Source organism: Hordeum vulgare, chromosome 3H, assembly GCF_904849725.1.
Source record: "Hordeum vulgare subsp. vulgare chromosome 3H, MorexV3_pseudomolecules_assembly, whole genome shotgun sequence".
Classification (NCBI taxonomy): domain Eukaryota; kingdom Viridiplantae; phylum Streptophyta; class Magnoliopsida; order Poales; family Poaceae; genus Hordeum; species Hordeum vulgare.
In genome coordinates, this window is record NC_058520.1 from 451044433 (window position 1) to 451116521 (window position 72089).

Sequence of the window (72089 nt, forward strand, 5' to 3'; positions counted from 1 at the left end):
TTGTTTGGCTCCGTGGAGAAACCAGTGGATGACCCGGGATGCTGGAGACGTGCCATGACATCTTGCGGAAAGCTTCACCCAGGCTCAAAGAGACGGACGGATATTTTCAAGACCCAAGGCTTACCTGCACAGCCACAAGTCATTATGGGCTCTGGCTTGGTTGGACAACGCGACGACTCAGGACAGGCGGTGCCAGCAGATGTAGAAGAACGGTAGGATTTGGATGGGCACCGACAGGGATCCAGAGGGACCTGTTGTAAGACAATGTTTTGATCATCCGGTCTTCAAACACCCAGAAGTGCGAGGACATACTCGGAGGCGATCAAATCTTGTGGGGAACGTGTGTGCAAAACTCTGCAGAGTACTCAAACCTAATCGATTAGCCGTGTCCACGGTCATGGACAACTTGAGCCAAAGGAACTGAGGTTATCTGAAATTCTCAACACAAATAATAATATTGATGTGGGTATTATTGACAACATGGGTACGAGAATTGGTTGGTGGAACCATCTCGTTAACAACAAACAATGTAGTAACATTTTGCTTTTAGCCCTCTCTTGATGTAGGAGAAAACTTGCTTTTCGATAAAAACTTATAGCCCCACCTGCCATATATGCATATAGTATAGATGACATTTTACCCCCTCTCATATGTGACTTGCCGACATATTCAATATGCTGACCTACACGGCTGCAACTTCTTATGTTGCAGATATTTTTCTTCGACGAGTAAGAGTACGATTCAGGGTTACGGTCTACACTCAACTTGCTGTTGGTGTTTATTGGGACTCCACTCCCTTGACTGCTTCCGCTGAGATATTTAAGGTATATATCAGTTTTACGCTATTTCCATGTGATTGCACTTTGATATATACATTGATGTACTGTTGTGCCAGCATACTGATCCAGGGATGGCACAGATACACAGAGGCTTGACTCGTCTTGAGTCGGGTCGCTACAAGTTTCTTCTGATCTCTCTTATGCATGATTTCATATCCTTGTAATTCTCTTCGAGTTGTGGGTTTTGTCTAGCCAACTAGATCTATGATTTTTGCAATGGGAGAAGTGCTTGGTTTTGGGTTCATACCGTGCGGTGACCTCACCCAGTGACAGAAGGGGTAGCAAGGCACGCATCGTGTTGTTGCCATCAAGGGTAAAAATATGGGGTTTTCATCGTTGGTTTTATATTATCCCTCTACATCATGTCATCTTGCTTAAGGCGTTACTCTGTTCGTCATGAACTCAATACACTAGATGCATGCTGGATAGCGGTCGATGTGTGGAGTAATAGTAGTAGATGCACAAAGTATCGGTCTACTTGTCTCGGACGTGATGCATATATGTATGATCATTGCCTTAGATATCATCATGACTTTCGCAGTTTTATCAATTGCTCGACAGTAATTTGTTCACCCACCATAATATTTGCTATTTTGAGAGAAGCCTCTAGTGAACACTATGGCCCCCGGGTCTACTCCACACCATATTTTCGGCCTTACACTTTTTACTTCGTTGCACTTTCCGCCTTCATATCTCACTTTGCAAACAATCTTGAAGGGATTGACAACCCCTTTGAAGCGTTGGGTGCAACCTTGTTTGTGTTTGCGCAGGTGCTCTGGATTTGACGAGACCCTCCTTCTGGATCGATACCTTGGTTCTCAAACTGAGGGAAATACTTACTGCTCCTGTGCTGCATCACCCTTTCCTCTTCAAGGGAAAAATCAACGCAAGTCGAGTCTCCGTCAACGTGTCAATTTATGGCGCTGTTGTTTGAGAAGTAGCATAGATCACCATGAATCTTTCAAGGATAAAAAGTAAAGGTACAAGATATGCCCTTCGCAGAGCTAAGCAGCGATTGTCATGCGCTTTTGAGGTTAGGATGTGTGACCCCTTAGTGTGATCACTTTATATTGCCTCCTGTGATAAAGAACTTTATTATGCAGTCTGACGCTTTTATGTCTTCCTCATAATAGGTTCGTACAAAGCTTGTTTTCCACACACTAATATATCATACATAATTAGGGAGCAATTTTTATTGCTTGCACCGATGACAATTTCTTGAAGGATCTTCTTCAAGCCGTAGGTAGGTATGGTGGACTCTCATGGCAAAACTGGGTTGAAGTTTTATGGATGCACAAGTAGTATCTCTACTTAGTGCGGAAGGTTTGGCTGAGAAGAGGTGGAAGCAAGCGTCACATGCTAAGGGATCTCTAGTCATAAAACATTGTTCGGAACCAAGCAAACATAATTCATTATGTTGTCTTCCTTGTCCAACATCTACTTCTAAGCATGTAATAGTTTAGTGAGTGTTCACAATCATCGACGGTGTCAAAGATGATATATTTATATGTGAACCTCTCCTTCTTTATTACTTCCTATTAATTGCAACAATGACCAAGGTCTACGTTTGTCCACCCACAACAAGTTTCAATAAAAATTCTTTTTATATGTGAAGCCATCACTTCCCATAAGATCATTACATGATATTTCATGCTTTTGTTCTTTTATTATTCTTTTCTTTAGATCATGGCATGAAGCAAGGCCCTGAACAAAAACACTCTTTATTATATTACTCATGAACTCGAATACATTGGGGGTGACACAAAGCAAAACTCAAGCCTAGATCATACTAAGAACATTATTCTACTAGAGAAAGATAAAACCAGAAAGGATCAAACTAAGAAAAAGGTAAAGGCAAAAGATGTGATGGTGCTACGATACCGGAGCAACTCCCCCAAGCTTGGGACAAGCCAAGAGGAGTGCCCATACCCATGCTTAGTTGTCTTCCTTCAAAGGTGATGGTGGTGGAGTTGTTGAATCTGGGTTGATCCTCCGTCTTCCAAGGCATAGGTGCTCCATCATGGAAAGATGATCGAGTCTCCGGAATCCTCAAATCTGCAGCCAACAGTATTGATTTAAATCTATACTCATACTCACACTTTTGGTTCTGCGGGTCATAGATCTGGGCTTAGAGGTGATCAATTCCGTCATAGAGCCTAGAGAGGTGCTTCCCGATGTCATTGGCATCGATCTTGTGCTTGTTGGTGAACTCCGTGATCATCATGTGGTTGGCGTTGAGTCCGCGTTCCACCATCCCTTGGCACTTGAAGACTTGCTGCTCCATTGCTTTGAGCCTCGCTTCCATGCTTCCGGTCTTCTTGGGCCCCTCAACATCATGGATGTGCAGCACCCCCTCACGCATTTCGATATATTGAGGATGTTGCAGCACTCCCGCGAGGTAGGGATTGATTACCATCTCGAAGAACTTGTCCTTCGGAACTTTTGGGGACGCCATAGCGATCTAGATCTGTGTGCACAATAGCTCGAAATGAAAACAGAGGATATTTGCGTGATACGAGGGTTAGACCTTTCGGGAGAATATATAATGATTTTTTCCCGACCAGAAGGAGTACTCCGCAAGAAAACGGAGTCTGGGAGGCACACGAGGTGCTCACAAGCCCCCAGGCACGGCGAGGAGGTAGGTCGCACCTGGCAGGCTAGTCGCCTCCTCGTGCGCTCTCCGGACTACTTTAATTTTTCTATTTTTCTAAAAATTCCAAAACGGAGAAAAATTCCTACTAGAAAAGTTTAGGAGTCGGTTTACTTACCGAATCACATACCTCTTCGTTTTTGGAGTCTGAAACAGGCTGATAAATATCCCTTACGTACTCCTCCAGAGTTATGGTATTAAAAATATTGCTTTCAACATTTATGGGAGTACCTGAGATATAACGCTTGATTCTTTGCCCATTTATAACTCTCGGAAAATTCCCTTCCGTGTTGTTGATCTTTATGGCACTCGAACGATATACTTCCTCAACAATATAAGGAGCTTCCCATTTATAGAGAAGCTTGCCTGCAAAAAATATTAAACGAGAATTGTATAGCAAGACATAATCACCTACATTGAACTCACGTTTTTGTATCCTTTTATCATGCCACCTCTTAACCTTTTCTTTAAACAACTTGGCATTTTCATATACCTGAGTTCTCCATTCATCAAGTGAGCTAATATCAAATAACCTCTTCTCACCAGCAAGTTTGAAATCAAAGTTGAGCTCTTTGATTGCCCAATAAGCCTTATGCTCTAGCTCAAGAGGTAAATGACATGCTTTACCATAAACCATTTTGTACGGAGACATGCCCATGGGATTCTTATAAGCAGTTCTATATGCCAGCAGTGCATCATCAAGCTTCTTATACCAATTCTTTCGAGACCTATTAACAGTCTTTTGCAGAATTAGTTTAATTTCTCTATTACGTAGCTCTACTTGACCACTCGACTGAGGATGATAAGGAGATGCAATTCTATGGTTGGCATCGTACTTAGCAAGCGTTTCACGGAAAGCACCATGAATAAAATGTGAACCACCATCAGTCATTAAATATCTAGGGACTCCAAATCTAGGGAAAATAACTTCTTTGAGCTTCCTAATAGAGGTGTTATGATCAACACTACTAGTTGGGATAGCTTCTACCCACTTGGTAACGTAATCAACAGCAACCAGAATATGCGTATACCCGTTAGACTTTGGAAAAGATCCCATATAATCAAAACCCCAAACATCAAATGGTTCAATGACAAGTGAATAACTCATAGGCATTTCCTGACATTTACTGATATTACCTATTCTTTGACATTCATCACAAGACAAGACAAACTTACGGGCATCCTTGAAGAGAGTAGGCCAATAAAATCCGGATTGCAATACCTTGTGTGCAGTTCTATCTCCCGCATGGTGTCCTCCGTAAGCCTCGGAGTGACACTTCTGTAGGATATGTCCCTGTTCATGCTCAGGTACACAACGTCTAATAACACCATCTACTCCTTCCTTATAAAGGTGAGGATCATCCCAAAAGTAATGTCTCAAATCAAAGAAGAATTTCTTCTTTTGTTGGTATGTGAAACTAGGTGGTATATATTTGGCAACAATATAATTTGCATAATCAGCATACCGAGGTGTACTACGTGAAGCATTGATGACATTCAATTGTTCATCAGGAAAGCTATCATCAATAGGTTTTGGGTCATCAAGAACATTCTCCAACCTAGACAAGTTATCTGCTACGGGGGTTCTCAGCACCCTTCCTATCAATAACATGCAAATCAAATTCTTGTAGAAAGAGAACCCATCTGATAAGTCTAGGTTTAGCATCTTTCTTTCCCATGAGGTACTTAATAGCAGCATGATCAGTGTGAATAGTAACCTTGGAATCAACAATATAAGATCTAAACTTTTCACATGCAAACAGGACTGCTAAAAAGTCCTTTTCAGTAGTAGCATAGTTTCTTTGGGCACTGTCTAGAGTTTTACTAGCATAATGAATAACATTCAATTTCTTATCAACTCTTTGTCCTATAACAGCACCAACAGCATAATCACTAGCATCACACATAATTTCAAAAGGTAGGTTCCAATCAGGTGGTTGAACAATAGGTGCAGTTATCAAGGCCTTCTTAAGTATTTCAAATGCTTCCTCACAATCATCGTCAAAAACAAAAGGAATATCCTTTTCCAATAGATTGGTAAGAGCCTAGAAATCTTAGAGAAGTCTTTAATGAACCTTCTATAGAAACCAGCATGACCAAGGAAACTTCTTATACCTTTGATGTCTGTGGGGCATGGCATTTTCTTGATCGCGTCAACTTTAGCCTTATCGACTTCAATACCACTTTCAGAAATTTTATGTCCTAAGATGATGCCTTCATTAACCATAAAGTGGCACTTCTCCCAATTCAAGACAATATTGGTATCTTTACATCTCTGCAAAACTCAATCAAGGTTGCTGAGACAGTCATCAAAAGAAGACCCGTAAACGGAGAAGTCATCCATGAAAACCTCAACAATATTTTCACAAAAGTCAGAGAATATGGCCATCATACATCTTTGAAAGGTAGAAGGTGCATTACATAAGCCAAAAGGCATACGTCAGTAAGCAAAGTTACCGAAAGGGCAGGTAAAAGTGGTTTTCTCCTGACCAGATTGTGCAACTAGTATTTGGGAGAAACTAGAATAACCATCTAGAAAGCAGAAGTGTGTGTGTTTAGACAATCTTTCTAGCATCTGGTGAATAAAAGGCAAAGGGTAATGATCTTTCCTAGTGGCTTTATTCAATTTCCTAAAATCAATTACCATCCTATAGCCAGTAACAATCCTCTATGGGCTCAATTCATCTTTATCATTAGGGACAATGGTAATACCACCCTTCTTAGGGACGTAATGCACCGGACTTACCCAATCGCTATGAGCAACAGGATAGATAATACCTGCTTCCACGAGCTTTAGTATTTCTTTTCTTACTACCTCTTTCATCTTAGGATTTAATCTCCGTTGATGATCGGCAACCGGTTTGGAATCAGGATCGTTTTTAATTTTATGCTGGCATAGAGTGGGACTAATGCCCTTAAGATCATCAAGAGTATATCCAATAGCAGCAGGGTGCTTCCTCAGAGTTTTCAATAATTTCTTTTCTTCAAGCTCCGAAAGGCTAGCACTAATAATAATAGGAGATATCTCTTTTTCATCAAGATAAGCATACTTAAGAGTATCAGGTAACTATTTAAGCTCAAACACCGGATCACCCTTTGGTGGGGGTGGATCTCCAAGTAGTTCAACAGGCAAATTATTCTTAAGGATAGGATGTTGTTCAAAGATAATTCTATGTATCTCATTCCTTTCATCCATATGCATATCATTTTCATGCTCAAACAAGTATTGCTCTAAAGGACCAGTAGGAGGCACAGCAATACAAGCTAGGGCAATAATTTCATCGTTACTAGACAATTCCTTTTCATGAGGTTGTCTACCAAACTTGGAGAAATTGAATTCACGTGACACACCTTCAAAGCCAACAGTGACAGTTTGTTTTTCACAGTCAATGTGAGCATTGACAGTATTGAGAAAGCATATGCCAAATATGATGGGACAAAAGCTATCTTGTGTGGTAGCAAGAACGAGAAAATCAGCAGGATACTTAGTTTTACCACACAAGACTTCAACATCTCTAACAATTCCCAAAGGGCAGACAGTATCTCTATTGACAAGTTGAATAGTAACATCAATAGGTTAGGTGCAATCTCGTCTCTAATTTCATCATATAAAGATTGAGGTATTGCACTAACACTAGCACCCATGTCACATAAACCATGATAACAATGATCTCCTATCTTAACAGAAACAACAGGTGTGCCAACAACAGGCCTATGTTTGTCTCTAGCATGAGGTTTAGCAATTCTAGCAGCATCTTCACAGAAGTGAATATCATGCCCATCAACATTGTCGGACAGGAGATCTTTGATAATAGAAATGCTAGGTTGAACCTTAATTGGCTCAGGGGGTGTAGGTGTTCTAATGTAGCCCCTACGTATCATAGTTGAAGCTTTAGCATGATCCTTTATTCTAACAGGGAAAGGTGGTTTCTCAATGTAAGCACTAGGAACAATAGGATCATTATAAGCAATGACTTTCTCTTCAACTGGATTGGGTTTAACTACATTGACTTCTACGGGAGGATGATATTTATACCACTTCTCTTTAGGGAGATTAATATGAGCAGCAAATGATTCAGATAATGAAGCTACTATCTTTAGAGTCAAGTCCATGTTTAGCGCTAAAATCACAAAAAGTATTTATTTCAACGAAGGATTTAACGCAATCGAACTTGAGATTCATACCTAACTCCTTACCTTCATCAAACTCCCAATCTTCAGAAGTGCGTTTAATTCTTTCCAATAAATTCCATTTGAAGTCAATATCTCTCTTCATAAAAGAACCGGTACAAGAAGTGTCAAGCATGGTGCGATTATCATGAGAAAGCCGAGCATAGAAGTTCTGAATAATAATTTCTCTCTAGAGCTCATTGTTGGGGCATGAATATAACATTGAATTAATCCTCCCCCAAGCTTGAGCGATACTTTCTCTATCACGAGGCCAAAAATTATAGATATAATTCCGATCACGATGTACCAAATGCATAGGATGAAACTTTTTGATGAAATTCCAATTTCAATCTGTTGTAGTTCCATGATCCAGTATCATCACATAGCATATACCATCACAATGCTTTATCCCTCAAAGATAAGGGGAATACCTTCTTATTGACCTCATCCTCGGGCAAACCTGCAAGCTTAAGTAAACCACAAACTTCATCTACATAGATTAGATGCAAGTCGAGATGTGATGTTCCATCACCTGTAAAAGGATTAGCCAACAGTTTCTCTAGCATACCTGAAGGAAGTTCATAATAAATATTTTTCAGTAGGTGCAGTAGGTTGAGGAGAAAATCCTTGTGCGTCCATTCGAGGTGAAGATACCCCGAACAAGCTCCTCAAAGGATTAGTTTCCATAGTGACAAGTGACAATAAATTTCAGCACACTATATAAATGTTTCCTTACCAAATTCCACTTACCAAAGGCGCTTCACTCCCCGGCAACGGCGCCAGAAAAGAGTCTTGATTACCCACAACTGTAGGGGATCTATCGTAGTCCTTTCGATAAGTAAGAGTGTCGAACCCAACAAGGAGCAGAAGGAACTCACAAGTGGTTTCTAGCAAGGTATTCTTTGCAGGCACTGAAATTAACGGTAACAGATAGTTGTGTGGTAAGATAATTCATAGCGAGTAGCAAGTAACAATAGTAACAAAGGTGCAGCAAGATGGCCCAATCCCTTTTGTAGCAAGGGACAAGCCTTGACAAACTCTTATGTGAGGTGAAGCACTCCCGAGGACACATGGGAATTTCTGTCAAGCTAGTTTTCATCATGTTCATATGATTCACGTTCACTACTTTGATATTTTGATATGTGGGTGGACCGGTGCTTGGGTGCTGCCCTTACTTGGACAAACATCCCACTTATGATTAACCCCTCTCGCAAGCATCCGCAACTACGAAAGAATAATTAAGACAAAGTCTAACCATAGCATTAAACTAGTGGATCCAAATCAGCCCCTTACGAAGAAACGCATAAACTAGGGTTTAAGCTTCTATCACTCTAGCAACCCATAATCTACTAATTACTTCCCAATGCCTTCCTCTAGGCCCAAATAATGGTGAAGTTTCATGTAGTCGACGTTCACATAACACCACTAGAAGAAAGACAACATACATCGCATCAAAATATTGAACGAATACCAAATTCACATGACTACTTATAGCAAGACTTATCCCACGTCCTCAGGAACAAAAGTGACTACTCACAAAGCATAATTATGTTCATGACCAGAGAGGTATTGAATAACATTAAGGATCTGAACATATGATCTTCCACGGAGTAATCCAACTAGCATAAAACTACAAAGAGTAATTAACACTACTAGCAACCTTACAAGTACCAATCGGAGTCGTCAGACGGAGATTGGTAACAAGAGATAAACTAGGGTTTGGAGATGAGATGGTGCTAATGAAGATGTTGATGGTGATGAGTCCCCTCCGATGAGGGGAGTGTGGGTGATGACGATGGCGACGATTTCCCCCTCGAGGAGGGAAGTTTCCCCAGCTCGACGGCCCGACCGGAGCTCTAGATTGGTTCTGCTCAATTTCCGCCTCGTGCGATGGCGATTCCTCCCGAAAGACTCCTCTTGATTTTTTTCTGGGACGAAACCCTCCTTATAGCAAAAGATGGGAGCCGGAGGGGCAACAGGGGGCCCACAAGCCACCTAGCCGCGGCCAAGGGGTAGGCCACGCATGGCAGGCTTGTGGCCTCCTGGTGGCTCCCCTCCGGTACTTCTTCGCCCAATATTTTTATAAATTCCAAAATAATTCCTCGTTAATTTTCACGGCTTTTGGAGTTGCGCAGAATAGGTATCTCAAACTTGCTCCTTTTCCTGACCAGAATTCCAACTGCCGGCATTCTCCCTCTTCATGTAAACCTTATAAAATAAGAGAGAAAAGGCATAAGTATTGTACCGTGAAGTGTAATAACAACCCATAAAGCGATAAATATCAACATAAAAGCATGATGCAAAATGGATGTATCAATAACTAATCCTGATGGTAACTGAAGTGAGACTGTGCCGACGGAGATTGCATCAACCTTGGAACCATTTCCCATGCGCATCGTCACTTCATCCTTCGCCAGCCTTCGTTTATTCCGCTGTTCCTGCTTCGAGTTGAAAATATGAGCAACAGAACCGGTATCGAATACCCATGCACTACTACGAGAGTTGGTTAAGTACACATAAATAACATGTATATCAAATATACCTGATTTTTCCTTGGCCACCTTCTTATCAGCCAAATACTTGGGGCAGTTGCGCTTCGAGTGACCCAATCCCTTGCAATAATAACACTCTGTTTTAGGCTTAGACCTAGCCTTGGGTTTCTTCGTCGGATTAGCAACAGGCTTGCCACTCTTCTTGGTGTTACTCTTCTTGCCTTTGCCGTTTCTCTTGAAACCAGTGGTCTTATTGACCATCAGCACTTGATGCTCTTTCCGGAGTTCTGACTCTGCGACTTTCAGCATCGCGAATAACTCGTTAGGTGACTTTTTCATCCCTTGCATGTTACAGTTCAACACAAAGCTCTTATAGCTAGGTGGCAGTGATTGAAGAATTCTGCCAGTGATAGCATCTTGCGGGAGTTCAATCCCCAGCTCAGCTAGACGGTTTGAGTACCCAGACATTTTGAGCACATGTTCACTGATAGACGAATTCTCCTCCATCTTGCAAGCATAGAACTTATCGGAGGTCTCATACCTCTCGATCCGGGCGTTCTTTTGAAAGATAAACTTCAACTCCTGGAACATCTCATATGCTCCATGACGCCCAAAGAGACGTTGAAGTCCCGACTCTAAGCCATACAAGACTGCACATTGAACTACCGAATAGTCCTCCTTACGTGTGAACCAGGCGTTCAAAACATCTTGGCTAGAAGTAGCGGGTGGTTCATCTCCTAGCGACACATTAAGGACATAATCCTTCTTCCTAGCTTGCAGGAGCAGCTTTAGATTACGAGCACAACCTACAAATTTTCTTCCATCATCTTTCAACTTAGCTTTCTCTAGGAACGTATTAAAATTCAGGGTTGCTACTGCGTGACCCATTGATCTACAACACAAATATTGCAAAGTAGACTTAGACTATGTTTAAGATAATTAGAGTTTAACTAATCAAATTAGTGATAAACTCCCACTCAAAAAGTACATCTCTCTAGTCATTTGAGTGGTACATGATCCAAATTCACTAACTCCAGTCTGATCATCACGTGAGTTGATAATAGTTTCAGTGGTAAGCATCTCTATACTAATCATATCAACTATCAGATTCATGCTCGATCTTTCGGTCTCATGTGTTCCGAGGCCATGTCTGCACATGCTAGGCTCGTCAAGTTTAACCCGAGTGTTCCGCGTGTGCAACTGTTTTGCACCCGTTGTATGTGAATGTTGAGTCTATCACACCTGATCATCACGTGGTGTCTTGAAACGACGAACTGTCACAATGGTGCACAGTTGGGGAGAACACTATTTCATCTTGAAATTTTAGTCAGAGATCACCTTATAATTCTACCATCGTTCTAAGGAAAATAAGGTGCATAAAAGGATTAACATCACATGCAATTCATAAGTGACATGATATGGCTATCGTCTTGTGCTTCTTGATCTCCATCACCAAAGCACCGGCATGATCTTCTTATCACCGGCGCCACACCATGATCTCCATCATCATGCCGCCATCGAGATTGTTGTGCTATCTATGCTATTACTACTAAAGCTACGACCTAGCAATATAGGAAACACATCTGCATACACAAACATTAATTTAAAGACAACCCTATGGCTCCTGCCGGTTGCCATAGCGTCGACGTGCAAGTCGATATTAACTATTACAACATGATCATATCATACATCCCATATATCACATCACGTCATTGGCCATATCATATCACAAGCATACCCTGCAAAAACAAGTTAGACGTCAACTAATTTGTTGTTGCATGTTTTACGTGGCTGCTATGGGTATCTAGTATGATCGCATCTTACTTACGCAAAAACCACAACGGAGATGTGCAAATTGCTATTTAACCTCTCCCCAAGGACCGCCTCAGTCAAAACCAATTCAACTAAAGTTGAAGAAACCGACACCCGCCAGTCATCTTTATGCAACGAGTTGCATGTCAGTCAATGAAACCAGTCTCTCGTAAGCGTACAAGTAATGTCGGTCCGGGCCGCTTCAATCCAACAATACCACTGAATCGAGAAAAGACTAAGGAGGGCAGCAAATAGAACATCAGCGTCCACAAAACCTTTTGTGTTATACTCGAGATAACATCAACGCATGAACCTAGCTCATGATGCCACTGTTGGGGAACGTTGCATGGGAAACAAAAAATTTCCTACGCACACAAAGACCTATCATGGTGATGTCCATCTACGAGAGGAGATTAGATCTACGTACCGTTGTAGATCGCTAAGAGGGAAGCATTAAGAAACGCGGTTGATGTAGTGGTACAACTTCGTCATTCATAGAAGAGTCATCCCACGATCCAATCTGATCTAGCGCCGAACGAATGACACCTCCGCGTTCAGGACACGTACAACTCGATGACGATCTCGGCCTTGTTGATCTGGCAAGAGAGACGGAGAAGTAGATGTGTTATCCGGCAGCGTGACGGAGCTCCGGTGGTGGTGATGATCTACTCCTGCAGGGCTCCGCCCGAGCTCCGCAGAAATCCGATCTAGAGGTAAAAATACGTGGTATAGGTTTGAGTTGCACATGGCAAAGTTGTGTCTCAAAAACCCTAAAAACACCAGTATATATAAGAGGAGGGGAGGGGCTAGCCTGTTGGGGAACGTCGCATGGGAAACAAAAAATTTCCTACGCGCACGAAGACCTATCATGGTGATGTCCATCTACGAGAGGGGATGTGTGATCTACGTACCCTTGTAGACCGTATAGAAGAAGCGTTAGTGAACGCGGTTGATGTAGTGGCACATCCTCACGTCCCTAGATCCGCCCCGCGAACCGTCCCGCGATCAGTCCCACGATCTAGTGCCGAACGGACGGCAACTCCGCGTTCAGCACACGTACAGCTCGACGATGATCTCGGCCTTCTTGATCCGGCAAGAGAGACGGAGAGGTAGAAGAGTTCTCAGCAGCGTGACGGCGCTCCGGAGGTTGGTGATGATCTCGTCTCAGCAGGGCTCCGCCCGAGCTCCGCGGAAACGCGATCTAGAGGTAAAACCGTGGAGATATGTGGTCGGGCTGCCATGGCAAAGTTGTTTCAAATCAGCCCTAAAACCTCCGTATATATAGGGGGAAGAGGGGGAGCCTTGCCTTAGGGTCCAAGGACCCCTAAGGACTTCGGCCGAGCCAAGGGGGGGGGAGTTCTCCTGTTCCAAACCGAGTCCAAGTAGGTTTGGAAGGAGGAGTCCTTCCCCCTTTTCCCACCTCCTCTTTTTTTTCTTTTCTCTTTGATTTTTCTTCCTATGGCGCATAGGGCTCTTTTGGGCTGTCACACCAGCCCACTAAGGGCTGGTGCGCCACCCCCGATGCCTATGGGCTTCCTCGGGGTGGGTTGCCCCCCCGGTGAACTCCCGGAACCCATTCGTCATTCCCGGTACATTCCCGGTAACTCCGAAAACCTTTCTGTAATCAAATGAGGTCATCCTATATATCAATCTTCGTTTCCGGACCATTCCGGAAACCCTCGTGACGTCCGTGATCTCATCCGGGACTACGAACAACATTCGGTAACCAACCATATAACTCAAATACGCATAAAACAACGTCGAACCTTAAGTGTGCACACCCTGCGGGTTCGAGAACTATGTAGACATGACCCGAGGCACTCCTCGGTCAATATACAATAGCGGGACCTGGATGCCCATATTGGATCCTACATATTCTCCGAAGATCTTATCGTTTGAACCTCAGTGCCAAGGATTCATATAATCCCGTATGCCATTCCCTTTGTCCTTCGGTATGTTACTTGCCCGAGATTCGATCGTCGGTATCCTCATACCTATTTGAATCTCGTTACCGGCAAGTCTCTTTACTCGTTCTGTAATACAAGATCCCGTGACTTACACTTAGTCACATTGCTTGCAAGGATTGTGTGTGATGTTGTATTACCGAGTGGGCCCCGAGATACCTCTTCGTCACATGGAGTGACAAATCTCAGTCTTGATCGATACTAGCTCGACGGACACCTTCGGAGATACCTGTAGAGCATCTTTATAGTCACCCAGTTACGTTGCGACGTTTGATACACACAAGGTATTCCTCTGGTGCCAGTGATTTATGTGATCTCATGGTCATAGGAATAAATACTTGACACGCAGAAAACAATAGCAACGAAATGACACGATCACATGCTACGCTCATAGTTTGGGTCTAGTCCATCACATGATTCTCCTAATGATGTGGTCCAGTTATTAAGTGACAACACTTGCATATAGTTAGAAAACCTTGACTATCCTTGATCAACTGGCTAGCCAACTTGAAGCTTGCTAGGGTCATTGTTTTGTCTATGTATCCACACATGTATCTATGTTTTCGTTCAATACAATTATAGCATGGATAATAAACGATTATCTTGAAACAGGAAATATTATAATAACTATTTTATCATTGCCTCTAGGGCATATTTCAACAATACCAATATTTTCTCAAGTCCTATCTGCTACCGATATGACTCTATATACACCAAACGTTTGCTTCTATCTCGTAACGAGAAATAAAACTACGTTGTGGGTGTAAAGAGGATTGCTTTGCATGATATTGGAGAACTAAAATAGAAAAATAGTTGTTGTACTAAATAGAGTTAGAATATAGTACAAATATTGAGTGTGTAATAATAATGGTATGGTGTGCGAAATCATCCTAGGAATTGGTAACAAGATCGATAATCATTCTTACAAATTTATATGAAGGAGAGGCATGAGCTAACATACTTTCCATAATTGGATCATATGAACTTATGATTGGATCTCTAGCAAGCATCCGCAACTAGTATAAATCATTAAGGTAAACCAAACCCTAACATTAAACATCAAGCCCCCTTTACTCTCATATGTAAACAACCCCCTTACTCGGGTATATGCTTCGGCCACTCTAGCCACCCACTATAAGCGAATCATGAACATATTTCAACACCCTCCAGCATGAATCCTTTACGTGTGCGCCTCACAGAAGGCACCTTAGGACAGCATGAAAATAAAACATACACTCAAACTAATCAAGATCATCAATCAACCCAAAGGACAACATAAATCTACTGAAAAATCATAGGATATTAACACATCGTTGATTAATAATATCTGGCATGAAACACCAGTTAAAGTAGGGGATTACAGCGGGGTGCGGGAGAGTGGATCAACATAGACAGATGAGGGAAGGTGATGGAGATAGTGATGTTGATGAAGACACTCACCGCCGCAATGGTTCCTCCAACGACACTCCGGCGCCACCGAAAGAGAGGGGAGAGATCCTTCCCCCTTAGACTTCCTCCTTCATGGCCTATACCCATCTAGGGAGAGGTTCCCCCTCTGGTCCTTGGCCACCATGGCTCCTGGAGGGGCGAGAACCCCTCTGAGATTGGATTTCTCTCTGTTTCTCTCTTGTTTTCATTGTTGTTCTCTAGCCCTTCATCGATTCATAAATATTCGAAGATCCGTGAAACGTCTCCAACGTATGTATAATTTTTGATTATTCCATTCTATTATATTATCTGTTTTGGATATTTTATATGCATTAATATACTAATTTATATTATTTCCGAGAATAACCTATTAATCTAGAGCCTAGAGCATGTTTCTGTTTTTCCTTGTTTTTGGATATTGGAGATACGAAATATTAAACGGAGTCCAAACGGAATAAAATCCTGAGAATGAATTTTTTTACCAGAAGAAACCTACCAAGCTTAGAGAAGGAGGCAGGACCCCTGCCGGTAGGCCACAAGCCTGCAAGGCGCGCCCTAGGGGGGCTCGCGCCCCACTGGCTTGTGGGCCCCCTGTAGGTCTCCTAACCCAAATCTTCGTTCTATAAATTCCCAAATATTCCCCCATTATCAGACGAACACCAAAAAATAATTTTCCACCGCTAGAAGCCTCTCTTTCCGTGAGATCCAATCTGGGAGCCTTTTCCAGTAAACTGGCGGAGGCGGATTCGATCATGGAGGGCATCTACATCAACTCCATTGCTCCTCCGATGATGCGTGAGTAGTTTACCACAAACCTACAGGTCCATAGATAGTAGCTAGATGGCTTCTTCTGTATCTCTTTGATCTTTAATAACATGTTCTCCTTGATCTTCATGCAGATCTATCCGATGTAATACTCTTTTGCGGTGTGTTTGTCAAGATCCGATGAATCGTGGGTTTATGTTCAGATTATCTATGAATATTATTTGAATCTTCTCTGAATTCTTATATGCATGATTTCATATCTTTGCAAGTATCTTCGAGTTATTTGTTTGGTTTGGCCAACTAGATTAATAATTCTTGCAATGGGAGAAGTGCTTAGTTTTGGGTTCAATCTTGCGGTGTCCTCACCCAGTGACAAAGTAGCGGTAGCGAGGCACGTATTGCATTGTTGCCATCAAGGATAAAAATATGGGGTTTTCATCATATTTCTTGAGTTTATCCCGCTACATCATGTCATCTTACTTAATGCGTTACTCTGTTCTTCATGAACTTAATACTCTAGATGCAGGCAGGAGTCGGTCGATGTGTGGAGTAATAGTAGTAGATGCAGAATCGTTTCGGTCTACTTGACATGGACGTGATGCCTATATGCATAATCATTGCCTTAGATATCTTCATGATTATTCGCTTTTCTATCAATTAGTCGAGAGTAATTTGTTCACCCACCATATTATTTTCCTTCATGAGAGAAGCCTCTAGTGAAACATATGGCTCCCGGGTCTATTTTATATATCATATTTTCAGTCTATTTTACATCTACGAACCAAAAATACCAATAATATATTGATTTTATTTATTTACTTTTATTTCTATCTCTATGATATCTCATCCTTCCAAATAACCGTGAAGGGATTGACAACACCGTTGTTGCGTTGGGTGCAAGTGTTTGATTGTTTGTGTAGGTGCTACCATTGGGGCATTGCTTGTTTTGATACCTTGGTTGATACATAGCAAGATCTGGATTGATACCTTGGTTCTCAACAAAGTGAGGAAAATACTTATCTACTTTGCTGCATCACCGTTTCCTATTCAAGGGAAAACCAATGCAAGCTCAGGAAGTAGCAAGAAGGATTTCCTGCGTCATTGCCGGGGAGGATACATAGCAAGATCCAGCCTACCAAGTACCCATCACAAACTCATATCTTGCATTTACATTATTTTCCTCTCATTTTAATCTCCTCCACTTCTAAAAAGATTTTGAGAAAATACCAAAAATATTTGCCTTTTTATTCGCCCTTCTTCCACTTGTCTTTTTCGTCTGTTTTTCGTTTATTCATTTCCATGGCTCAACCCAAAAGTTTTTATCTGTATCTTATGAAGTTAGAAGATATTGATAATAATGCTAAGGGATTCATGACGCTCCAATTTGACCATAATAGTTTCTTTAGGAACGAGCTTAAAGAACAAAGGTTTATGCTGGAATACATGAATAAATAACTTGATGATATGACTAAGGAATTTTGCGGTTTGAAATCTCAGTTTGCTCACCTTAAAAATTTAGTAGGCCAAATTTCGGATAAACAAGCCACCTTAGTCAATAAAATGGTCGCGAAGCCAGAATCTTTATATAATGATGAATATTTTAAAGTGATTGGTGTGACTCCTATTGAATTTTTGTTTTCTAATATAAATGTTGAAAAGGATGGGACTGGAGATGGTCAACTTTAGATAAAAGGCATCCAATTATTCGGAGTTTATAGATCTTAATGCTAAGATAGATAAACGTGGGATTGAAGAGGTCAAAACTTTAAATAGCAATGAACCCAGTCTTTTGGATTTCAAGGACTTTAATTATCATAGTTGTTAATTTTTTGTGTTTCCTTGTTGCAATCCATGTTGAATTCTCTGCATGCCTACAGTCAAAATAAAGCTTTTACTAAGCATATTGTGGATGCTATGATGAAATCTTTTGAAGAAAAACTTGAGTTGGAAGTTTCTATAATTAGAAAGATTTATGATGAGTGGGAACCTACTTTTCAAATTAAAATTAAAGGTTATGAGTGTCATGCTTTGTGTGATTTGGGTGCTAGCGTGTCCACGATTCCAAAAACTTTATGTTATGTGCTAGGTTTCCATGAATTTGATGATTGCTCTTTAAATTTGCATCTACCAGATTCTACCATTAAGAAACCTATGGGAAGGATTAATGATGTTCTTATTGTTGCTAATAGGAATTATGTGCTCGTAGATTTCATTGTTCTTGATATAGATTGCAATCCTACATGTCCTATTATTCTTGGTAGACCCTTCCTTAGAACGATTGGTGCAATTATTGATATGAAGGAAGGAAATATTAGATTCCAATTTCTTTACGGAAAGGCATGTAGAAATTTCCTCGAAATAAAATAAAATTACCTTATGAATCTATTATGAGAGCCACTTATGGATTGCATAGCAAAGATGACAATACCTAGATTTATTGTGTTATGCCTAGCTAGGGGCGTTAAACAATAGCGCTTGTTGGGAGACAACCCAAATTTATTTTTATGTTTTTGTTTTTGCTTCTGTTATTTAGTGTTGCACATATTACTACCTCTGTAATAATTGTGTTTTCTTGTTTCAATTAGTGTCTGAGCCAACTAAGACCTTTGGGATGGTCTACGGTATTTGTGATTTGATTTTGCTAAAAAAAATAGAAACTTTCGCCCTCAGTCCAAGAATTTTGTAAATTTACTGGAACATTCTTTTGACATGAATGTTTTAAAAAATGTTTATAAACAAATTGTCCAGATCTTTCAATTTTTTCAGAATTTTTGGAGTTCTAGAAGTATTCTAAGTATACAGATTGCTACAAATTGTTTTGTTTTTGATAGATTCTGTTTTCCTTGTGTTGTTTGCTTATTTCGATGTATCTATGGGTTCTATTGGGGGTATGAACCATGGAATAGTTGGATTACAACAAATATTACACAAATATAAATAAAGAATGAGTTCACAACAGTACATAAAGTGGTGATTTATTTTTCTTATACTAACGGATCTCATGAGTTTTCTGTTGAGTTTTGTGTTCTGAAGTTTTCAAGTTTTGGGTAAAGATTTGCTGGACTATGGAATAAGGAGTGGTAAGAGACTAAGCTTGGGGATTACCAAGGCACCCCAAGACATATCCGAGGATACCAAAGAGTCTAAGCTTGGGGATGCCCCGTAAGGCATCCCCTCTTTCGTCTTCAACCCATTCGTAAATTTACTCGAGGCTATATTTTTATTCACCACATGATATGTATTTTTCTTGGAACGTCTTGTATAATAAGAGTCTTTGCTTTTTAGTTTGCCACAATCACCCTTTCTGCACACATCTTTTGAGAGACACACGCTGAATCATGAATTTATTAGAATACTCTATGTGCTTCACTTATATCTTTTGAGCTAGGCAATGTTGCTCTAATGCTTCACTAATATCTTTTTAGAGCACGACGGTGTTTTATTTTGTAGAAATTATTGAACTCTCATACCTCACTTATATTATTTTGAGAGTCTTAAAACATCATGGTAATTAGTTTAGGTTATGAATTTAGTCCTTATATAATGAGCATCCAAGAGGGATATAATAAAAACTTTCATATTAAGTGCATTGAATACGATGAGAAGTTTGATTCCTTGCATATAGTTTTGAGATAAGAAGATGGTAATACGAGAGTCATGCTAGTAAGTAATTATGAATTGGAAGAAAAACTTGTGTTAAAGTTTGTGATTCCCATAACATGCACGTATGGTGAACCGTTATGTGATGAAGTCGAAACATGATTTGTCTAATGATTGTCAATCTTTTTGTGATAGTCGGGATCGCGCGATGGTTAACTCCTACCAACCCTTCCCTTAGCAGCATGCATCTAATACTTTTCTTCAATTACTAATAGACTTTTGCAATAAGTATGTGAGTTCTTTATGACTAATGTCCAGTCCATGGATTATACACACTCTCAGCCTTCCATCATTGCTAGCCTCTCTAGTACCACGCAACTTTCATCGGTGCATTAAACCACCTTCCTCAAAACAGACACCATATATTTTCATTAAAACCACCATACCTACCTATTCTGGCATTTCCATAGCCATTCCGAGATATATTGCCATGCAACTTCCACCATTCCGTTTTTATGACACGCACCATCATTGTCATATTGCTTTGCATGATCGTAAGATAGCTAGCATGTCATTGCTACGCAAGATCATTGCACATCCCAGTACACCCCCGGAGGCAGGCATATGGAGTCATATTTGTTCTAGGAATTGAGTTGTAAGTAAATAAAAGTGTGATGATTTGCATTATTAGAGCATTGTCCCATGTGAGAGAAGGATGACGGAAGCTATGACTCCCTCACAAGTTGGGATGAGTATCCGAACTTTAAAAAATAAAAGACGCCACCGAAGCCCATTAAAAAATAAAAGAGGCCAAAGAAGCCCACATAAAAAATGAGAGAAAGAGAGAAGGGACAATGCTACTATCTTTTTCCACACTTGTGCTTCAAAGTAGCACCATGATCTTCATAATAGAGAGTCTCCTATTTTGTTACTTTCATATACTAGTGGGAATTTTTCGTTATAGAATTTGGCTTGTATATTCCAATGATGGGCTTCCTCAAATTTCCCTAGGTCTTCGTGAGCAAGCGAGTTTGATGCACACCCACTTAGTTTCTTTTTGAGCTTTCATACACTTATAGCTCTAGTGCATCCGTTGCATGGGAATCCCTACTCACTCACATTGATATGTATTGATGGGCATCTTCATAGCCTGTTGATATGCCTAGTTGATGTGAGACCATCTTCTCCTTTTTCTTTGCAACCTCCACCATATTCTATTCCACCTATAGTGCTATATCCATGGCTCACGCTCATGTATTGCATGAGAGTTGAAAAGGTTTGAGAACATAAAAGGTGTGAAACAATTGCTTGAATTTCATCGGGGTTGTGCATGATTTAGATACTTTGCGTGTTGAAGATGGAGCATAGCCAGACTATATGATTTTGTAGGGATAACTTTCTAAGGCCATGTTATTCTAAAAAGACACAATTGTCTTGTTAGTATGCTTGAAGTATTACTCTTTTTATGTCAATATTAGACTTTTGTTTTGAATCCTATGGATCGGAATATTCGTACCACAATAAAGAATATTACATAAATATGTTAGGTAGCATTCCACATCAAAAATTATGTTTTTATCATTTACCTACTCGCGGACGAGTAGGAATTAAGCTTGGGGATGTTTGATACGTCTCCAACGTATCTATAATTTTTTATTGTTCCATGCTATTATATTATGTGTTTTGGATGTTTTATCTTTATTAATATGCTATTTCATATTACTTTTGGGACTAACCTATTAATCTAGAACCTAGAGACAATATCTATTTTTCCTTGTTTTTGGATATTGCAGATACGGAATATTAAACGGAGTCCAAATGGAATAAAATCACAGGAATGATTTTTCTTGGACCGGAAGAAACCTAGAAAGATTGGAGAAGGGGGAAGGACACGTGCCGGGAGGCCACAAGCCTGTAGGGCATGCCCTAGGGGGGTCACACCCCACTGGCTTGTGGGCCCCCTACAGGTCTCCTAACCCAAATCTTCATCCTATAAATTCCCAAATATTCCCCCATTCTCACACGAACACCAAAAAATACTTTTCCGCCGCTGGAATACTCTGTTTCCGTGAGATCCAATCTGGGAGCCTTTTCCGGTAATCTGTCAAAGGGGGATTTGATCACGGAGGGCATCTACATCAATTCCATTGCTCCTCCGATGATGTGTGAGTAGTTTACCACAGACCTAAGGGTCCATACCTAGTAGCTACATGGCTTATTATCTCTCTTTAATCTTCAATACCATGTTCTAAAAGATCTTCATGGAGATCTATCGATGTAATACTGTTTTGCGGTGTGTTTGTCGAGATCCTATGAATTGTGGGTTTATGTTCAGATTATCTATGAATATTATTTGAATCTTCTCTGAATTTTTTATATGCATGATTTCATATCTTTTCAAGTCTCTTCGATTTATTTGTTTGGTTCAGCCAACTAAATTAGTAATTCTTGCAATGGGAGAAGTGCTTAGTTTTGGGTTCAATCCTGCGGTGTCCTCACCTAGTGACAAAGTAGGGGTAGCGAGGCACGTATTGCATTGTTGCCATCAAGGATAAAAAAGATGGCGTGTCATCATATTGCTTGAGTTTATCCCTCTACATCATGTCATCTTACTAAATGCATTACTCTGTTCTTCATGAATTTAATACTCTAGATGTAGGCAGGAGTCATTCGATGTGTGGAGTAATAGTAGTAGATGCAGAATCATTTTGGTATACTTGACACGGACGTGATGCCTATATGCATAACCATTGCCTTAGATATCTTCATGATTATTCGCTTTTCTATCAATTGCTCGACAGTAATTTGTTTACCCACTGTACTATTTTCCTTCATGAGAGAAGCCTCTAGTCAAACATATGGCCCCGAGTCTATTTTCCATATTATATTTTCAGATCTATTTTCCATCTATAAACCAAAAATACCAAAAATATATTGTTGTTATTTATTTACTTTCAGTTCTATCTCCATTAGATCTCATCCTTGCAAATAACCCGAAGGGATTGACAACCTCTTTGTTTCGTTGGGTGCAAGTGTTTGATTGTTTGTGCAGGTGCTACCATTGGGGCATTGCTTGTACCTCCTACTGGATTGATACCTTAGTTCTCAACAAACTGAGGGAAATACTTATCTACTTTGCTGCATCACCGTTTCCTCTTCAAGGGAAAACCAACGGAAGCTTAAGAAGTAGCAATCCGTACTCAGATCGGGCTGAAATTTTGAGGGGATTTTTATCGGGAAAATATCTTTCTAGCAGCGAAATAAGGGCCACAGTCGACTTAAGGGCTAGCCACAAGACCATCAAGGATCCCCCCGGTCTCACCTTGTTGGCTTGTGAGGCCCACTGATATCGTCTTGCGTTGATTCCTACTCCCAAAATTCACATATATTCCAAAAAATCTCCATAAATTTTTATCGTGTTTGGAGTCCGTTTGATATGGATTTTCTGCGAAACAAAAACAAACAAAAAATAGGAAATTGCATTGGCACTGTATAAGTAAGTCAGTCCCAAAAAATAATATGAAATATTGCCAAAAGTATATGAAACTATAGAATATTGGCATGAATATTTCATAAACTATAAATACATTGAAGAAATATCACTCGGTTAATCATTACGCCGTAGTCCTACATAGTATCAATACAAAGGCCACACGCCGGTCTACATCCTAATCGCAAAGGGGTTATGGGACAATCTCCCTTCACAATCATGCTTGTTGGAAGGACGGACAGTGTGAGTCTTGATGCCTCTTTATACAAAGACGGTTCTTACGCCCCCCCCCCAGAGCGTGCCGCTCACTATGGCATCTAAAGAGCTTTCGGGCGAATGTACGACGCAGTGTGCCCATACTTATTCCCGTGTGCTAGTTAGTGCGAAACAAGCCAAAGGTCTTTTTAGATCACATATCCAAACCCATTAATGCTTTTTTAACTACGGCGACGATCAATAATCCACGATGTGTGGTCCCGTCACCCCGTCTCGAGGACTTATGGCAAGGGCCAAGAATGCCCGGCCATGCCTCGTCACAATCACGTGGGAATCCACTCGCTCCTTAACTACGGTGACGATCAATGATCCACGATATGTGGTCTCGTCGCCTCGTCTCGAGGACATGTGGCAAGGGCCAAGAATGCGTGACCATGCCTCATCACTATCACACGGGAATCCACCCGCTCCACACATGTCATCATGTTTAAGTAATGAAGTTAAAGTAACCGTGTGTCTATAACATCAAAGGAATCTGAGGTATCACCCTCGATTGAGTCAAATCGATGTAACCATCAAGGTGACCAAGGAGGAATTACCCTCGATGGTTCACACCTGAGGTGTTGCACGACAGAGTCGTTATCGGAAGTGGTGAAGGAGGAATCACCCTCCGTAATCCACCTCCGGTTAACTACACAAGAGAGTTAACATGAGGAGTACATTATGTAGTATCACCCTTGGTACTCGATAGTAGCTCTGTAGAGTCGTACAAGTAAGGGGTGTGAGGTGATGTGACGAGTCTGGTCATCGATCAAGATGATCGAGTCTTTGAATCATCGAGTCTTCGATGATGAAGCATGGGCAACAGGGACATAGCGGGGTCACTTGGCATCACTAATCAATCTATACTAAGCAATTAGTATAACACTAGGTACAACAACAGTTTAACAAAAAACAGGCTATGCATTAGAATAGGAGGTAACTATAATAGTAGCAAAAATCTAATGTAAGCATGAGGGAGAAGGATGGGTGATATCGGAATGATCATGGGTTTTGCTTGCCTTGTTTCTCTACTGCAAAAGGCTGAATGGCGGTGGCGTAGTCATACCCGGCAGCACCATTAGTCTCGATATCTACCGGAGAGAAGAGGGGGAAGAAACAATAAGTAAAAGCAAGCCCATGCAACACGATGCATGACATGGCAATGTGCAGTCATATGGATGACCTAACACAGTACTCCACGTCATAGACGGAGCGGGGAAATATCTTACGATATTTTCCCAATCTCAGGCTTCTACCGGACTCGTGATCCTAAGGCCAAATGTCCATGTTCATCATGTTAGAGGCATGTGAAAATGAACGGACAGTGTATTCTCATTCGTGGGATTTTTCTAAGCAACTTTCATATATAAAATATTTTCATTCAAGTTATAATTTATTTTATATGAATTTTCAAAGTTTTATTAATATTATGAAATTAAAAGATTTATTTTATTTTGAAAAATACAATTATTACATCAACATGACATCACGATGACATCAGCAGTCAACAACCTCTTTGACTGGTCGAACTGACCAATGGGTCCCACCTGTCATAGATAGAGGGACTAACAGGAATTAAACTAGCTAAATTAACTAAATTAAAAATGACGGGGGCTCACATGTCAGTGGCTAATTAACTTAAACTAAATATTTAAATTACTTAAATTAACTAACTAACTAAACTAACGATTGGGGCCCACTAGTGAGTGACTCGGTCTGCCCAGTCAACGCAGTTGACCAAATCAACTAGTCAACTCGGCTCGCGGGGCCACTCGCAGCGACACTAGGGGGTGGCCCCAAGTCATCTAGGTCAGCTCTGATGACCAGGGCATCGCGAGTGACTTAATTCCGCGGTGGAAGGCTTCGGGCCTCGTCGGAGTTTGCTTAAAATCGCCTATAGGGCATGGATCCGCGCTCGCTCGGGCTATACGGGGCGCTAGGAACGAGCCGCATCCATTGGTGGCATTGGGAGACGCCAGGGAGGGCTTCAACGTCGACATCTACGACCACAAGTGGTGTCGAAGTTCGGGCGCAGACGGATCCGGTAATGGGGGGCACGAGAACAAAAACGGGCAATGGTGCTGGGTTCCTGGGAGCTCCAGGAACACGAGCGTGAGCTCGGCAGCAAGCCCACGGCTAGTGGCCATGGTGGCGATGATAACAGCGGCGATGGCTCGGTCGTGCATGGGACCGGCGGCTACACGTGTGAAATCGTAGGGGCAGAGGGGAAAGGCTATGGGGGCTTACAGCGAGCCTGCAGGTGCGCTTAGTGTGCTTGGGGAGGTCTCGGAGTAGCGGTTCGACGTGGTGGTGCTCCGGCGGCTCGAGGTGGAATAAGGTGATGTTGAGGGTGAGGTATGGGCCCTAGCTTACGAGCGTGGGTATAGGGGAGGAAGACAATAGCGGCGAAGTGAGCGAGCGTGGTCCTAGGCATCGGGGGACATGAATGTCGTGGGGGCAAGCTTGGCCATCGCGATGGCCACGTCGACCATGTGTGCAAGGAGCGAGCGGCTGCGCGAGGGAAAGGGAGGAGTGGGTCTAGGGTTCGAGGGGCCTCCAATGTAGCGCCCAAGATGCGACTCTATCCATGTTTGGGGATGAGGACTTAATATGGATAGATTCGCATATTGGCGTTTTCCAAGTACAGAAATCAATGCAAATACATTTATGAAGAGATGAGTATATGGATTGGCTTACACTCGCCACATGCTAAATTAAAAAGTCACACAACACTTATTCAAACATCGAGAAGCCACGGTTTGGCTATGGACGAAATCAAACGATAAAATTGTAATGAGTGTGTCTCGCTATCCAGAAGACGACCAATGCCATCTACTCATCGGGGTACGTAACATACATGCGCCTGCTCTCCTGATCGTACTACCACTAGAGTTGCGAAGCATTGAACACCTCTGGATCTGTGGAACCTGAACCTATGGTGTTGTAGTAATCTATGAGCCACACGAACTCACCAATCTCGTGACGAAGATATCGGGACTAATTAAGTTAATGGGTGAGGTAATGTCAAGTGGTTAAGTTGCAGCTACACTAACCATTATATGGTAGCTACCTTACGAGAACATTATGTCACATCCCTGACACCTTAAGCAAGTTAGTCTTGTGCTCGTGTCTTCTTTGCATTGCATCTAAGAAATTTTCAACAAGAACAAAGAAAGAGGTGAAGGAAAAACTCAAACCCTAGCTACTTCTTTAAATAAAGGAAATCTCAAACTAGTTAAAATCAATGAACCCAAAATGGCCTCAAGAAAAGTTCAAACTTTCTGATAAATCATGAAAGTAAATGAGCAATGAAGAAAACCATTTTCTTGACAATTTAAGCATTTTAAATAAATGCAAAAAGCTACTGGTTTCAAGTTTTAAAATTGATATCAGAAATTTCAAACTTTCAAAAATGTTGAAAACTCTAGAAATGGTTGGAAATATTCCAACAAATATTCTAGGGTGCTTAACATAGTTTTTACAAATTATTTGGGAGTTGAAATAAATAGAAAATCAGTGAAATAGCAAAACAGAAACAAAAACAGAAAGAAAATGAAAAATCCTTACCTGTCGCCTAACCTGGCCCGGCCCAGCAACTCCTGTCGTCTTCCTCCCCCGCCAGTGGGCAGCAGGAGGTGGCCGCCGCGTACTCCAGCGCGGCCACGCACCTGTGCGCCTGCCTGGCCGCCGCTTCGCGCTGGCAAGCTCGGGGATAAGCTCCCCGAGCCCGTGGCTATCCATTCCCAGCGCCAGTTTCCCCCCTCCTCTCGGATCTCTCCTCCCTCCTTCTGCCGCCATTGGAGCCCGAGCAGAGCTCGAGCTTGCCGTCGATCTAGCCGACCCTTCTCCCTCCTGAGCCACGCAGTAGGTCAGCCGCATCCCCTGAAGCTCCCTAGCCACGAGCCCGACGCCCAGATGCAGTGAAACGACGAGAAGCAGTCGTCTTCTTCCTCGGGTCACCAAAGATCGTCGCCAGCGTTCTTCCTCTCCAGGCCGTCCCCGAGCAAACTAGCGCCACCACTGCACTCCTCGTGAGCTTGCGCGTCTTTCCCCTAAGATCTCCCTGTCGATCCCCTCCTCTAGACCTAGTTCCACCAGAGCCCGACAAGATCCGCCGCTGCAGCTCGTCGCCGGTAACCCTCCGGTGATCAGCTCGTCCTTCTGAGGGCACCAGCAGCTTCAGGCCGTCGCGTAGATGCCGTAGGAGCTAAGAACCGTGCGTAGTTCCCTCTGTATCAAAGACCCCGATGACGCCCGAACCTTGGCCGCCGCCAAGCTCGTCGCTGGCGTCATCTCCGGCCAGATCAGCCCCGGCTAAGTGCAGAAATGGAACCGCGGGAGAAGTGTCGTTCCTCTGGTGCTCTCCGCGCCGAGTTTGGCCCCCTGTGCGCCGTTTCCGAGCCCCCCCCCCCCCCCGACGTTCTGGTGCTCGCCGGAGGCTCCCCGCCGGCGAGGATGACCTCGCCGCCGGCGGATCTCAGCTGGCCTGAGCCACTGACGTGTGGGGCCAGCCTCTGGACAGTTTGGAAATAATAAAAATAAATCAGATAAGTTAATAAGTCACTGACATGTGGCTCCAGTAAGATTAATCAGCTAATTAAGTTTAATCTTAATCTAAAACTGACCAGAGACACTAACTAGTGGGTCCCACTGGTCAGGTTTGACTTTCAACGGCCAGTTGGACCTGCTGATGTCATGCTGATGCAGTAAAAGGATTTTCCAGTATAAAAATAATTCTAGAAATGTTTGAAACTTCAAAAATTCATAGAAATTAATCTGTAACACCAATGAAAATAATTTACACATGAAAAAGTATCAGAAAAATTCAAGGAATCTGAATATGCTATTTTAAATCATGTTTGAAAAAGTTACAGAATCCAAACATGTAGATTAATGAATAAGTCAATTCTTATAAATACTTTATAAATGGAATGTGGAAAGTATTTAAGTTTCTTTTTGTTTGACATGATCAAACATTGTTCTAATAACAAACCAGCAACTTAACATGACATCCCATGCATGTTAATATCAAGTTGATCTGAGCATCACGTCGAATCAATTAAATCGGTATCCGAGAATACCTCGTTTGAATTGATATTTGAATGTGATTCATTTCAACTTCAAACCTAATACATGTTGATTATAATAGTTTATCAACTTGCATTCTCATGCCATGCTCATGCATCGTCTTGTTTGCATATGATTGTTATTGATTGTTGCCATTCATTTCGATAGGCTCCGCACCCCCGGATTCCACCGAATATCCGTCTCATGGATATTGTCACTCCTCTCAGCAACAAGGCAAGAAACCATTTTGATCATCCCGATAAATCCCATGTTCTTGCTCCTGCACTTGTTTATTGCATTAGGATCAAATGCTTGAACTGCTTTTGCCACGTTAGTTGAACCCACTTCCTTTGCATGACCTATCCTTGTCACAATAAATAGCCGAACCTTGCAACCTAGCATACCTGGTAGTTGCTTGAGCTATGTTGTGCCTTATCCTGATATGCATGCTATGCTTAGAGTTGTGTATGGTCTGTCATCTGGGAGATGAACAGAATTGTGAGAATGTGTTCGGTAAGCAAAGGTTGTGTGTTGAACCTAATTTGGTAAAGGTACCGGTGAAAGGCTGTGTAGGAGTACATGGCGGGTTGTTTCATTGGAACCGTCCTTACGAACTGAGTTCCGTGTATGTAATCCAAGACTAGATACTACCACATGCTGGGCCCTGAAATATGACCCCGCTCGGCCTATTAATCGCTTAGTACTCGGTCCAGGAGTTGCAAGTAGTTTCTGGTGTTTATAGTCATGCTGGAGGCCGTGCATGGTGCTGACCTCAGAGGTGGGCCGTGATGCGGTAGGCAGTGGCACGGTGTACCAAGTGGCACCCGGATGGTGGGCTTGGGAACCCTGCGCACATCGTTTGAGGCCGTGGTGGAAACCTCGGCCGGACTTCCGTACGGGATACTCTCAGATATGCGATAAACCTGGACTAGGTACTAGTGTGGTTAACGGTCGTGGCCGACTCCCTCGCTGGGCTTTCGCTTGAAGGTTGCCGAGGTGCATGACGTGCACATGGCGATAAGTGGCGAGAGCGTGTGTGACGAAGTACACCCCTGCAGGGTTATGATCTATTCGAATAGCCGCGTCCGCGGATATGGACTACTTGGAGACATATGTTGTTTATAGATAACTTCAATGGCTACTCATAAAATTGTCAAGATAAGTGTGGGTATCGTGGACGGCAATTCTGAATGGAGACGAAATGATTCCACGATGGTGTATTGTTGTGGTCTTAGTGGACTCATGTGCGAGAAATCAAGTTGTCAAAATAATTTCAAAATGCAAGTTGTCTAGCCACGAGTCAAATGCTGGCTTTCCGCATGAAACCCCACAAAACCTTATTGATACCTTGCATGAGTAGTTAGTTATCCTAAAGTCTTGCTGAGTACCTTCGTACTCATGTTTGCTTAACAAATGTTGCAGAGGTTGCTAATGACCCTAATGGAGGGTTCTTCATAGACATCGACGACGACGAGTAGCTGGTGTCCCAGCTACGACCTGGCCCTACGTTGGGTCTGTAGTATAATCAGGTCATGTGCCTTCTAGTTTCCTGTCTGTAATCAGACAGTTTAAACTCTTCCGCTGGCTTGTAACTGAATGACTGCTATTATGGGTCGTTAGACCTTAATGTGTAATATTATGTGTGTGGCTCTTCCAAGCCTCTTAAATAAAGCTTGTATGTTTATGGTTATGTTGTGATGCCATCGATGTATCTATACATATCGGTATGCCATGCGTACGTGTGTCATACTTGATATGTATGGGGTTCGATTACCTAGTCGTGAACTTTAGTAGCACTCCTTACAAGGAAATGCCCCTTTGTGATCCAACGAGCCTTGGTAGTTCGCTACTGCTCCGAACACATTGGTTGACTGGCATGTGTCCTTCTTAGCTGCTGTGTCTGTCCCCTTTGGGGAAATGTCACGCGATGTAATGGAGTCCTTGTAGCTTGCTACGACTCGTCTACACTCGCCGGTGACCGACACCTGCTTTGTTGGGTCATGTATGCCTGTCCTTGTGCGGTACTGCCACTTTGATTTGTGACTAGACTTGTCGATCCGGATTCTTTGACATTGGAATGCTAGAGACACTATTGCATACGTGAGTCAAAAGACGCAAACGGTCCCGGCTAAGGTAAGGCTGGAGCCGTGGAGTTAACCGTGCATGAGACCGCAAAGAGATGTGATGTGTTACAGGCTGGATTCCTATGACTTAGGATCGGGGTCCCCACACATTATTAAAATTGAGTGGTCTATGTATGAAAGGACATGATCTAGTAATGATCAAGAAGCGATCCTGGTCACCTACTTACGTTAGTCATAACCCCAATGTGTCCTCAATTGGAGTAGAAACTCGCGAACAGAGATAGTGACGGTTACGCACACACTTGGTATATTTTAGTTGAGTTTACTTGATGTTTTCTATAACCGGATGTTAAAAAAATTTCCAAGTTGGCACATAACCATCGGCACGGCTTTCCGAAAGATATTAACCCTCCAGCGGTGCTCCAACAAGTCCATCACAAACTACCACAAGCTGCGTAGGAAACCTCGACCACAGAAAACCCATGATCTCCTTGGATTCCTAGTGGAAAACCATAACCTTGAGATAGCCCAAAGTATCCTCGGAATTGCAATGCACAACATATATTGTGAAGGGTGAAACAAATCCGTCATGATTGCCTGACATGGCGACGACCCCGATAAGAACCGCGTATCTCATTCTCAGGACATGTCGGATAAGCTACAAGTACGGGGGCTTGATAGAAATCACCCAAGTTGCCCTGGTTGGTCCTCATAGTTCTCTAGGTTGGACCAACGCTCATGAGGAGCACTGGCCCAGGGGTTTATTAATTATCCTAGGGGTAGCTATTCCCTATGCTTTTCAATTATTAAGTTGTTAGCAAATGGAGTACCAAAGTTGGGTCTTGCCAGACAAGTTTTAAACCAAAACGAATCAAGGGGTCCCCATAACAACCCCAAGCATATTAGGAGCGCTCAATATGGAACATAACATGAGTAACCAAAACTAGGGTGGCAAAAGCGGAACAAAACACCGAGCGAAAGTCCAAGTCTTCCGCCTTTTACCAGATATACAGGTGTATTAAGTTAAATAGCATAAATAAGATTATATTCCAAATATCCATGTCAACACATGGATCAACCTACACGTGCAACTAGCAATGATATAAGAAGGGTTGAGCAAGCATTAACTTAGCCAATCAATGTTTTGCTAGGATGTGGAGCGGTTAGAGGCTTTATCATGGCAGTTGTGGAGGCTTGAAATTCAAGTGGTAGGCAACGATATTTAATGGTGGAAACAAAGCAACTAAGCATAACCAAATTAGAAATGATATCAAGGTCAATGGTCGTCTTGCCTCGCACCTATTCTCAGGGATAAAACTCTTGCTCTTCAGGACCGTTCTCAATGGGATCCTCGTACTTGTACTCTAGACCCGATGCTACCCAAATAAAATAACAACCAATATATATACAGCCGGGTATGATGCGCAACCAAGTATGATGCATGGCCAAGTTTAAGTATGCATGGCATGGCAAGCACAACCAACAATGCTACACAGTAAGTGAAGATCAAAATGAACGGGTTGCATCTTGACGAAACTCCACATTACGATTATTTTGTCCACTCTTATTTACCTACCCAACAAGTTAATTATTCTTACATGGAAAGAGGTGGAGCATAAGAGAATACACTCAATGTTGGAATAAAACTCTGGGGCTCCGCATATTTACCTACCCAACAAGTTAATTATTCAGTATCTAGGCATTTTAAATAAGGCCGGAAACCACATAACTCAATGTTGGAATCGGGGCTCCGCAGACCCAGAAAGGTTCAAACTCTGGGGTGCGCTCACTCTCCAACCCCGTTCTACCTCCCAACTTCACTACGGATCTCCAACGGTTTGATCTAAGGAAAGCTAACGAGAACACGTGAGTAGTTTACCCAAGTTCGGGCCACCATGTGGTGTAAAACCCTACTCCTGCTTGTCTGGATTGCTTGAGATGGAGGACGGGTACAAAGATGGGTGCTTGCCCTAGTGGAGCTAATGGGCCTCGGATCCCTACTACAGAGGTTGGGCCTCTCTTTTATACTCGCATTGGTCCTATTCCCTGAAAACACGCTTGACGGGAAGGCTCGCCACAACGGCCATTTCAAAAGGGGACACGACTGCGACCCGCCCTGACAAAGGTGGTCTTCGTCTACAAAAGCCCTTCCCATGATGCGTTGGTGGGCTCGGGGTGACCTCTGTCCTGCCGAGCCCCCAGCCCTAGTCCCCTTGCCCCAATTAGGAAAACTTTGGGAGTTGCTTTGGGATCCCACCATCTTGCTTTACCAGGCTACTTCTTGAGCTTGCGTTGGTTTTCCCTTCAAGAGGAAAGGGTGATGCAGCAAAGTATATAAGTATTTCCCTAAAATTGTTGAGAACCAAGGCATCAATCCAGTAGGAGGAACAAGCAAGGCCCCAATCTTAGCACCTACACAAATAATCAAACAGCACCCAACGCAACAAAGGATCAATCCCTTCAGGATTATTTGCAAGGATGAGACCTGATAGAGATAGATATAAAACATTGAAAGAACTTAAAGTAAAACAAAAGTAAATAAATAGCACCAATATGTTTTTGGTATTTTTGGTTTATAGATCAAAAAATAATATGGAAAATAGACCAGGGGCCATAGGTTTCACTAGAGGCTTCTCTCATGAAGGAGAAAAATACGATCGGTGAACAAATTACTGTCGAGCAAGTGATAGAAAAGCGAATAATCATGAAGATATCTAAGGCAATGATTATGCATATAGGCCTCATGTTCGTGTCAAGTAGACCGAAAAGATTCTGCATCTACTACTATTACCCACACATCGACCGACTCCTGCCTAAATCTAGAGTATTAAGTTCATGAAGAACAGAGTAACGCATTAAGTAATATGACATGATGTAGAGGGATCAACTCAGGCAATGTGATGAAAACCCCATATTTTTATCCTCGATGGCAACAATGCAATATGTGCCTCGCTACCCCTAATTTCTCACTTGGTGAGGACACTACAAGATTGAACCCAAAACTAAGCATTTCTCCCATTAGAAGAATTAGCAATCTAGTTGTCCAAACCAAACCAATAATTTGAAGAGACTAGCAAAGATATGAAATCATGCATATAAGAATTAGGGAAAGACTCAAATAATATTCATAGATAATCCGAACATAAACTCAAAATTCATCAAATCTCGACAAACACACCGCAAAAGAGTATTACATCGGATAGGTCTCCATGAAGATCATAAAGAACATGGTATTGAAGAACAAAGAGAGAGAAGAAGCCATCTAGCTACTAGCTATGGACCCGTAGGTCTGTGTTAAACTACTCACGCATGGAGTTGATGTACATGCACTCCATGATCAAATCCCCCTCCGGCAGATTACCGGAAAAGGCTCCCTGATTGGATCTCTCAAAAACAGAGGCTCTGGGCGTCGGAAAAGTATTTTTGGGTCTCTCTTCGATAATCGGGGGATATTTGCGAATTTATAGGACGTAAATTAGGGTTAGGAGACCTGCACGGGACCCACAAGCCAGGGGGGCGCATCCTACCCCCTGGTCGTGGCATGTAGGCTTGTGGCCTCCCGGCACGTGCCCTGCCCCCATCTCCAAGTCTGGCAGGTCTCTTTAGTTCAAGAAAAAATCATTCTGGAGATTTTATTCCGTTTGGACTCCATTAATATTCCTTATTTGCAATACCCAAAATCAAGGAAAAAATAGAAAGTGGCTCTAGGCTCTAGATTAATAGGTTAGTCCCAAAAATAATATAAAACAACATATTAAACCATATAAAACATACAAAACTTATAATATAATAGCCTGGAACAATAAAAAATTATAGATACGTTGGAGACGTTTGCGCATCCCCAAGCTTAATTCCTGCTCGTCCTCAAGTAGGTAAATTATAAAAAGAGAATTTTTGATGTGGAATGCTACCTAACATCTTTATCAATGTAATATTCTTTATTGTGGAATGATTATTCAGATTCATAAGATTCAAAACAAAAGGCTAATATTGACATAAAAACAGTAATACTTCACGCATACTAACAAGGCAATTGTGTCTTTTTGAAATAACATGGCCTTAGAAAGTTATCCCTACAAAATCATATAGTCTGGCTACGCTCCATCTTCACAACAAAAAGTATTCAAATCAAGCACAACCCCGATGAAAGTCAAGCAATTTTTTCACACTTTTTATGTTCTCAAACCTTTTCAAATCTCACGCAATACATGAGCGTGGGCCATGGATATAACACTATAGGTGGAATAGAGTATGGTGGAGGTTGCAATGGAAAAAGAGGAGAAGACAGTCTCACATCAACTAGGCATATCAACGAGCTATGGAGATGCCCATTAATATATATCAATGTGAGTGAGTAGGGATTGCCATGCAACGGATGCACTAGAGCTATAAGTGTATGAAATCTCAAAAAGAAATGAAGTGGGTGTGCATCCAACTCGCTTGCTCATGAAGACCTAGGGCAACTTGCGGAAGCCCATCATTAGAATATACAAACCAAGTTCTATAATGAAAAATTCCCACTAGTATATGAAAGTGAAAAAATAGAAGACTCTATCATCAAGATCATGGTGCTACTTTGAATCACAAGTGTGGAAAAAGATAGTAGCATTGTCCATTCTCTCTTTTCTCTCATTTTTGTTGGTGGGCATCTTTGTCCTCTTTTATATTTACTTTTGTGGTATGCGTTGATCTCTTTAATTTTTTTGTAAAGTCCGGATGCTCATCCCAATGTGCGGGAATCATAGCTCTCCATCATCCTTTTCTATCACATGGGATAATGCTCTAATAATGCAAATCGTCACACTTTTATTTACTTACAACTCGAAAATTAAAACTCAATTTCTAGAACAATATGGCTCTATATGCATGCCTCCGGCAGTGTACTATTGCCTCTTGAGCTTGCTTTGGTTTTTCCCTTGAAGAGGAAAGGGTGATGCAGCACAGGAGCAGTAAGTATTTCCCTGAGTTTGAGAACCAAGGTATCAATCCAGTAGGAGAATCGCGTCAAGTCTAGAGTACCTGCGCAAACACAAAAGAGCTTGCACCCAACGCTATAAAGGGGTTGTCGATCCCTTCAGGATTGATTGCAAAGTGAGATCTCAAGGCGGAAAGTGCAACGAAGTAAAAGTTTAAGGCTAAAAATATGGTGTGAAGTAGACCCAGGGGCCATAGTGTTCACTAGAGGCTTCTCTCAAAATAGCAAATAATACTGCGGGTGAACAAATTACTATCGAGCAATTGATAGAACCGCGCAAAGTCATGACGATATCCAAGGCAATGATCATACATATAGGCATCACGTCCGAGACAAGTAGACCGATACTTTCTGCATCTACTACTATTACTCCACACATCGACCCCTATCCATCATGCATCTAGTGTATTGAGTTCATGACTAATAGAGTAACGCCTTAAGCAAGATGACATGATGTAGAGGGATAAACTCAAACCAATGATGAAAACCCCATCGTTTTACCCTTGATGGCAACAACACGATGCGTGCCTTGCTACCCCTTCTATCACTGGGTGAGGTCACCGCACGGTATGAACCCAAAACCAAGCACTTCTCCCATTGCAAGAATCATAGATCAAGTTGGCCAAACAAAACCCACATGTAGAAGAGAATTACAAGGATATGAAATCATGCATATAAGAGATCAGAAGAAACTCAAATAAGATTCATAGATAATCTGATCATAAATCCACAATTCATCGGATCTCGACAAACACACCGCAAAAAAGATTACATCGGATATAGGAGATCATGCATATAACAGATCATGGAAAACCCAGAACATCACATAAAGACTTTGGAATCGCGGAAACACTAGCACCCAAATCACACAAAGCATTGCATTCATAGTTTTTGATTTTGATTTTGATAGTAGGTTCCCACTCACCAGGAAGCTTTCTAGGGATAGAAACTTCCAATTCGAGTTTCTCTTCAAGAGATTTTATCATAGCATCGACGATATGATCGGTAAAGGCCTTGTTTTGGCTATAAGCGTGTGGAGAGTTTAGAATGGATTGCATAAAGGAAATGCATTCAATCAAGGAGCAACTATCATAATTGAATTCCTTGAAATCCAAAGTAGTAGCTTCATTACTACTCAAGGTTTTAATATCTTCTCCTCCACTTTCAATGATTTTAGCGTCAAGATAGATGGACTCCGAATCATTGGGGCGTTTTCAACCAAAGTGGATTCATATCCAGCCCCATCATCATTAGGTTTTACCCAAGAAAACAAAGACTCAATGGGAGTCACACCAAGCACGTTAAGATCTTCATGATTCTTATCACGAGAACACTCCCTTTTAAGCCATTCATGTCTAACACGAATTTGGGCGGTTCTTTCTTTGCTCTGACTCATGGAAACACACATAGCTTTCGGAGTTTCACACATATTGATCTTGGGAGGAGCACATCTAACTTTCAGAGCATCAATGTCATTAGACATTCTATCAACGCTCCTAGCCAAATCGTCAATTTTGAGTAGTTTTTCCTCTATGGACGCATTGAAAATCTTTTGCGAGTTGATGAACTATTTGATATTACTCTCTAGATCACAGGGTAATCTATTGTAATTTCCATGAGTATTGTTGTAGGAGTTGCCAAAGTTATTAGAGGAGTTACTAGGAAAAGGCCTAGAAACATAGTTTCCTCTAAAAGCATTGTTGTTGCCAAAATTATTCCTACCAACAAAATTAACGTCCAAGCTAGCGTTGTTACTCTCAATCAAGGAAGACAAGGGCATGTCATTAGGATCTAAAGGAGCACTTTTACTAGCAACTGAATTCATTAACTCATCCATCTTAGCACTCAACGAGTTAATTTCTTCTATTGGGTGTACCTTCTTACTAGTAGGTGACCTTTTAGTGTGCCACTGAGAGTAGTTCGTCATGATATTGTCTAGGAGTTTTGTGGCTTCTCCTAATGTGATTTGCATGAACGTTCCACCTGAGGCGGATTCCAAGATATTTCTAGAGGCAAAATTCAAGCCAGCGTAGAAGATTTGTATAATCATCCAAATAATCAAGCCATGAGAGGGACAATTTCTAATCATCAATTTCATTCTCTCCCAAGATTGTGCAACATGTTCATGATCAAGTTGCTTAAAATTCATGATATCATTACGGAGAGAGATAATCTTAGCCGGCGTAAAATACTTGGATATATAAGCCTCTTTGCACTTGTTCCAAGAATCAGTACTATTTTTGGGCAAAGACGAAAACCAAGTTTTTGCTCGATCTCGCAACGAGAACGGAAAAAGCTTCAATTTAATCACATCATTACCCGCATCTTTCTTCTTTTGCATATCGCAAAGCTCAATGAAGGTATTAAAATGGGATGCGGCATCTTCACTAGGAAGGCCAGAGAATTGCTCTTTCAAAACAACATTCAACAAAGCAGCATTGATTTTGTATGATTCCACACTAGTGGCGGGAGCAATCGGAGTACTAATAAAATCATTATTATTAGTATTCAGAAGTCACAAAGTTTGGTGTTTTTAGTCATGGTGACTTCAGCAAGCAAACAAGCACACAAGCGAACAGAAAACAAGCGAGAGAAAAGGGCGAATGAAAAAGGCAAACGATAAAGGCAAATATTTTTGTAAATTTTTGTTTTTCAGAAGTGGGGGAGAGGAAAACGAGAGGCAAAAAAAGTAAATGCAAGAGATGAGTTTGAGACACTTACTTGGACGAGTTCTGGACTTGGTCCTCCCCGGCAACGGCGGCAGAAATCCTTCTGCCGCCTCTTGAGCTTGCGTTGGTTTTTCCCTTGAAGAGGAAAGGGTGATGGAGCACAGGAGCAGTAAATATTTCCCTCAGTTTGAGAACCAAGGTATCAATCCAGTAGGAGAATCGCGTCATGTCCAGAGTACCTGCGCAAACACAAAATAGCTTGCACCCAACGCTATAAAGGGGTTGTCAATCCCTGCAAGATTGATTGCAAAGTGAGATCTAAAGGCGGAAAGTGCAACGAAGTAAAAGTGAAAGGCTGAAAATATGGTGTGAAGTAGACCCGGGGGCCATAGTGTTCACTAGAGGCTTCTCCCAAAATAGAAAATATTACGGTGGGTTAACAAATTACTGTCGAGCAATTGATAGAACCGTGTAAAGTCATGACGATATCTAAGGCAATGATCATACATCTAGGCATCAAGTCCGAGACAAGTAGACCGATACTTTTTGCATCTACTTCTATTACTCCACACATCGACCGTTATCCAGCATGCATCTAGTGTATTGAGTTCATGACGAATAGAGTAACGCCTTAAGAAATATGACATGATGTAGAGGGGTAATCTCAAACCAATGATGAAAACCCATATTTTTACCCATGATGGCAACAACACGATGCGTGCCTCGATACCCCTTTTGTCACTGGGTGAGGTCATCGCACGGTATGAACCCAAAACCAAGAACTTCTCCCATTGCAAGAATCATAGATCAAGTTGGCCAAACAAAACCCACAACTCGAAGAGAATTACAAGGATATGAAATCATGCATATAAGAGATCAGAAGAATCTCAAATTAGATTCATAGATAATATGATCATAAATCCACAATTCATGGGATCTCGACAAACACACCGCAAAGAAGATTACATCGGATAGATCTCCATGAAGATCATGGAGAACTTTGTATTGAAGATCCAAGAGAGAGAAGAAGCCATCTAGCTACTAGCTATTGACCCGAAGGTCTATGGTGAACTACTCACGCATAATCGGAGAGGTCATGGTCTTGATGAAGAAGCCCTCCATATCCGAATCCCCCCTCCGGCAGGGCACCAGAACGTGCCCTAGATGGGATCTTGCGAAGACAGAAGCTTGCTGCGGCGGAAAAGTATTTTCTTGGATCTCTCGCGCAGTTTTGGAAATTATCTGAATTTATAGGCGGAAGAGGTAGGACAGACGAGCCACTGGGGGCCCACAAGCCTGCTAGGCGCGGGCCCCCCTGGCCGCCCCTAGGGGGCTTGTGGGGTCCCCAACTGGCTCCTCCCTTGGTTCTCAAGTCTCGTGCGTATCTTCTGTTCTGGAAAAAAACTTTTCGGAAGTTTTATTTTGTTTGGACACCGTTTAAAATCCTCCTCTGAAAAGGGTCAAAAACACGGAAAAACAGGAACTAGCTCTTGGCACTGAGTTAATAAGTTAGTCCCAAAAAAGATATAAAAGGAATACAAAACATCCAAAGTTTGACAACATAATAGCATGGAACCATAAAAAATTATAGATACGTTGGAGACGTATCATGTACCGGGATGCACAATGATCTAGCATAGCAGTGACACATCATGCAAGGCAATATGACAATGATGGTGCGTGTCATAAAAACAAAACGGTGGAAGTTGCATGGAAATATATCGCGGAATGGCTATGAAATGGCATAATAGGTAGGTATGTTGGCTGTTTTGAGGAAGGTGGGCTTAATGCATCGGCGAAAGTTGCACGGTGCTAGAGAGGCTAGCAATGGTGGAAGGGTGAGAGTGCGTATAATCCATGGACTCAACATTAATGAAAAAGAACTCACATACTTATTGCAAAAGTTTATTAGTTACAGAAGCAAAGTATTAGACGCATGCTCCTAGGGGAAGGGTTGGTAGGAGTTAACCATCACGCGATCCCGACTCTCAACAAAGGTTGACAATCATTAAACAAATCATGCCTCGACTTCATTACATAACGGTTCACCGTACGTGCATGCTACGTCAATCACAACCTTTAACACAAATATTTTTTTCAAATACACAATTACTTAACAACATGACTCTCATATTACCATCTTCATATCTCAAAACTATATGCAAGGAATCAAACTTCTCATAATATTCACTCCACTTAATATGGAAGTTTTTATTATATCCCTCTTGGATGATCAGTATATTAGGACTAAATTCATAACCTAAACTAATTACCATGCTGTCTAGAGACTCTAAAAATAATATAAGTGAGGTACGATAGCTCAATAATTTCTATAAAATAAAACACCGACGTGCTCTAAAAGATATAAGTGAAGCACTAGAGCAACATTGCCTAGCTCAAAAGATATAAGTGAAGCACATAGAGTATTCTAACAAATTCATGATTTAGTGTGTCTCTTTAAAAATATGTGCACATCAAGGATGATTGTGTCAAACTAAAAATAAAAAGACTCATAACATACAAGACGCACCAAGCAAAACACATATCATGTGGTGAATAAAAATATACCCTCAACTAAATTTACCGATGGATTGAAGACGAAAGAGGGAATGCCTTCCAGGGAATCCCCAAGATTAGGCTCTTTGGTATCCTTGAATATGTCTTGGGGTGCCTTGGTCATCCCCAAGCTTAGGCTCTTGCCACTCCTTATTCCGTATCCATCAAATCATTACCCAAAACTTGAAAACTTCACAACACAAAACTCAACAAAAAACTCATGAGATCCGTTAGTATAACAAAAATAAATCACCACTTTAGGTACTATTGTGAATTCATTATTTATTTATATTAATGTAATATTTACCATATTCCAACTTCTCCATGGTTCATACCTGCTACTGCAACAAAAGACCTTCCAACGGCGCCAGAAACACGTGCTAACGGAAGACTGTTCTTGTCTTGATTCTCGTGAGCAACGGCACCAGGAATCCTTCTGCTACAGCTACGCCTTTAGGGACTTCCTAGGAAAATATGCAAAAGATTTCCCCGTGGCCTTGGAGCCTTGCGTTGGTGTTCCCTCGAAGCGGAAAGGGTGATGTAGCGCAGCGGTGGTAAGTATTTCCCTCAGTTTTGAGAACCAAGGTATCGATCCAGTGAAGGAGTATCACAAGTGCCTGCACAAACACAAAGAACCTGCTCCCAAAGTTATGAAGGGGTTGTCAATCCCTTATAGATTATTCGCAAAGTGAGAACTGATAGCAACAAAGTAACAAAGCAAAGTAAAAAACGGAGGTGTAAACGATAGATGTGAATAGACCCGGGGGGCGTAGTGTTTACTGGTGGCTTCTCTCATGAAAGCAAGTAGACGGTGGGTGAACAAATTACTGTCGAGCAATTGATAGAACCGCGCAAAGTCGTGACGTCATCTATGGCAATGATTATATCTATAGGCATCACGTCCAAAACAAGTAGATCGATACTTTCTGCATCTACTACTATTACTCCACACGTCGACCGCTATCCAGCATGCATCTAGTGTATTAAGTCCAAAAGAACAGAGTAACGCCTTAAGCAATATGACATGATGTAGACGGAAAATTTCATATCAACGATAGAGCTGACCTTGTTTCCCTTGATGGAAACTACTCAATGTGTGCCTTGCTGCCCCAACTATCAGTGGGAAAGGTAACCACATGGTAAGAACCCAAAACCAAGCACTTCTCCCATTGCAAGAATCATAGATCTAGTTGGCCAAACAAAACCCAAGACTCGGAGAGACTTACAAGGATATCAAATCATGCAAATAAGAAATCAGCAAATACTCAAATATATATCATAGATAATCTGATCTCAAACCCACAATTCATCGGATCTCGACAAACACACCGCCAAAGAAGATTACATCGGATAGATCTCCATGAAGATCATGGAGAACTTTGTATTGAAGATCCAAGAGAGAGAAGAAGCCATCTAGCTACTAACTACGGACCCGTAGGTCTGAAGTGAACTACTCACGAGTCATTGGAGGGGCGATGATGTTGATGAAGAAGCCCTCCAACTCCAAAGTCCCCTCCGGCAGGGCGCCGGGAAGGGTCTCCAGATGAGATCTTGCGGAAACGGAAGCTTGCGGCGGCGGAAAATTATTTTCGAGGCTCCCCTGATTTGTTTTCTGATTTTTAGGGAATATATAGGCGCAAGATCTAGGTCAGGGGGGCGCTAGGGAGGCCACAAGCCTGCCCACCGACGCCTCCCCCTGGTGACGGAGTGGGGGCTTGTGGGCTCCCTGTAGCCCTCCTATCTTGGCCCGCACGCCCCCTGATCTTCTTCCATTTGGGAAAAAAATCATTTCGGGGATTTTATTCCGTTTGGACTCCGTTCCAAAATCATATATGAAAAGAGCCAAAAACACAGAAAAACCAGGAACTGACACTTGGCACTGAATTAATAAGTTAGTCCCAAAAAAGATATAAAAGGTACATAAACCATCCAAAGATGACAAGATAACAACATGAAACCATCAAAAATTATAGATACGTTTGAGACGTATCAAGCATCCCCAAGCTTAACTCCTGCTCGTCCTCGAGTAGGGAAGTGATAAAGAATAAATTTTTGATGCTTTCATGCTACCTAGCATAGATGTCCTTCGTAACTCCTCTTATGTGACGTGAATGTTCAGATCCATTAGATTCAAAACAATAGTTTTCTATTGACGTGGAAACAATAATAATTCAAGCAAACTAGCAAGGTAATCTTGAACTTTCAAAATAACAAGGCCAAAAGAAAGTTATCCCTACAAAAGCATATAGTCCAGCTATGCTCTATCATCATTGCACGACGAATTTAAATCATGCACAACCCCAGTATTGGCCAAGTAATTGTTTCACACCTTTACTTTCTCAAACCTTTTCAACTCTCACGCAATACATGAGCGTGAGCCATGGTATAGCACTATAGATGGTGTGGAGTGTGGTGGAGGTTGCAAGACAAAAAATGAGAAGATAGTCACATTAACTAGGCATATCAATGACCTGTGGAGATGCTCATCAATAGATATCAATGTGAATGAGTAGGGATTGCCTTACAAATGATGCACTAGAGCTAAGAGTATGTGAAAGCTCTTAAAGAAAACTAGTGGGTGTGCATCCAACTTCCTTGCTCACGAAGACCTAAGGCAATTTTGAGGAAGCCTATCATTGGAATATACAAGCCAAGTTATATAATGAAAAATTCCAACTAGCTATATGATGGTGACAAAATGACAGACTCTCAATCATGAAGATCATGGTGCTTAAAATGCACAAGTGTGGAAAAGTGGTAGAATTGTCCCTTCTCTCTTTTTCTCTCATTTTTTTTTTATTTTTTGGTGGGCTCTTTGGCCTCTTTTTATTTTTTTACTTTGGTGGGCATCTTTGGCCTCTTTTATTTCCTCACATGGGAAAATGCTCCATTAATGGTGATCGTCACACTTTCAACTCAAAACTTAGAGCAACGATGACTCTATATGGAATGCCTTTGGTAGTGTACCGTGACAATGATCTAGCATGGCATAGACATTAATGGAAACATCATGCTAGCTATCTTATGATCATGGAATGGAAATGTAGATGTGGTGGCACATGTCATGGTGGTAGTTGCATGGCAATATCTCTCGGAATGACTTTGAAAAGGCCATAATAGGTAGGTATGGTGGCTGTTTTGAGGGAAGCTAATGGTGGGTTTTGTGCACCGGCGAAAGTTGCACGACACTAAGAGATAGTGATGGTGGAAGGTGAAAGTGCATCTAAACCATGGACTCAACATTAGTCATGAAGAACTCATATACTTGTTGCAAAAGTTTTATTAGTAATCAAAACAAAGCATTCGACGCATACTCCTAGGGGAAGGGTTGGTAGGTATAAACCATCGCGCGATCCCGACCGCCATGCAAAGGATGACAATCAATAGACTAATCATGCTCAGATTTCATCACATAGCGGTTCACCATACGTGCATGCTACGGGAATCACTAACTTCAACACAAGTATTTCTAGATCCACAACACCTTACTAGCATGACTTCAGTATTACCATAACCACAACTCAAAACTAATTGAGATGAATCAAACTTCTCTAACTATTCAATGCACTTGAACGTGGAAGTTTTCGTATCCATTTGGATAACTACACCTTTTGACACTAATTTGAAAGCATAGATGAACTACCAAGCCACGCACCACTGTGCTCTAAAAGATATAAGTGAAGCACATAGAGCAAAAGTATCTAGCTCAAAAGATATAAGTGAAGGACATGTGAGCTGAATTGTCTACCAAATGATATAAGTGAAGCTCGACAAAATCACGGTGTGTGCATGTATATCTCTCTATGTGTGCAGCAAGGGTGATTGTGACACAACAAAAATAAAATAGTCCTATGATACAAGACGCTCCAAGCAAAAACACATAACATGTGGTGAATAATAATATAGCCCTAAGTAACGTTACCGATGGATTGAAGACGAGAGAGGGGATGCCTTCTGGGGCATCCCCAAGCTTAGGCTTTTAAGGCATCCTTGAATCTCTTGGGGTACCTTGGGCATCCCCAAGCTTGATCTCTTTCCACTCTTTATCTCTTTGTCCATAAGAACTTCACCCAAAACATGGAAACTTCACAACACGAAACTTAAACAGAAACTCGTGATAACATTAGTATGAGAAAGCAAACCACCACTTCCTTAGGTACTGTAGCAAACTTAAATTCTACTTGTGCTGATGTTGAGTTACTGTATTGTCAATCTTCCATGGCTAATACCCCCCGATACTATCCATAGTTTCATCGAAATAAGCAACCAACGCAACAAAAAAACAGAATTTGTTAACAACAGACGAGTCCGTAGCAATCTGTATATTTCGTATACCTGTGCTACTTCAAAAATTCTGAAAACTTACGACTCTATGAAGGATTTGCATAGCAATCAGCATCAGAACGAATCAACTCAAAATCTCTTACAGAAAAAAAATGAAAATTCTTTTCGTGAGCAGAAAGTTTCTGTCTTTTCCAGCATGACCAAACGATCATCCCCAAGAGTAATCATAACGGTTTTGCTTGGCACAAACGCAAAAAGAAACAAAAAAACACAATCATAACAGAATTATGAAAGTGTGGAAAACACAAAACATAAAGAAAAAGGATAGATTCGTTGGGTTGCCTCCCAACAAGCGATTTTGTTTAACGCCCTTAGCTAGGCGAAAGGTGATGGACTCACGTATAGTCATCTTTGGTGCTCAAACAATAAGTAGCCCTCATCATAGATTCATAAGGCAATCTTATTTTATTTCTAGGAAAGTGCTCCATGCCCTTCTTTAAAGGAAATTGAAATCTAATATTCCCTTCCTTCATATCGATGATAGCACCAATAGTCCTTAGGAAAGGTCTACCAAGAATAATGGGACATGAAGGATTGCAATCTATGTCAAGTACAATGAAATCCATGGGTACATAGTTCTTATTTGCAACAATAAGAACATCATCGATCCTTCCCATGGGTTTCTTGACAGTAGAATCCGCAAGATGCAAATTAAGAGAACACTCTTCAATCTCATGAAAACCAAGAATATCAGATAAAGACTTTGGAATCGCGGAAACACTAGCACCCAAATCACACAAAGCATTGCACTCATAGTTTTTTATGTTGATTTTATTAGTAGGTTCCCACTCATCATGAAGTTTTCTAGGTATAGAGACTTCTAGTTCGAGCTTCTCTTCAATAGATTTCATCATAGAATCTACGATATGCGCGGTAAAGGCTTTGCTTTGGCTATAAGCATGTGGAGAGTTTGCAATGGATTGCATCAAAGAAATGCATTCAAACAAGGAGCAATTATCATAATTGAATTCCTTGAAATCCAAAGTGGGAGTTTCATTACTACCCTGAATTTTGATTTCTTCTACTCCACTCTCCACACCTTTATCATTAAGATGGGTGGACTCCGAATCATTGGGGCGTTTTTCAACCAAAGTGGATTCATATCCAGCCCCTCCATAAATAGGTTTGGCACGCGAAAATAAAGATTCAAGAGGAGACACACCAAGCACTTTAAGATCCTCATGATTTGCATCACTAGAATGCACCCTTTTAAACCATTCATGCCTAGCGGGAATTTGGGCGGTTCTTTCTTTGCTCTCATTCATGGAGATACGCATAGCTTTCAAAGTTTCATCCAAGTTGACCTCGGGTGGAGCGCATCTAACTTTCAAATCATCAATATCACAAGACATCCTATCAACGCTCTTAGCCAAATCGTCAATTTTGAGTAGTTTTTTCTCTATGGACGCATTGAAAATCTTTTGAGAGTTGATGAACTCTTTGATATTATTCTCTTAATCAGAGGGTCATTTTTTGTGATTTCCATAAATGTTGTTGTAGGAATTCCCATAATTGTTAGAGGACTTACTAGGAAAAGGCCTAGGAACATAGTTTCCTCTAAAAGCATTGTTGTTGCCAAAATTGTTCCTACCAACAAAATTCACGTCCAAACTAGTGTTGCTACTCTCAATCAAAGAAGATAGTGGCATGTAATTAGGATCTATAGTACCGTTTCTACTAGCAAACAAATTCATCAACTAGTCCATCTTAGCACTAAGCGAGTTAATCTCTTCTATAGCGTGTACCTTTTTCCTAGCAGGCGGCCTTTCAGTGTGCCACTGAGAGTAGTTGGTCATGATATTGTCTAGGAGTTTTGTAGCGTCTCCTAACATGATTTCCATGAATGTTCCACCTGAGGCGGAGTCCAAGATATTGCAGAAGCGAAATTCAAGCCAGCGTAAAAGATTTGTATAATCATCCACAAACTCAAGCCATGAGCGGGACAATTTCTAATCATAAGCTTCATCGTCTCCCAAGATTGTGCAACGTGTTCATGATCAAGTTTCTTGAAATTCATGATATCGTTACGTAAGGAGATGATCTTAGCCGACGGAAAATACTTGGATATGTAAGCATCTTTGCACTTATCCCAAGAATCGATACTATTTTTAGGCAAAGAAGAAAACCAAGTTTTTGCGCGATCTCGCAACAAGAAAGGAAAAAATTTCAACTTAATCACGTCATTATCCACATCTCTTTTCTTTTGCATATCACAAAGCTCAATGAAGGTATTGAGATGGGATGCGGCATCTTCACTAGCATGGCCAGAGAATTGCTCTTTCTTAACAAGATTCAGCAAAGCTGGGTTGATTTCATACGATTCCGCACTAGTGGCGGGAGAATTGGAGTAATAATAAAATCATTATTATTAGTGCTCGAGAAGTCGCAAAGTTTGGTGTTTTCAGCCATGATGACTTCAACAAACAAACAAGCACACAAGCAAGCAAGAGAACCGGCAAAGGAAAACGGCAAAGGCAAAAGAAAATGGCAAAGGAGAAAGGCAAACGAAAACGGAAAATGTGAAGTGGGGGAGAGGAAAACGAGAGGCACCTGGCAAAAAAGTAAATGCAGGAGATGAGTTTGTGAGACCCACTTGGATAGATCTCTCCTTCCCTGGCAACGCCACTAGAAATACTTCTGCTACTGCAACAAAAGACTTTCCAACGGGGCCAGAAACACGTGCTGACGGGAGACTGTTCTTCTCTTGATTCTCCTCAGCAACGGCACCAGGAATCCTTCTGCTATGGATACGCCTTTAGGGACTTCCTAGGCAAATATGCAAAGGATTTCCCCTTGGCCTTGGAGCCTTGCATTGGTGTTCCCTCGAAGCGGAAAGGGTGATGTAGCGCAGCGGTGGTAAGTATTTCCCTCAGTTTTGAGAACCAAGGTATCGATCCAGTGAAGGAGTATCACAAGTACCAGCACAAACACAAAGAACCTGCTCCCAACGCTATGAAGGGGTTGTCAATCCCTTGTAGATTGTTTGCAAAGTGAGAACTGAAAGCAACAAAGTAACAAAACAAAGTAAAAGAGGAGGTGTAAACGATAGATGTGTATAGACCCGGGGGCCGTAGTGTTTACTAGTGGATTCTCTCATGAAAGCAAGTAGACAGTGGGTGAACAAATTATTGTCGAGCAATTGATAGAACCGCGCAAAGTCGTGACGTCATCTATGGCAATGATTATTGTTGGGGAACGTCGCATGGGAAACAAAAAATTTCCTACGCGCACGAAGACTTATCATGGTGATGTCCAACTACGAGAGGGGATATTCGATCTACGCACCCTTGTAGATCGCACAACAGAAGCGTTAAGAAACACGGTTGATGTAGTGGAACGTCCTCACATCCCTCGATCCTCCCCGCGAACCGTCCCGCGATCAGTCCCACGATCTAGTGCCGAACGGCTGGCACCTCCGCGTTCAGCACACGTACAGCTCGATGATGATCTCGGCCTTCTTGATCCTGCAAGAGAGACGGAGAGGTAGATGAGTTCTCCGGCAGTGTGACGGCACTCCGGAGGTTGGTGATGATCTTATATCGGCAGGGCTCCGCCCGAGCTCCACAGAAACGCGATCTAGAGGTAAAACCGTGGAGATATGTGGTCGGGCTGCTGTGGCAAAGTTGTCTCAAATCAGCCCTAAAACCTCCGTATATATAGGGGGAAGAGGGGGAGCCTTGCCTTGGGGTCGAAGGACCCCCAAGGGGTTTGGCCGAGCCAAGGGGGGGAGTCCTCCCCTTCCAACCCGAATCCAACTAGGTTTGGAAGGAGGAGTGATTCCCCCTTTTCCCACCTCCTCATTTTTTTTCCTTTTCTCTTTGATTTTCTTCCTATGGCCCATAGGGCCTTCTTGGGCTGTCCCACCAGCCCACTAAGGGCTGGTGCGCCACCCCCAAGGCCTATGGGCTTCCCCGGGTTGGGTTGCCCCCCCCCCCCCCCCGGTGAACACCCGGAACTCATTCGTCATTCCCGGTACATTCCCGGTAACTCCGAAAACCTTCCGGTAATCAAATGAGGTCATCCTATATATCAATCCTCGTTTCCGGACCATTCCGGAAACCCTCGTGAAGTCTGTGATCTCATCTGGGACTCCGAACAGCATTCGGTAACGAACCATATAACTCAAATACGCATAAAACACGTCGAACCTTAAGTGTGCACACCCTGCGGGTTCGAGAACTATGTAGACATGACCCGAGTGACTCCTCGGTCAATATCCAATAGCGGGACCTGGATGCCCATATTGGATCCTACATATTCTACGAAGATCTTATCGTTTGAACCTCAGTGCCAAGGATTCATATAATCCCGTATGTCATTCCCTTTGTCCTTCGGTATGTTACTTGCCCGAGATTCGATCGTCAGTATCCGCATACCTATTTCAATCTCGTTTACCGGCAAGTCTCTTTACTCGTTCCGTAATACAAGATCCCGCAACTTACACTAAGTCACATTGTGTGCAAAGCTTGTGTGTGATGTTGTATTACCGAGTGGGCCCCGAGATACCTCTCCGTCACACGGAGTGACAAATCCCAGTCTCGATCCATACTAACTCAACGAACACCTTCGGAGATACCTGTAGAGCATCTTCATAGTCAACCAGTTACGTTGCGACGTTTGATACACACAAAGCATTCCTCCGGTGTCAGTGAGTTATACGATCTCATGGTCATAGGAACAAATACTTGACACGCAGAAAACAGTAGCAACAATATGACACGATCAATATGCTACGTCTATTAGTTTGGGTCTAGTCCATCACGTGATTCTCCTAATGACGTGATCCAGTTATCAAGCAACAACACCTTGTTCATAATCAGAAGACCCTGACTATCTTTGATCAACTGGCTAGCCAACTAGAGGCTTGCTAGGGACAGTGTTTTGTCTATGTATCCACACATGTATATAAGTCTTCATTCAATACAATTATAGCATGGATAATAAACGATTATCTTGATACAGGAATTATAATAATAACTATATTTATTATTGCCTCTAGGGCATATCACAAAGCTCAATGAATGTATTGAGATGGGATGCGGCATCTTCACTAGCAAGGCCAGAGAATTGCTCTTTCTTAACAAGATTCAGCAAAGCTCCGTTGATTTCATACGATTCCGCACTAGTGGCGGGAGAATTGGAGTAATAATAAAATCATTATTATTAGTGCTCGAGAAGTCGCAAAGTTTGGTGTTTTCAGCCATGATGACTTCAACAAACAAACAAGCACACAAGCAAGCAAGAGAACCGGCAAAGGAAAACGGCAAGGCAAAAGAAAATGGCAAAGGAGAAAGGCAAAGGAAAACGGCAAATGTGAAGTGGGGGAGAGGAAAACAAGAGGCAACTGGCAAAAAAGTAAATGCAGGAGATGAGTTTGTGAGACCCACTTGGATAGATATCTCCTTCCCTGGCAACGGCACCAGAAATACTTCTGCTACTGCAACAAAAGACCTTCCAACGGCGCCAGAAACACGTGCTAACGGGAGACTATTCTTGTATTGATTCTCCTCAGCAACGGCACCAGGAATCCTTCTGCTACGGCTACGCCTTTAGGGACTTCCTAGGCAAATATGCAAAGGATTTCCCCTTGGCCTTGGAGCCTTGCGGTGGTGTTCCCTCGAAGCGGAAAGGGTGATGTAGCACAGCTGTGGTAAGTATTTCCCTCAGTTTTGAGAACCAAGGTATCGATCTAGTGAAGGAGTATCACAAGTACCTGCACAAACACAAAGAACCTGCTCCCAATGCTATGAAGGGGTTGTCAATCACTTGTAGCTTGTTCGCAAAGTGAGAACTGAAAGCAACAAAGTAACAAAACAAAGTAAAAGAGGAGGTGTAAACGATAGATGTGAATAGACCCGGGGGTCGTAGTGTTTACTAGTGGATTCTCTCCTGAAAGCAAGTAGATGGTGGGTGAACAAATTATTGTCGAGCAATTGATAGAACCGCGCAAAGTCGTGACGTCATCTATGGCAATGATTATATCTATAGGCATCACGTCCAAAACAAGTAGACCGATACTTTCTGCATCTACTACTATTACTCTACACGTCGACCGCTATCCAGCATGCATCTGGTGTATTAAGTCCAAAAGAATAGAGTAATGCCTTAAGCAAGATGACATGATGTAGATGGACAATCTCATATCAACGATAGAGCCCACCTTGTTACCCTTGATGGCAACTACTCAATGTGTGCCTTGCTGCCCCTACTGTCACTGGGAAAGGTCACCACATAGTAAGAAACCAAAACCAAGCACTTCTCCCATTGCAAGAATCATAGATCTAGTTGGCCAAACAAAACGCAAGACCCGGAGAGACTTACAAGGATATCAAATCATGCAAATAAGAAATCAGCAAAGACTCAAATATATATCATAGATAATCTGATCACAAATCCACAATTCATCGGATCTCGACAAACACACCGGCAAAGAAGATTACATCGGATAGATCTCTATGAAGATCATGGAGAACTTTGTATTGAAGATCCAAGAGAGAGACGAAGCCATCTAGCTACTAACTACGGACCCGTAGGTCTGAAGTGAACTACTCACGAGTCATTGGAGGGGCGATGATGTTGATGAAGAAGCCCTCCAACTCCAAAGTCCCCTCCGGCAGGGCGCCGGGAAGGGTCTCCAGATGAGATCTCGTGGAAACGGAAGCTTGCGGCGGCGGAAAAGTATTTTCGAGGCTCCCCTGATTTTTTTTCTGATTTTAAGGGAATATATAGGCGCAAGATGTAGGTCAGGGGGGCGCCAGGGAGGCCACAAGCCTGCCCACCGCCTCCTCCCCCTGGTGGCGGAGTGGGCGCTTGTGGGTTCCTTGTAGCCCTCCTGGCTTGAACCACACGCCCCCTGATCTTCTTCCGTTCGGGAAAAAACAGTTTCGGGGATTTTATTCCGTTTGGACTCCGTTCCAAAATCAGATCTGAAAAGAGCCAAAAACACAGAAAAAACAGGAACTCGCACTTGGCACTGAATTAATAAGTTAGTCCCAAAAAAGATATAAAAGGTACATAAAACATCCAAAGATGACAACATAACAGCATGAAACCATAAAAAATTATAGATACATTTGAGACGTATCAATACCCCCCGATACAACCCATAGATTCATCAAAATAAGCAAACAACACAAAGAAAACATAATCTGTCAAAAGCAGAACAATCTGTAGCCATCTGATTACTTGGAATACTTATGTAACTCCAAAATTCTGAAAACTGAGGAAGATTTGGGAAGTCTGTATATCAATCTTGTGTAAGAAATTCAGATCATAAGCAAGTTCCAGTGAATTTACAAAATTCCAGGACCGAGGGCAAAATTTTCTGTTTTTTGAGCAAAATCAAATTGCAAACACCGTAGACCATCCCAAAGGTATTACTTGGCTCAAACACTAAATTCAACAAGAAAACACAATTATTACAGAAGTAATAATATGTGCTTGACTAATAAACAGAAGCAAAAAACATAAACATAAAAGTAAAATTGGATTGCCTCCCAACAATCGCTATTGTTTAACGCCCCTAGCTAGGCATGACACAAAAGATCTAGGTGTTGCCATAATAGTAAGGGGGGTTGTCCAAGATCAACTATTACTCCCTTATTTCAGAAGAAAATTTCCGTTGTGGCAAGCAAAAGTAATCAAAAGGGCTAAATTAATAGGATAAGGATCCCTAAGATCAAGTGCGGGAGGAATAGGTTCCTCCTTAGGCCCTCTATATTGTATAATCAATTCATCATTGTAGGCTTTCCTTTGGGTGAAAGTCATAAGTTTATCCCTTAATATGAATTCTAGTCCATTATTTTGTATAGAAAAATCATAATTGAGTTCAGAAATCTTATTAATCAAAACCTCAATAGGAACCCTTTTTCTCAAGTTTTCATTATAAGCAACAAAATCCGGAGACCGCAACCTCATTATTTTTTTTCTTGATTGAAAAGCATCTCCTCAATGGGAAGACATCCAACATTAATTTTATAATGAAAAAAAAATTCACTAGCCTCTCTCATGATGAACCTAAACTTGTGGGCTAGAAATATAGTAGCAGAACGCTTAATGTAAGCATGTTGAATATTAGAAAACTCAAGAAAAATACTTTGTATGCAAGGATGCATATGAACAAATTGCCTCTCAAGTTAAATTATTAAAAGTGTTATGGCATCCCCAAGACTATTAGTTTTATTGACAATAGACCCTCCTAAAGTAGGTAGCGTACACGCACAAGTAAAGAAATCTTGAATAACGCCAATTGCAATAATATTACCGCTACCTATGCGGAGTTTTTTGGTATGTATGATTGTAGGTGCTCCATGAGAGTTTTCATTCTCCTCAAGATTATTACTATTCTTTTCAATGAAAACCTCCCCTGATTCCTGCATAGTGACGACAAAAAGATCTAGCACACAAGCAAATGAAAGAAGAGCAAATAAAAAGGCAAATCTTTTTGGTATATTCTAAAAATCGTTTTAGAAGTGGGGGAGAGGAAAACGAGAGGCAAATGGCAAATAAAATAAATCCAAGAGATGAGTTTGTGAAGGGTACTTGGTAAACTTGATCTTGCTATGTATCCTCCCCGACAATGGTGCTAGAAATCATTCATGCTACTTCTTGAGCTTGCGTTGGTTTTCCCTTGAAGAGGAAAGGGTGATGCAGCAAAGTAGATAAGTATTTCCCTCACTTTGTTGAGAACCAAGGTCCACTAGGAGGAACAAGCAGGCCCCAATCTTAGCACCTACGCAAATAATCAAACACTTGCACCCAACGCAACAAAGGAGTTGTCAATCCCTTCACAGTTATTTGCAAGGATGAGATGTAATAGAGATAGATATAAAAGATTGAAATGACTAAATGTAAAACAAAAGTAAATAAATAGCATAAATATCTTTTTGAATTTTTGGTTTATAGATCTGAAAATATAATATGAAAAATAGACCCGGCGCCATAGGTTTCACTAGAGGCTTCTCTCATGAAGGAAAATAATACGGTGGGTGAACAAATTACTGTCGAGCAATTGATAGAAAAGCGAATAATCATGAAGATATGTAAGGCAATGATTATGCATATAGGCATCACGTCTGTGTCAAGTAGACCGAAAATATTCTGCATCTACTACTATTACTCCACACATTGACCGACTCCTGCCTCCATTATCTAGAGTATGAAGTTCATGAAGAACGGAGTAACGCATTAACTAAGATGACATGACGTAGAGGGATAAACTCAAGCAATATGATGAAAACCCAATCTTTTTGTCCTCGATGGCAACAATGCAATACGTGCCTGGCTACCCCTACTTTCTCACTGGGTGAGTACACCGCAAGATTGAACCCAAAACTAAGCACTTCTCCCATTGCAAGAATTACCAATCTAGTTGGCCAAACCAAATCAATAATTCGAAGAGACTTGCAAAGATATGAAATCATGCATATAAGAATTCAGGAAAGACTCAAATAATATTCATAGATAATATGAACATAAACTCACAATCCACCGAATCTCGACAAACACATTGCAAAAGAGTATTACATCGGATAGATCTCCATGTAGATCATAAAGAACATGGTATTGAAGAACAAAGAGAGAGAAGAAGCCATCTAGCTACTAGATATGGACCCGTAGGTTAGTGTTAAACTACTCAGGCATCATCGGAGAGGCAATGGAGTTGATATAGATGCCCTCCGTGATCGAATCCCCCTCCGGCACATTATCGGAAAAGGCTCCCATATTGGATCTCTCGGAAACAGAGGCTCCCGGCGGCGGGAAATTATTTTTTGCCCTCTCTTCGATAATGGGGGAATATTTGGGAATTTGTAGGACGAAGATTATTGTTAGGATACCTGCAGGGGACCCACAAGCCAGGGGTGCGGCCTACCCCCTAGCCACGCCATGCAGGCTTGTGGCCTCCCGACAGCTACCCTACCCCCTTCTCCATGTCTGGCAGTTCTCTTTCGTTCCAGGAAAAAACATTCGGGAGATTTTATTCCGTTTGGACTCCGTTTAATATTACTTATCTGCAATACCGAACAACAAGGGGAAAACAGAAACTGACTCTAGGCTCTAGATTAATAGGTTAGTCCCAAAAATAATATAAAACAACATATTAATGCATATGAAATATCCAAAACAGAAAATATAATAGGATGGAACAATAAAAAATTATAGATACGTTGGAGACGTATCATACCCCCATAGCACCAAAGAGGAAAGCATCTCTGTCCGTGCTTGCTGGCACCGCCCGTGCGCCGCCTGCGCGGCTCGCCCCGGCCATGTGAGGGGGAAGGACCACATGGCCCCACATGGTTGCCCTTGACTAATCCGCTCCACTAGGGCCTCAGGTGGCCTCGGGATGCACCTTGGAGGCGAGTCTCCCCTCGCGGTCCTTGAAGTCGACTCCCCGACGCGTGCCTCGTGAAGCGACGACTCTCACAAAGGTCTTGCTTGCTCGGCCCGTCATCGCGCCGAATTGAACGAGTGCAACGTGTTCCGCCTGGGGCCATGGGCCGACGGGCCTAGGTACCCCCGGTCCCAGGGGCCCGACAGTAACCCCCGGTCCCGCGTTGTGCATGACTCCACCCGATGGGAGGGGTGAATCGATGCGGGGCCAACCGCTTGCGGTCCAGGCTGTACATGTGGCGCTCGGATGACCACGAGACTATCCCTCTTCCCGCGACGCCTTGGGGATCACCCCGAGAGAGTTGATGTAAAGCCTGCTTACAGCGTTGCCTATCATTGCTCTCCTTTACTTGTGTTGTCCTTCTGCATCTTACTTCTCGCGTGCTTCCACGCTATGGCCAGCGGGGGCCATCTCCTGAGCTGGCATGCCAGCAGCACCATGCTCAGCCTCATGTTTCCTTGGCCATCCTGCCCACGAAGACCTCTGGGGTAGCCTCTTGACGCATCCTCACGGGGGCGCCGAGAAGCCCTTGGGGACAGCTGCTCATGTGAGCCTCACGAGGCCGGTGTCCTCGTGAGGGCCTTGCCCGCACAACTTGGTGGTGGTGCGATCCCAAGTCGCGGCACGCCTCGTGAGATCGCGAGCCGACGTGCTTGGGCTTCTCCACGCCCGCGGGCCTAGCCGAGCAGCCCACGGGCATGCGATTGGCGCACTTTTCCTCGCGAAGGGTCTCGAAGAGATGCGGGCCCCGTCCTCGAAGAGTCGGGCGCGACACGTGGACGCGATGATGCGTGGGCCGTGAGGGGTTGTCACTTGTGTGGCCCGCCTCGTGAGGCCCCTTGAGAGGAGTCCTGCATAGAAAACACCTTGTTTGGAACGGTACGAGCTCGTTCGCTTCCATTTGGGCGTTACACAAGAATTATAGGCCCCAAGGGCCTTGGTGAGGTGATGCCCGCATGGGGATGTCTGCGATCCAAAACCCTATTCTTCGGGTTCCCAGCACCGCCGGGATAGACTCACACGAAGGCACCATGCCGAGTACTCATGAACGTGAGGCCCAGGGTAAGCTAGCGGGAGCGTGTGGTAGGGGCATTCTTTGCCGTCTTCGTCTTCGCCCCAGCGCGATGCATGGGGCTTCCACTAGGCGTGGGCATACTCATGGTTCGATAGTCAGGAGAGAGGCTCCGAGCATGCGCGGCAAGAAAATAAAAGACCAACAAAACTCTGCGAAAATCAGAAAACGAAGAACATCGCTAAAACCAGAGGCGAACTTGTTTGCAAGTCAAGAAGGAATGCAAGAAATATGGTTGTCGTGTCCAGCACGGGTCAACCTGAAAAGAAATGCGGCTTCATATCCAGTATGGGTCAACAGCAAAGAAATGTGAACCCCGTGTTGTCTGCTTAGTCTTCTTCCCCAATACGGAGCATGGGGACTGCCACTAGGCGTGGGAGGGGACCCTCCTTTGCGGCCACGACGTGGCTCGTTGTGGGCTTCCACTTTGGGGGTCCTAGAGCGTATACAACCCTAAACACTAATTATTATGTGAGAGTGTCACGTTCTTCTTCTGCAACGTGGACCACTTGGCAACCACTAGGAATGGGAGGGGACCCTCTTGTGCAGCCACGACGCGGCTGATACGTCTCCAACATATCTATAATTTTTGGTGGTTTCATGCTATTATCTGGTCAAACTTTGGATGGTTTGCATGCCTTTTATATATTTTTTGGGACTAACTTATTAACTCAGTGCCAAGTGCCAGTTCGTGTTTTTTCCATGTTTTTGACCCCTTTCAGAGGAGATTTTGAAACGGAGTCCAAACAGAAGAAAATCCCCGAAAATATTTTTTCTGGAAAGGAAGAAGATCGGGAAGCTTGGGAGCCAAGGCAGGCGAGCCTCAGGGGCCCCACAATCCCCCACCCCGCGGCCACGGGGGTAGGTCGCGACCCACGGGCTTGTGGGGCCCCTAAGCGCCCCCTGACCTAGGGGTTGCGCCTATAAATTCCCTAAAAATCCCAAAACAAATCAGGAGATCATCGAAAGTACTTTTCCGCCGCCGCAAGCTTCTCTCTCCGCAAGATCCCATCTGGGGCATGTTCTGGTGCCCTGCTGGAGGGGAGATTCACACACGGAGGGCTTCTTCATCAACACCATGATCTCTCCAATGATGCGTGAGTAGTTCACCATAGACCTACGGGTCCACAGCTAGTAGCTAGATGGCTTCTTCTCTCTCTTGGATCTTCAATACAAAGTTCTCCATGATCTTCATGGAGATCTATCCGATGTAATCTTCTTTCGTGGTGAGTTTGTCGAGATCCGATGAATTGTGGATTTATGATCAGATTATCTATGAATCTTATTTGAGTTTCTTCTGATCTCTCTTATGCATGATTTCATGTCCTTGTAATTCTCTTCGAGTTGTGGGTTTTGTTTGGCCAACTAGATCTATGATTCTTGCAATGGGAGAAGTGCTTGGTTTTGGGTTCATACCGTGTGGTGACCTCACCCAGTGATAGAAGGGGTAGCGAGGCAGGCATCATGTTGTTGCCATCAAGGGTAAAATGATGGGGTTTTCATCATTGGTTTGAGATTATCCCTCTACATCATGTCATCTTGCTTAAGGCGTTACTCTATTCGTCATGAACTCAATACACTAGATGCACGCTGGATAGTGGTCGATGTGTGGGGTAATAGTAGTAGATGCAGAAAGTATCCGTCTACTTGTCTCGAACGTGATTCCTATATGTATGATCATTGCCTTAGATACCGTCATGACTTTGCACGGTTCTATCAATTGCTCGACAGTAATTTGTTCACCCACCGTGATATTTGCTATTATGAGAGAAGCCTCTAGTGAACACTATGGCCCGTGATAACCCACAAATATAGGGGATCAATCGTAGTCCTTTCGATAAGTAAGAGTGTCGAACCCAACGAAGAGCAGAAGACTTTGATAAACGGTTTTCAGCAAGGTAATAACAGCAAGCACTGAAATTAGCGGTAACAAGTGATGGTGTGGTGAGTTGAAACGTAGCAGGTGAAAAGTAACAAGTAATAGCAACGGTGAAGCAAAGTGGCCCAATCCCTTTTGTAGCAAGAGACAAGCCTGAACAAACTCTTATAGGAAGTAAAGCTCTCCCGAGGACACATGGGAAATCTGTCAAGCTAATTGTCATCATGTTCACATGGTTCGCGTTCGTTACTTGGATAGTTTGATATGTGGGTGGACCGGTGCTTGGGTACTGCCCCTACTTGCACAAGCATCCCACTTATGATTAACCCCTCTCGCAAGCACCGCAACTACAAAAGAAGAATTAAGACAATGTCTAACCATAGCATTAAACTAGTGGATCCAAATCAGCCCTTTACGAAGCAACACATAGACTGGGGTTTAAGCTTCTGTCACTCTAGCATACCATCATCTACTTATTACTCCCCAATTCCTTCCTCTAGGCCCAAATATGGTGAAGTGTTATGTAGTCGACGTTCACATAACACCACTAGAGGAAAAGACAACATACAGCATATCAAAATACCGAACGAATACCAAATTCACATGACTATTAATTGCAAGACTTATCCCATGTCCTCAGGAACAAAAGTAACTACTCACAAAGCATGGATATATTCATGACCAGAGAAGTAATGAATATCATAATGGATCTGAACATATAATCTTCCACCAAGTAAACCAACTAGCATCAACTACAAAGAGTAATCAACACTACTAGCAACCTTACGGGTACCAATCAGCGTCGCAAGACGGCGATTGGTTACAAGAGATAGACTAGGGTTTGGATAGGAGATGATGATGATGAAGATGTTGATGGAGATGACTCCCCTCCGACGAGAGAAGTGTTGGTGATGACGATGGCGACGATTTCCCCCTCCGGGAGGGAAGTTTCCCCGGCAGGATCATCGTGCCGGAGCTCTAGATTGGTTCTGCTCAAGTTCCGCCTCGCGGCGGCGGAGAATCCACGAAAAAGCTCCTTCATTCATTTTTTTTCCGGACGAAACCCTTCATATAGCAGAAGAGGGGGGCAGTGGGCCACGAAGGTGCCCACAAGCCCTGTAGCCGTGGCCAGGGGGGCAGGCCGCGGCTACCAGGCTTGTGGGCCCCTGGCAGCTCCCATGTGGCACTTCTTTCGCCCAGTATTTTTTATATATTCCCAAATAATTCCACGTTGATTTTCAGGGCATTTGGAGTTGCGCAGAATAGAGGACTCAGACTTGCTCCTTTTCCAGTCCAGAATTCCAGCTGCCGGTATTCTCCCTCTTCAAATAAACCTTGCAAAATAAGAGAGAAAAGGCATAAGTATGGTACCACAAAGTATAATAACAGTCCATAAAGCGATAAATATCAACATGAAAGCATGATGCAAAATGGACGTATCAGCCCCCAGGGTCTACTCCACACCATATTTTCAGCCTTACACTTTTTACTTCGTTGCACTTTCCGCCTTCAGATCTCACTTTGCAAACAATCTTGAAGGGATTGATAACCCCTTTGAAGCGTTGGGTGCAAGCTTGTTTGTGTTTGTGCAGGGACTCTGGACTTGACGAGGCCCTCCTTCTGGATCAATACCTTGGTTCTCAAACTGAGGGAAATACTTACTGCTCCTGTGTTGCATCACCCTTTCCTCTTCAAGGGAAAAACCGACGCAAACCAGAGAAGTAACAAGAAGAATTCCTAGAGCCAAGGAAGGACTTTTGTTGCCGCAGCAGAAGAATTTCTGGTGCCGTTGCCGGGGTGGAAGGTCAAGTCAAGAACTCATCCAAGTAGGTGTCACAAACTCATCTCTTGCATTTACTTTGTTGGCCACTTGCCTCTCGTTTTCCTCTCCCCACTTCACCAATTTGCCTTTTTCATTTGCCTTTTTCGTTTGCCTTTTCGTTTGCCCTTTTTCTCGCCTCCTCTTTGCCGCTTGCTTGCTTGCTAAAACCGAATGGCCCCACTAAGGGATTTTGATGCTCACTTTGCAAAATTAGAAGAGATTGAAACTAGTGTTAAAAGCTTCATGTCTACACAGTTTGAATATAATAGTTACTTCCATAGAGAGATGAAGGAGCAAAATTATTTTCTGGCTTTTATGAGTAGAGAAGTTGATGATATGGCCAAAGAATTCCTTGCGCTAAATTCTCAGTTTCCTCGTCTTGAAAGCTAGTGGGCCAGATTTCTGATAAGCAAGCTACTTTAGTCAATAAAATGGCTGCTAAACCCGAAACTCGTGATGAGAATCACGAAGATCTTAAAGTGCTTGGTGTGACTCCCATTGAATCTTTGTTTTCTTGTGTCAAACCTAATGCTTATGGGGCTGGATATGAATCCACTTTGGTTGACAAGTGCCCCGATGATTCAGAGTCCATCTATCTTGACGCTAAAAGCATTGAAAGTGGAGTAGAAGACGTTAATACTTTGAGTAGTAATGAAGTTACTACTGTGGATTTCAAGGAATTCAATTATGATAGTTGCTCCTTGATTGAATGCATTTCTTTGATGCAATCCATGTTAAACTCTCCACATGCTTATAGCCAAAACAAGGCCTTTACCGATCATATCGTCGAAGCTATGATATAATCTCTTGAAGACATACTTAAACTGGAAGTCTCTATCCCTAGAAAGCTTCATGATGAGTGGGAAGCTGCCATCAAAATCAAAATCAAAAACTACCAATGCAATGCTTTGTGTGATTTGGGTACTAGTGTTTCTGTGATTCAAAAGTCTTTATGTGATGTTCTGTGTTTTAATGAGATTGAAGAATGTTCTCTTAATTTGCATCTTGCGGACTCTACTATCAATAAACCCATGGGAAGGATCAATGATGTTCTTATTATTCCAAATAGGAACGATGTACCCGTGGATTTCATTGTGCTTGACATTGATTGCAATCCTACATGCCCTATTATTCTTGGTAAACCTTTCCTAAGGACTATCGGTGCTATCATCGATATGAAGGAAGGGAATATTAGATTTCAATTTCCTTTAAGTATGGGCATGGAACACTTTCCTAGAAAGAAAATAAGATTGCCATATGAATCCATGATGAGGGCCACTTATGGTTTGAGCACCAAAGACGACGATACGTGATTCTATCGCTTTTATGCCTAGCTAAGGGCGTTAAACAATAGCGCTTGTTGGGAGGCAACCCAATGAATTTATCTTTTTATTTCTGTTTTGTTGCATCCACACTTTCATAATTCTGTTGTGATTGTGTTTTTTGTGTTTCTTTTTGTGTTTGAGCCAAGCAAAACCTTTATGACTAGTCTTGGTAATGGTTGTTTGATCCTGCTTGAAAAACACAGAAACGTTTCGCTCACGAGATGATTTTTCATTTCTATTTAGAAAGAGATTTTGAGTTTATTCGTTTTGCTGCTGGTTGATATTCCTTTTTCCCAGGCCATCGTAATTGTTCAGATTTTTTGAGGTACCAGAAGTATACGAAGTATATAGATTGCTACAGATTGGTCTGTTTTTTGACAGATTCTGTTTTTGTTGAGTTGGTTGCTAGTTTTGATGAAACTATGGTTAGTATCGGGGGTACTAGCCATGGAAAAGTGAGAATACAGTAGCCCAACATCAATATAGATAGAATTCAAGTTTGCTACAGTACCAAATGAAGTGGTAGTTTGTTTTCTTGTGCTAATGTTATCACGAATTTCTGTTTAAGTTTTGTGTTGTGAAGTTTTCAAGTTTTGGGTGATGTTCTCATGGACGATGAGATAAGGAGTGGAAAGATCTCAAGGTTGGGGATGCCCAAGGCATCCCAAGCCAAATTTAGGGACACCAAAAAGCCTAAACTTGGGGATGCCCCGGGAAGGCATCCCCTCTTTCGTCTTCAATCCATCGGTAACATTACTTGGAGCTATATTTTTATTCACCACATGATATGTGTTTTGCTTGGAGCGTCTTGTATCGTAGGAGTATTTTCCTTTTGTTGTGTCACAATCATCCTTGATGCACACCTTTTTTAGAGAGTGAGACATGCACTCATCGTGATTTTGCTAGAATGCTCATAGTGCTTCACTTATATCTTTTGAGCTAGATACTTTTGCTCTGTGTGCTTCACTTATATCTTTTAGAGCACGGCGGTGCGTGATTTGGTAGTTGGCTTATGCTATGAAAGTAGTCCCAAAAGTGATAGATACCCAAAGAGGATGAAAAATCTCCATCTTCATGTGCATTCAATAGAAATAGAAGTTTTGATTCCTCTCAAATAGTTTTGAGACGTGGATTCGGTAATATTAAGAGCTATGTTAGTAGGGTGTTGTGAATATAGAAATGCTTGTGTTGAATTTAGTGATTCCCGTAGCATGCACGTATGGTGAACCGCTATGTTAGGAAGTCGGAGCATAACTGATCTATTGATTGTCATCCTTTGTGTTCAGGTCGGGATCGCGCGATGGTTTACAGCTACGAACCCTTCCCCTCGGAGTATGCGTTTAGCACTTTGTTTTGATTTCTAATAAAAACTTTCGCAACAAGTATGTGAGTTCTTCATGACTAATGTGAGCCCATGGTATAGATGCACTTTCACCTTCCACCATTTCTAGCCTCTCTAGTGCTGCACAATTCTCACCGGTGCACAAACCCACCAAATTCCTTCCTCAAAACAGCCACCATATCTACCTACTATGGCATTTTCATAGCCATTCCGAGATATATTGCCATGCAACTCCCACCGTTCTGTCTCATGAGTTGTGCCGTCACTCTCATATTTCCATTTCATGATCGTAAGATAGCTAGCGAGATGTTTCAACGTCATACGCCATGCTAGATCGTTGCACATCCCAGTACACTCCCGGAGGTATTTCCTATGGAGTCTTCATTGTGAGTTTTGAGCTGTGAGTAAATAAAAGTGTGATGATCATCATTATTAGAGCATTGTCCCATGTGAGGAAATAAAAAAAAGAGGCCAAAGATCCCAAAAAGAAAAAAAAGAGGCCTAAGAGCAGAAATGAAAAAAAGAGAGAAAAAGAGAGAAGGGACAATGCTACTATCTTTTTCCACACTTGTGCTTCATGATAGCACCATGTTCTTCATGATTGAAAGCTTCTTGCTTTGTCACTACCATATGCTAGTTGGAATCTTCATTATATAACTTGGCTTGTATATTCCAATGATGGGCTTCCTCAAAAGTGCCCTAGGTCTTCGTGAGCAAGCAAGTTGGATGCACACCCACTAGTTTTTCCTTTTGAGCTTTCACATACTTATAGCTCTAGTGCATCTCTTGTATGGCAATCCCTACTCATTCACATTGATATCTATTAATGCGCATCTCCATAGCCTATTGATACGCCGAGTCAATGTGACTATCTCCTCCCTTTTTGTCTCCCAACCACCAGCACACTCTATTCCACCTATAGTGCTATATCCATGGCTCGCGCTCATGTATTGCGTGATAGTTATAAAAAGTTTGAGAAAGTAAGAGTGTGAAAACAAATACTTGGCCAATTTCGGGGTTGTGCATGATTTACATTAGTTGTGTGAGGATGATGGAGCATAGCCAGACTATATGACTTTGTAGGGATAACTTTCATTGGCCTTCTTATTTTGAAAGTTCATGATTACCTTGCTAGTTTGCTTGGAGTCTTATTGTTTTCATGTCAATAGAAAACTATTGTTTTGAATCTTACGGATATGAACATTCATGTCACGTGAAAGAAGTTGTAAAGGACAACTATGCTATGTAGCATTGCACATCAAAAATTCGTTCTTTATCACTTCCCTACACGAGGACGAGCACGAGTTAAGCTTGGGGATGCTTAATACGTCTCCAACGTATCTATAATTTTTGATGGTTTCATGCTATTGTCTTGTCAAACTTTGGATGTTTTGCATGCCTTTTATATATTTTTTGGGACTAACTTTTTAACTCAGTGCCAAGTGCGAGTTCCTGTTTTTCCATGTTTTTGACCCCTTTCAGAGGAGATTTTGAAACGGAGTGCAAACGGAAGAAAATCCCTGAAAATATTTTTTCTGGAACGGAAGAAGATCGGGAAGCTTGGGAGCCAAGGCAGGGGAGCCTCAGGGGCCCCACAAGCCCCCACCCCGCGGCCAGGGGGTAGGCCGCGGCCAACAGGCTTGTGGGCCCCCTGAGCGCCCCCTGACCTACGGGTTGCGCCTATAAATTCCCTAAAAATCCCAAAAAAATCAGGAGATCATCGAAAGTACTTTTCCGCCGCCGCAAGCTTTGTCTCCGCAAGATCCCATGTGGGGCACGTTCTGGTGCCCTGCCGGAGGGGAGATTCGGACACGCAGGGTTTCTTCATCAACACCATGACCTTTCAGATGATGCGTGAGTAGTTCACCATAGACCTACGGGTCCATAGCTAGTAGCTAGATGGCTTCTTCTCTGTCCTGGATCTTCAATACAAAGTTCTCCATGATCGTCATGGAGATCTATCCGATGTAATCTTCTTTTGCGGTGTGTTTGTCGAGATCTGATGATTTGTGGATTTATGATCAGATTATCTATGAATCTTATTTGAGTTTCTTCTGATCTCTCTTATGCATGATTTCATATCCTTGTAATTCTCTTCGAGTTGTGGGTTTTGTTTGGCCAACTAGATATATGATTCTTGCAATGGGAGAAGTGCTTGGTTTTTGGTTCATACAGTGCGGTGACCTCACCCATTGTAGGTCAATGGGACAAGGGGTAGCGAGGCACGCATCATGTTGTTGCCATCAAGGGTAAAAAGATGGGGTTTTCATCATTGGTTTGAGATTATCCCTCTACATCATGTCATCATGCATAAGGCGTTACTCTGTTTGTCTTGAACTCAATACACTAGATGCATGCTCGATAGCGGTCGATGTGTGGAGTAATACTACTAGATGCAGAAAGTATCGGTCTACTTGTCTTGGACGTGATGCCTATATGTATGATCATTTCCTAAGATATCGTCATGACTTTGCGCGGTTCTATCCATTGCTCGACAATAATTTGTTCACCCACCGTGATATTTGCTATTATGAGAGAAGCCTCTAGTGAACACTATGGCCCCCACGGTCTACTCCACACCATATTTTCAGCCTTACACTTTTTACTTCGTTGCACTTTCCGCCTTCATATCTCACTTTGCAAACAATCTTGAAGGGATTGACAACCCCTTTGAAGCGTTGGGTGCAAGCTTGTTTGTGTTTGTGCAGGTACTCTGGACTTGACAAGGCCCTCCGTCTGGATCGATACCTTGGTTCTGAAACTGAGGGAAATACTTACTGCTCCTGTGCTGCATCACCCTTTCCTCTTCAAGGGAAAAACCGACGCAAACCATAGAAGTAACAAGAATAATTCCTAGAGCCAAGGAAGAACTTTTGTTGCGGTAGCAGCGGCTCGTCGTGGGCTTCCACTTCGGGGGGTCCGAAGCGTATACAGCGCGATAAATTCATCATTACGTGAGAGTGTCATGGTCTTCTTCCGCGGCATGGAGCATGGGGACTTCCACTGGGCGTGGGAGGGGACCCTCCTCCACGTCACGACGCGGCTTGTTGTGGGCTTCCACTTCGGGGGCCTTGGAGTGTATACAACCCCAAAAACTCATTATTACATGAGTGTCACGGTCTTCTTCCCAAGTGCGGAGCATGGGGAATTCCACTCGGCATGGTAGGGGACCCTCCTCCGCGGCCATGATGCGGCTTGTCATGGGCTTCCACTTTGGGGGGCTCGACGCATATACAGTCCCAAAAACTTATTATTATGTGAGAGTGTCATGGTCTTCTTCTCCAGTGGAGAGCGTGGGATGGGATCCTCCTCTGCGGACACGATGCGGCTCGTCGTGGGCTTCCACTTCGGATGCCCCTGAGCGTATGCAGCCCCAAAAACTCATTATTACGTGAGAGTGTCACGGGCGGCGATAGCTGGGCGTACACTCCAGCACAAGGCTGAGGAGTTCCTAACCCGGTCTTCAGGTGCGCTCGTGCGGCCCAAACATGAGTGTCGTTCATGCCCCGCGTAGCCTCAGGATCGTCGTTGCATGCCCCTACAACCCAAATATGAGTGTCGTTCATGCCCCGCATGGCCATAAGAGCGTGTCATCAGGAGAGTCGTCGTGTGAGGCGGCATGGCCCCCGTCCAGTAGCAGTGCGAGCCAAGCAACATCCCCATAATCTTCTCGCGATGGTTGGTCAAGAGGGTGTGACACTAGTGACCATGGTGAGATGACTAGCATGGGTGGCCAGCCCTTGAGCCACAGCTCGATCTCTTAGATTTCTCAGCACGGCGAGGACAAGTCTTGCACAGATGTCGTGTCTAACCCCTCACTGTGGATCCATCCTAGGGCGGTCGTGGTGGCGTGCCAACCCCCGGCAGCGAAGGAACACCGAGCTTAAGTTTTAGACAAACAACACCATCTCAAGTGAAGGTTAATCGAGTTCGTTACACATCCAGAAAACACCCACTCGAGGCGATGGAAAATACACGGAATTGCTTGATTCGAACTACTCAAAAAGTCATCTGGTAGCCATGCTACGTGATACGTCTCCAATGTATCTATAATTTTCGATGGTTCCATGCTATTATCTTGTCATCTTTGGATGTTTTATATGCATGAATATGCTATTTTATATCTTTTTTGAGACTAACCTATTAACTCAGTGCCAAGTGCCAGTTTCTGTTTTTCCGTGTTTTTGTCCCATTTTCAGACGGAGTCCAAATGCAATGAAACTTTACGATGATTTTTTTGGACCAAAAGAGACCCCCGAAGCTTTGGGAGAAGGCCAGATGGGCCACGAGGGAGTCACAAGCCCTCACGCCGCCACCACACCCCCCCGGTGGTGGCGCGCAGGCTTGTGACCTCCTCGTAAGTCCAACTGACGCAATTCCACCGCCATAAATTCCTATAAATTCAGAAACCCCCAAAAAGAAACCTAGATCGGGAGTTCCGCCGCCGCAAGCCTCTGTAGCCACCAAAAACCAATCTGGAGATGGTCCGGCACCCTGCCGGAGGGGGAATTCATCTCCGGTAGCCATCTTCATCATCCCGGCGATCTCCATAACGAGGAGGGAGTAGTTCTCCCTCGGAGCTGAGGGTATGTACCAGTAGCTATGTGATTGATCTCTCTCTCTCTCGTGTTCTTGAGATGTCTTGATCTCGATGTACCATGGGCTTTGCTACTATAGTTGGATCTTATGATGTTCTTCCCCCTCTCCTTCTTGTAATGAATTGAGTTTCCCCTTTGGAGTTATCTAATCGGATTGAGTCTTTGAGAACACTTGATGTATGTCTTGCACGTGTCTATCTGCTGTGATCAACTTGCGGGTTTGTGACAATTGGGAACCTATGCATATGGGTTGGCACATGTGGATTCATGTGAGTACTTGATGTATGTTTTGGTGATCAACTTGCGGTTTCGTGACATTCGGAACCTATGCACAGGGGTTGGCACACGTTTTGACTCTCTGGTAGAAACTTTGGGGCACTCTTTGAAGTTCTATGTGTTGGTTGAATAGATCATACCCACGGATACTTGAGGTGACAATGGAGTATCTAGGTGACATCAGGGTCTTCGTTGATATGTATCTTAAGGTGTTATTCTTGTACGAACTCTATGATGGATCGAACGGAAAGAATAGCTTCGTGTTATTTTACTACGGACTCTTGAATAGATTGATCAGAAAGAATAACTTTGTGGTTGTTTCGTACCTGACAATAATCTCTTTGTTTGTTCCCCGCTATTATTGACTTTGGAGTGACTCTTTGTTGCATGTTGAGGGCTAGTTATATGATCCAATTATGTATCATTGTTGAGAGAACTTCACTAGTGAAAGTATGAACCCTAGGCCGTGTTTCCACGCATTGCAATACCGTTCGTGCTCACTTTTGTTACTTGTTACCTTGCTGTTTTTGTAATTTCAGATTACAAAAACCTATATCTACCATCCATATCGCACTTGTATCACCATCTCTTCGCTGAACTAGTGCAGTATACAACTTACCATTGTATTAGGTGTGTTGGGGACACAAGAGACTCTTTGTTATTTGGGTGCAGGGTTGCTTGAGAGAGACCATCTTTATCCTACGCCTCCTGCGGATTGATAAACCATAGGTCACCCACTTGAGGGAAAATTGCTACTGTCCTTCAACCCTCTGCATTTGGAGGCCCAACAACATCTACAAGGAGAAGGTTACGTTGTAGACATCACTACCGTGAGCGCATCATGCCGCTTGATGACGCATGTCATTGAGGTCTACCCCCACGGGTGCGGGGATGGCCGACTCCTTAGGTCTCAAGGGACCGAGAGGACCCAACACCTCGTAAGGCATGCACGACCTGCACCTCTTGCAGCTTGCCGGCCTCGTGAGCGACGAACTCATGTGTCCCCGGCGCTAGGCGTCACACTTCCAGCTCGCGAGGGCACGTGCCGAGGCGTGCCACCACATGGTTCTCGAGCGCCCACTCGTCATCCCGGCCAAGTCAGCCGTCTCCTAGGTGGGAGCTGATACGTCCAATTTGCATCATGCTATTATGTTGATATTTATCACTTTATGGGCTGTTATTACACTTCATGGTACAATACTTATGCCTTTTCTATCTTATTTTGCAAGGTTTACATGAAGAGGGAGAATGCCAGCACGTGGAATTCTGGCGTGAAAAAGGAGCAAGTTTGAGATACCTATTTGATAACCCACAAGTGTAGGGGATCGCAACAGTTTTCGAGGGTAGAGTATTCAACCCAAATTTATTGATTCACCACAAGGGGAAGCGAAAGAATATTCTCAAGTATTAGCAGCTGAGTTTGTCAGATTCAACCACACCTGAAAGATTAGTGTCTGCAAGCAAAGTATCAGTAGCAAAGTAGTATGATAGCAACGGTGCGAGAAACAGATCTGTTGACGGCAGAGTATACCTAACTGTTGTATCAATGGCGCCAGTAGGTTGCACGTGGATGGGGAACTATTCTTCCCTGACAACGGTGTCGAAAAATTCTTGCAACAAGTAACAGCAAAGTAGCAAGGAACAGCAGTAGCAGTAGCAAGAGTAGTAGCAAAGTGGCCCAATCCCTTTTGTAGCAAGGGACAAGCGAGGACAAAGTAACATAGCAAGGACGAGTACTGAAAGACTCATAGGCAGTGGATCGGTGATGGATGAGTATGACGGATGTGATTCATCATGTAACAGCCATAACACGAACAGATTTGTGACTAGCTCCCGTTCGTCAATCTAATGTAGGCATGTATTCCGTACGTAGTCATACGTGCTTAGGGAAAAGAACTTGCATGACATCTATTGTCCATCCCTCCCATGGCAGTGTGGTCCTAATGGAAACTACGGGATATTAAGGTTCTCCTTTTAATAAAGAACCGGACCAACGCATTAACACTTGGTGAATACATGAATTCCTCATACTACGGTCATATCCGGGAGTGGTTTCGGCTATTGTCACTCCGGGGTTGTCGGGTCATAAGACATAGTAGGTGACTACAACTTGCAAGATAGGATCTAAAACACACATATATTGGCGACAACATAATAGGTTCAGATCTGAAATCATGGCACTCGGGCCCTAGTGACAAGCATTAAGCATGGAAAAGTAGTAGCAACATCAATCTCAGAACATAGTGGATACTAGGGATCAATCCCCGTCAAAACTAACTCGATTACATGACAGATCTCATCCAACTCATCACCCTCCAGCAATCCTACGATGACATTACTCACGAATGATGAAGAGCATCATGGAATTGTCGATGGAGGAAGGTTGATGATGACGATGGCGATGATTTCCCCTCTCCGAAGCCCAAAATAGACTCCACATCTGCCCTCCAGATGAAGAACAGGAGGTGGCGGCGCCTCCGTATCGTAAAACGCGATAAATCCTTCTCTCTGATTTTTTCCGGGCAAGATGAAAGATATAGAGTTGTGTTTGGGGGCAGTGGTGTCACGTGGGCCCCACAAGCCCTCACGGTGCGGCCCATTCGCACGCCCCCTCCGGTGGAACTTTGCGCAGGTATTTTTCTTTTATTACAGAAAAATTCTCCGTAAATTTTCAGGACATTCCGAGAACTTTTATTTTGGTTCAAAAACAACGCCATGGAAATTCTGCTGAAAACAGCGACAGTCCGGGTTCGTTCCATTCAAATCATGCAAATTAGAGTCCAAAACAAGGGCAAAAGAGTTCGGAAAAGTAGATACGACGGAGACGTATCACTATTCTGCGCAACTCCAAAAGCCGTGAAAATCAATGAGGAATTATTTTGGAATTTATCAAAAATACTGGGCGGAAGAAGTACCAGAGGGGGGCCACCAGGAGGCCACAAGCCTACTAGGCGTGGCCTACCCCCATGGCCGCGCCTAGGGGGCTTGTGGGCTCCCAGTTGGCCCTCTGGCTCCCCTATTTTGCTCTGAGGAGGGTTTCGTTCCAGAAAAAATCAAGAGGTTTTCGGGAGGAATCGCCGCCGCCACGAGGCGGAACTTGAGCACAACCAATCTAGAGCTCCGGCAGGGTCGTCCTGCCGGGGAAACTTCCCTCCCGGAGGGGGAAATCATCGCCATCTTCATCACCAACACTCCTCTCATCGGAGGGGACTCATCACCATCAACATCTTCGTCAGCACCATCTCATCTCCAAACCCTAGTTCATCTCTTGTAACCAATCTCCATCTCGCGACTACGATTGGTACTTGTAAGATTGCTAGTAGTGTTAATTACTCTTTGTAGTTGATGCTAGTTGGATTACTCGGTCGAAGATTATATGTTCAGATCCTTGATGCTATTCAATACCTCTCTGGTCATGAATATAATTATGCTTTGTGAGTAGTCACTTTTGTTCCTCAGGACATGGGATAAGTCTTGCTATAAGTAGTCATGTGAATTTGGTATTCGTTTGATATTTTGATGCATTGTATGTTGTTTCTCCTCTAGTGGTGTTATGTGAACATCGACTACATAACACTTCACCATTACTTGGGCCTAGAGGAAGGCACTGGGAAGCAATAAGTAGATGATGGGTTGCTAGAGTGACAAAAGCTTAAACCCTAGTTTATGCGTTGCTTCGTAAGGGGCTGATTTGGATCCACTAGTTTAATGCTATTGTTAGACTTTGTCTTAATTCTTCTTTCGTAGTTGCGGATGCTTGCGAGAGGGGTTAATCATAAGTGGGATGTTTGTCTAAGTAAGGGCAGCACCCAAGCATTGGTCCACCCACATATCAAACTATCAAAGTAGCGAACGCGAATCATATGAACATGATGAAAACTAGCTTGACAGAATTTCCCATGTGTCCTCGGGAGCGCTTTACCTCCTATAAGAGTTTGTCCAGGCTTGTCCCTTGCTACAAAAGGGATTGGGCCACTTTGCTGCACCGTTGTTACTATTGTTACTTGCTACTTGCTATGAATCATCTTACCACACAACTTTCTGTTACCGATATCTTCAGTGCTTGCAGAGAATACCTTGCTGAAAACCACTTGTCAGATCCTTCTGCTCCTTGTTGGGTTTGACACTCTTACTTATCTAAAGGACTACGACAGATCCCCTACACTTCTGGGTCATCAAGACTCTTTTCTGGCGCCGTTGTCGGGGAGTGAAGCGCCTT